The sequence below is a fragment of the Cebidichthys violaceus genome, unplaced genomic scaffold, assembly GCF_023349555.1.
Source record: "Cebidichthys violaceus isolate CVI_PGR_0920_01 unplaced genomic scaffold, fCebVio1.0.p SCAF_16, whole genome shotgun sequence".
Classification (NCBI taxonomy): domain Eukaryota; kingdom Metazoa; phylum Chordata; class Actinopteri; order Perciformes; family Stichaeidae; genus Cebidichthys; species Cebidichthys violaceus.
The window spans coordinates 5335161-5403248 of record NW_027176329.1 but is presented as its reverse complement, the minus strand read 5'-3'; the positions used below and the strand labels follow the sequence as shown (position 1 = coordinate 5403248).

The 68088-nt window shown below is 43.6% G+C and overlaps 1 protein-coding gene across 1 annotated transcript; it reads right to left on the bottom strand.

Moving 5' to 3' along the window:
• Positions 1-10909: 10909 nt before the first annotated feature.
• On the bottom strand, positions 10910-44297 carry erf (Ets2 repressor factor). Its single transcript, XM_068710854.1, has 5 exons — positions 43524-44297; positions 21482-21716; positions 15678-15790; positions 12210-13084; positions 10910-11999 (listed from the first exon to the last, which is right to left on the bottom strand). Exons 1-5 carry the CDS (start codon positions 43543-43545, stop codon positions 11313-11315), a joined length of 1932 nt encoding a protein of 643 aa, XP_068566955.1. The 5' UTR covers positions 43546-44297; the 3' UTR covers positions 10910-11312.
• Between the last annotated feature and the right edge of the window lie 23791 nt (positions 44298-68088).

Sequence of the window (68088 nt, the reverse complement as noted above, 5' to 3'; positions counted from 1 at the left end):
GCTTTCGGTAAAATGTAGGGCGAGCGTGGCGAGCACACAACTTTCAAGGGGTGGCTGCTTTCGCGAGGCGCATGCCGAGAGACATTAAAAGAGACCCGAGATCGAAGTCCTCGGGCGAGCTTTAGGGTGAGACGGGGACATGAAAGGGAGGGAGACTTTGGTGGTAAAAGGCAGACAAGAGACAGGCGGTGAGTAGAGATTTGAAAGACTGGTAGATGGAGAGAGAGACAGAAACAGAGAGAAATGGGCCAGAGAGGTAGACCGAGAGCTGCAGAAGTCAAGCAGTTTGTGAATGAGTGCCACAAATCCGGCTGGCATTAGCACCTCTGAGCACTTTCTAAGAATGAGGCGGAGAGCCGCGGCTAAGCCCCCCCTCAATCCCAGTCACTTTACACTCAATGCATTATGGCCACTTAACTGCTAAACAGCTCCAGGGACCCTGGCTCTGTACCTGACCCAGCACTCTTAACACTCTCTAATTCAAGAGTAGAGAAAAAGAACAAATGGAGAGTGAGAGATGGACCAGATGAGTCCCAGCTCTACTCGTCTCCACCCCGGCCAACATTTGGAGTTTGAGTGTATGTACTGTGGATTTAACAGCCTGCACCTGCGGCCAATAATGAAATCTGAGATGAGTGTGCAGTCACTCATAGCCAGTAATAAAAAAAAAAATGTTAATATCTTTGTGGTGTTAGATGAGTAGGTTGTATCCGTACCTCACATCCGTTACAGCAACAACAACCTTTTTTTCTGCTACGAAGTTGCATTGGGCCAAATGTGTATGGCACTATTGAATTGCCTATCAAAAAAAACAAAAACAAAAAACAAAGACCGCCTTGAAAACATCAAAAAAGGAATTACATGCTACCAGATTTCACCGAGGTACATATGTATGCCTGGCGTGCGCGAGAGGGTTCCGCACAGAACGCATAGGCAAACAGCCATAATGGTATAAATCAGGCACGAGTGGATCTTGAGGTGACACCTTCTGTTTCCATGGTCAACAATGAACTGCCGAGCTAAACATTTCAAAGTCAAAGTCCTGAAAGTGCTCACGAATCAGGGGAAGTCTGAACCTCTACACTTTTCATGGCAACGGAGCAAACACAATCCACTGATGAGGACAGAGTGATACGGTCCAGAGCCCCAGAACAATACGGCAGTGGTGGAAGACGCACTCAGATTTTGTACTCAAGTAAAAGTAGTAATAACGTCTATAAACAGATTCTGTATTCACATACATCTGTAGGCGACAGGACAAGATTTTGGCATTGAAAGCGTTCTGGATTCTGGTTTGTAGTCCGAGTAGTATCGTCTAAACACGTTGGAGCAGGCTTTGGTTGAATGCAGGTCAATAACAGTCAAAAGAGGAGGAACACATTGGCCGCAATGCAATCTGGGAACTCACCTGCTATCGTCTGCCGATGATTTCACTTTTTTATTGGTTTAAAATGAACTTGTTAACTGGCTATTACACGTCGTCTCTCAACTCCAACTCCAGTCTCGCTTCTCAAGTTGCTAATCGGACTGCTAACAATGAGCAGCGCACGGACAAGGAAGTCTTGGCCCGGATATCATCTGGCTACACCAGAACCCCAGAAACATAGCCCCTCACCTCTAAAGGCTGATCTGTAATCAGACCGATAGGCGATGGATTCCGAGATTGATGGATACCTCATCTGTCTGCGCCAGACATGGGTTGGTTCAACGTAAATGTGTTCCTCGCGCTCATTGGACCAAAGTTAGGATTTTCAAAAGTTCTGACTACAATGACCCCTATTTTGAGAAATGTCATCAAACACCTGCAAACCATGAGCATATGTTTCGTCAACGTGTTCTCCAACACGAGAGATGAGTGCGCCTGCAGTGCAGAACCTGTTTCGGCTCGTGGTTTGTTAAGTAAAAGAAGTGCTTTTGTTATGTAACGTATGCACGTGGCGTTAGTTAAGTGTGAAAGTTACCTGACAAAAGTAAAGTATTATAACCATAGACTGTATATAGGAAGTGGACGTAGTCATCGTGACATCACCCATTGGTTTGTGGACTGACGTTATGAAGCCTCGACTTCAACAATTTTGCTGTCGGCATCTGGGACTACGGCCGTCGCCATGTTGGTTTTTTTCGCAACCAATGACCGGAAGTTACAATATTTAGAATGCGGAGGAGTGACGTAGAGAAGCTGCATATGGCTCTGGTAGCGGCAGCGACCTGTCAATCACAGTAAGCCCGCCCTAAAGCATAACCTGCTTTATGGTCTATTTGACTCTAAATGGATCATGATTTGAAGAAGATTTTAAACTAGTGATTGAGACCATAAACTCATGTTTACAATGTTTACTGAGGTAATAAATCAAGAGAGAAGTAGAGACATTTTTCATAGACTTCTATACAATCAGTCTTATCTCTCTACTGACCTGCTGGTCAGAAGAGAGAATGCAAGGTTAAAGACACTTTCGGATCAGCTTCAGTCAGCAGAACTGGAGGTTGCCGCCTGAATATAAGTCACCTTATAAGGGACATGAACAGCGGCCTCCTGGGTAAAGTCCTGTGTTTACTTGACCCATCCATTCACCCTGACCTGCACAAAACTGAGACATCTTTATACTACCATACCTGACTTGCTAAGACACAGCCCTGCACGTCCTTGCTCACAATTACGTGGATTATATAAACCCTTTCACTGTTTGTAAACCATGATGATGTAAGTAAGCGTGCACGCGCAGAAGCATGGCAGACTGCACTAGCTTATCAAGCTGTGCAAGCATTAACCACCAAAGATCGCGGATGCAACCGAAAAAAATGTACTTTCCAGATCCGTGTGCTGTTAGTGAGTGGGTAGAATGCATTAGTGATATTTAGTGGCCAGATATATTTACATGTGTTTGGTGGAGAAACAGCGCAAAATCACTGGATGCCTCCAACTACGTTATCTGTGGTCATGTACAGAACGTCAAACACCATGACGTAGACTCAGGAGGTCCTGCTGGAATTCTGTAGAACTTGAGTCACAGTTGAAATGTCGAGTTTGACAACTGAGCATGCAACAACCAGACATTGATGCTGGTAGAAGTTTGAATCCAACGTTTAAAGCGGGTTGTCTGGATGGCTATGCAAAGGACACTACTGTTGCCAACAAGTGTGCAAATATTTTTAATGACGGCCATAAAAAGGGTCAATCTAAATTACAGTGCATGACTTTTCGTAGCCTGGTTTAGGTCGTGTACACCTCTGTGACCACTCGACTGCAATTTCCAACACTCTGAAGGTAACTAGGACCCTGATGCCATGACTTTACATTTGTCTCATTCCTCAGTTGTCTTTGCTTCTGGCCTCCAAGCAGATCTGATAGCTGATTATTGGCCAGTCTAATACTAATGAGATGGAAATCACCAACTCTCTCACTCTCTGTGGATAAAAGACACTTTCAATAATTAACAGCTTGAAAAAAATTAAATATAATAGTGTGCCTATCCAGAGAAACTTCCCAGCTAAGCCAGAATAAGGCCACTTTTTAAAAAAATCTTAGTTACTTATTTAATTAGTTTATGCTGACCTGAAGGGTGGGGTTATGTTAACTGTTTGTGTCGCGTTTTTCCTCGTAGCTGCTGTGTACTGTGTGTCACTCACAAGCACTTTGACATTACTGTAAATTTGCATGTGAAAAAACCCAATTAAAGTACATGAAAAAGAGTTGAAATAATGTACATTTTATTTTTGTACTTATGAAGTTGTGCATCATTGTTTATCAGTCAGTGTGTACTTTCCTAATAAAGTTTGATCGATTGTAATCCTAATCGCCATTGTCTCTAGTTCTCAGTATTGGTTATCAGAACTGAACCAAACTACTTCCACAATAAAGACGCCCGTACACAACAGTGCAGATGGATTAGTTACTCTGGTGGGATTTAAAACAATGTTTATTTTTAAAGAGTGCCACCAGGTCAGTGTGTAAAAACGGCTTGTTCCTCACTTTCAGTCATTCTACCACATCTGCAACAGCCTCCGTTGCTCAGTAGATGGTGCTGAATCCTCAAACTAAACTGCACTGACCTGTAGGCCGATACTCTTGAATGATCCTGATTTCTATTGGTTGTGTGACATTGACATCATGCTTATAGCCATTAGACATAGTTATATATTGATATATTGGACACATGCATATATCAGCTTCACATAAAAATAAGCTGGGAGTTCAGTTTTACATTTGCAGCCAATTTGCACCTCTTAAATAAATGGGAGGTAAGTTCAAGGAGGTTTTATGATGAAGATATATTTAATCACAAGAAGAGTATCTCTGTAATCCTTCAAATCATAGTGTGAATTCTATAACAGTGTGAGGTTTGTTTGTTGGCTAATAAGGACACAGGAGGCCGTTATGTTTTGGTTTTGAGATCGACTGTTGACCGTAACTTTTATTCCGGTGTTTAGATTGACACATATTTGATCTACTGTCAACTCGACACTAACTATGTCCTCACTGGGTTCATTATCATGCTTTAACAGCTGTGGGAGCTACACTGTGAAGTCTAATCAAGAAGGGAAAGCAACTCTGAGTACAACATAAAAATAAAAGGTTAGTTCTTAATAATACAATATAAAAATACAACAGGAAACAGAGAGGGGAGAGAGATATCCATTATTTAAAATATAATTTTTCCATATTTAAACGTGGACGATGACAGGAACCTAAATATTACATAAGAGGCAAACATTTGGCCAAAAGAAGTGCTACAGATGATTCTTTTTCGGACCAAATACTAATATATTGACTATAAGTTTATCAAAACAAAATGTATTCAGGAAGTTATATATTTTGTAATACCAGATTATGATAATAATTATTAGATTTAGAATTTTTTTAATCTGATGACATTTAAAAAAAAAAATCAGTTACTATGACTTCATAAGCTAAGTAGATGTTGACTAATCTATTGTTTACTTTGCCCCCCCACCACACTCACATAATATCGGGATATATAATAAGAAACGCTATACTGATCATGTGTCTCACCACGGTTTGAATGCTGGAGGTCCACAGTTCTCACCGTAACCTGCTGCTGAAAGTGAAGGCGGATTCCCAGCAGGAGCCCTGCAACAATGCATGATAATTAGCCTTCTGTTGTGACCTGGTTTCTGTCTTGGCCTCTCTGGACTGTGACCTCTGACCTCGCCCCACAGCCAGACAACAATCCCTCTCGGCTGGAGGCCAAACAGCCCGTCAATCAGCCTCCTATTAATACGGCCCATCCCCTGTAGAGATCAGCAGCCGGTGAATGCTTCAAATCAGATTGCAGGGGGTGAGACAGAGGGGTGAGGCAGAGGGGTGAGACAGAGGGGTGAGATAGAGGGCTGGTGGCTGGAGACATGAAACAAATACTGGAATGATTAACAGGACCTTGAAAACACAGTGAGACTGTGAAAGTAAAGAAAGTAAAGTAGAATGACCAGTGTAGGCACAGAGAGGGAGGGGATACTGCAGTCAGTCCATGAGTCTAAAAGCTGCTAACGAATACCATCCAGTGATGGAATGTAACTAAGTACCTTTACACAAGTACATCTAAGTTTGTAAAATAACTAGTAACGAATGTTGTCACATAAATGTAGCGGAGTAAAGAAATACAATACGTCCTTCTGAAATGTAGTGAAGTAGAAGTAGAAAGTGGCATGAGAAGAAATGACTAATATATTTACATATATACATAATATTGTTTGTAAAAACTAAAGTGCAAACAGTGGTAAGACACGACATATTTCCATCTCATTACCTTCCGTAACAGAGAGCTGTCACTCTGTACTGGACAGATCAGTCTAGACAGTAAATGTGTTTGAATTTTTATGTCAACAAACTGTAGATAAATACTCGGCAAACACTCAATTATCGAGCCATTATGCTTTCACGCGTTTCACACGCTACCCCCAAGATTCCCTCTCAAGTCTCGCGATAGTTTCTCAGAGGAGGCGGTAGAACGTTTCTAGTTTCTAGCAGTAGATGTGTCATGAACTACTAGAAAGTGACAGCAGGGGGAGCCAGAGCTTCAGCGAGACACCAGGAGAGAGAAATCAACTGGAGGCTTTTTGTCCAGCAGTCTGGTGATTATTATACATAAACATGAGATATTCTTCAGTTAGTCAAGGTCCAACATCTATCCATGTGACTGCAGAAGTATGAACGAGATTTGGGTTTAAAAAGGTCAGAAAAGTGGGGAACACGGTAAACTTAATACATAAATAGAGTAGATATATGTATATGCTATATAGAAATGTTTATTTTGGCTAGAACTGGCAGCTATTTTCACAATAGATTAATCTATATTTAAGCTACAATTCTCTGGCGACTGCCTGTCAATATGTGAAGAGCGGCTGGTTCATCCCTCTGAGTGTAAACTTAATGTCTTGAGGTTTTACTGTTTGGACAAAACAAGCTATTTTAAGACTTCTTCTGGGAATTTTTCACTTCAAAGCATTTTATAGACCAAATGATGTGTTGACTTTATCAATAATGAAAAGAAGCTTTTATTGCAACTGCTATAAAAAAAATTAAAGATACAAAATAATCAAATCACAGCTATTATCAGTACTTTTGGGAAGTAAAAAAGAAAAAAAGATCTAAATACCAGCCTTAAAAAACAAACACATTCTGACCTTATAATCAAACCAGGACCAACAAGCACCCAGAGAGGGGGCCGCGGGTCTGAGTCAAGCAGAAGATAAACGATTTGACAGTCGGGTTATCAAAACTCCCATTTCGGCTGAAGTGAAAGCACGAGGCGTCATCTGGGACACAATCCGCATCAGAAGAGTTCTCAGGGATTTTGTCGGGAGCAATGAAGACTAACAGACGATGTAAAAACAGACGCATTTCTATTCTGCTGCTGCGCTCAGGAACATCAGCTAAACAGTTCAAATCTGGTAGAAAACATGAAAGAATATCAATAAAAGTAAACAATTCTACATTTGAGCCGTTCACCGTGCTACTATGAAAAACAATAACGTTTCCCTCATCTACACACATTTACACTACAAAAAAATAAAATGAAAAATGTTCAACAAAAGAATCCCGAAAACTTTCCTGCGAGACAGACAGCGTGGCTCTTGAATCAGTCTCATTGTTTTGTTGCAGCTGTCTCCCAGACAGACGTTCATAATCATCTGTGTGATATAACTGGGATATAACTGGCTTAACTTATTATACTGTTTACAATTTGTGTGAATAATTGAAATCAAATACTTGTATCGGAGTAAAAAGTTTATATATAGTTTATAGTATTTGCCCCTGTATTTAAAAAAGGTGTACTCGAGTGCAGTACTTGCGTAAATAAACGAAGTAGAAGGTGAACAAATGAAAGAAAAGCAGACGCTGACACACTATTTTTTTTTAACCTTTTTTAATGAACCCTGATTATTGTTTAATTACAAATGAAGAGAAACTCTAGTACAGGTGGCTCCTCCATGATAAAAACAAAAAAGGTCTCCGTCTCTCCTCTGGAGTCACAGATCCCCATCGAGGTGGACACGAGAGGAGAGACGAGACCAGAGAGAGAGAGGGGATGGGGACACATTTCAAATAATACAACGGTTAAACAGTACAAAGCTTTTTTTTTTTTCTTACAGAATCCGCCAAAAGGGGAAGAAAAATATATATGTACAACATCAGAAAAAGTGTTTCTTTCCCCCTGCGTTATATCATGTGGGGATTATGTGACCCTCCTCTTGTCCATGGTAACGTGGTTATAAAATCAACATAAGTAAAAAATAAAAATAAAATAAAAAATAAAATGCACTGAAGCCAACTAGTTGAAGTTCATGGGAAAGAGTGCAAAACTGGAACAAAAGCTCACAGGAAACCAAGAAATTCATGGAGAAGAGAGACGGGGCAGGAGGGTTCAGAATAATCAAAAACAGTCATGTTAATAATAGAATTACAAGAGTAACAGTAATACGTCAGGAAAAAATACAAAAGAAAATGACAACGACAAATCGGGCGCAGTGGGGTGAAAATATCGACCCGGTGGGGAAACGGTTATTCTGCTGTTTTGTGTGTAAGGCAGCGCGGGTGCAACGGTTCAGGTACAGCTCGCTGTTTGTGTTCTTCTTCACCACACACTTTAAAACGGCTACATCGGTCCTCAAAAGTTCCCGAAGATTAGATTCATTTATTTTTTGCTGGCACTTTTTGTTAATGCTGAGAATGTAAAACAAGCCAATTAAAAACAATAGATGTAAGAGTTCTCATGTAAGATAACTTCAAAATAAGATACACACGAGTCTGGAGCCGGCTGGGCGAGAAAAGATGAACTTTATAACCTGGAGCCGAGATTTCAATTATGTTGAACAGCTGTGTGTGTGTGTGTGTGTGTGTGTGTGTGTGTCGGCATAACCATGGAAACCACACATACACAAGTGCACGCACACACACTGAGCACAATGAGCAAGTCAGGCTATGGGAAGTCCCTCTCTCTCCACTCCGCTCAGAGGTTTTATGATGCAATTTCCTCAGTGAGCGTGTGTGCTTGTGTGTGTGTGTGTGTGTGTGTGTGTGTGTGTGTGTGTGTGTGCGTGCGCAGTTTCTATGATTCACCGTCGACTCCATGTCTGATGTCACGTGATGTCATGCTTCCCTTTATTCTAGCCACAGTAAAGCCTCACTGTAACCAGGACAGGGGGTGTGTGTGTGTGCGTGTGTGTGCGTGCGTGTGTGTGTGTGTGTGTGTGTGTGTGTGTGTGTGTGTGTGTGTGTGTGTGTGTGTGTGTGTGTGTGGGCAGGGTTCAGACCAGCCCGTACACACACTGATCACACAAAGCCGTACGAGTCCAGAGTCCGCTCTTGAACCAAAGTCCGTTTGCGTCGGCAGCTAGCTTATGTGAGGCGACGCAGAGCAGGAAAGACCCGCTGTCGTCCAATCAGAATCGTCCCGTCCTCTCGGAACGCGCGGGTCCGCCGCCCGGCTCCCCGTTTCAGCAGATCGGGGGGGCCAACCGGTGGCGGCTAAATGCGTGAGGTGTTTCAGTCGCAGGAGGGCGGGGTTTACCACGCGGGGACAGGTGAGGGGGAGGCCCTGACGTGGTCAAACCCCGCCTACTCCTGGGAGGTTAAAACACGGCCACCGACGAGTGTGATTTGACCCCAAGAGACTCTGCTCACTCATTTCTCCTCTGTCCCCTGAATACACAATAACTGGTTTAAAAACAAAAATGAATTTGAACAATATAAATATAAAACTCTGAGGCCTTTGTCGCTGCAGCTCAACGGTCAAGAGAAGGCAAGGGTGAGAAGGCAAAGGCTGGATGACACTGGTAATAATATGCCCGTTAGAATATATACATATCTTTACCATTAAAAATAGTAGGATTTTCCTGATTTGTATCAAATGACCATATTGAAATATAATATTTGAATTCAATATATATTTGAATAAAATATATATATATATGTGTAGATTTACTTATTCTGTATCTCTCTTTTACAAAAAACAGAAGGCATGGTGGTACTGTGTGTGTGTGTGTGTGTGTGTGTGTGTGTGTTATACAACATGCTGGGGGTAATGTGATAAAACTCTTGTTGGCTTATAAAAAGGCACAATCTTATTTGGAATTGTTCGTTAAAATGGGCGCAGTGTTCTTTCCCCCCCTCTCTTTTTGAACTTTGAGTAAAACGCAATTAAAAATAAGTTGTTTCTCGATATCTCAGTGAACGTTTGCCTGAGTTTAACCTCGACGCTCCGCATTCATGACTACGCGCCCCCCCCCCCCCCCCCCCCCCCGAGATAAATCAGTTCGCTCTGAACGTCGGCTGTTATCTGCGACACACGAAAATTCCTCAGATCACTGCGAATGCCCTAAAATACTGTCCCGTGTCAGAGAGAGGCACACGCCTCCTTTGACAGAAAAAATGCAGTCTTTAAAAAAAGAAGAGCTGTTGATCCGTACGTTAGAGGGATTAAAAAAAAATACCTCAAAGATCCAAAACCCCTCAAAGAGTGTGTGAAGTCGGGCAGGACCAGCTGAAGACGCCCCCTGTATCCTGATAGGGGTTGTTTGTACACCAGCTTTGAGTCCACCAAGCACACGCATACAGAATTAAGTGTGTCTGTAATTACAGCCTTTCTAGTCGCTGCTTCCTCGACAAGCAAAGAGAAAAAGGAGAGAAAGATCCGGCTCTTTTCTGCAGAGACCTTTTGTCTGTACAGTGGGAGCCCACGTCCATCTGCTGGCTAACAAATGCTAATGCCTGGCGGGTCAGAGGTCAATCTTCCTCTGGGCGCAGCTCGACCGTCCTCAAGATGTGACACTCCACCCTCGTCTCGTGTCTCTATACACTGTAGTGAACGAGCTGAAGACGAAGAGGACGAAGAGGCCACTCGGCTTGATGCGGCCTCTTAGTGTCCGAGTTGTTTCCTGGAGACAAGGCGCTGATTGGAGAGCTCTTCCTAATCTCCCTCTTCAGTCGGAGAGATCCATCGGAGAGAGGTCACGGTTCTTTTTTTCCTTTTCTTTTCTCCCCCTCACTACGCCTTGGTGCTGGATGACAGGCGTGGACCGAGAGACACTTCTGTAATCTCCATCAGGGCTGTTAAAAGTTGTTTTTTTTTCCCGTAACATCAGGATCTGTCTGTCTGTTGTTGGGGAGCGGTGATGTGAGGAGGAGGGCACAGGTGTGATGCCAGGTGACCCCCCTGGATTTAACTGGCGCTCTGAGCTGTTCTCATGTTAGAAAACGGGGGAGTTTGATTATCTCTAAGAATACTGCTGTGTTGGTGTTTGATGGGGTGTAAAGGGTCTAGCCCTGCAGCACATCAGAGGCCACACAGGCACATCTGTGGTGTCGTGGTTTACCGCTGGCTGTGACGTCTCGCGGCAGCGTGTCGACAGAACTGACCACAGGAGTGCACGAAGGTGGGACAGAAGGGGGGGGGGGGGGGGGGGGGGGCGACGCTGCAACGATGACAGAACCGGAGCGGTGATAATGGTGTCATCTTGTTCTTCGCTACCTTGTGAACATTGTAACATGTGCGGGGAAATATTTGGTTTTGTGCGGAGTAATTTAAGGTCAGCAAAAAGTGCCCGGCTCTTTTAATCGTTGCACAGAAAACATTATTTCCTACACATGATACATGTTCAGACATTAGTGTGTTCACATCATCACCTGTCAGTTACTGTCTCCACTTTGCTCACGTTCACTAGTGCCATCAAGAAGCCAAAAGGCATTATGGTCAAAAACTATAACGTTTGTAGACAAGACTCAGAGAGGTGTGTGTGTGTGTTTATGTGTGTGTGTGTGTGTGTGTGTGTGTGTGTGCGCGCGCACATGATGCTCAGCAGCCAGTGTTTTCTAGAGACAGCTGTGCCGTGGCCCTCTGCAGCTCAGAGCTCGCTCTGCGCTGGGTGGGAGGCGGCGGCAGCATCAACCCCAAAATGACCCCTCCCGCACCCCCGGTCGCAACCTCCCCCGCCATTCTCCCGCCCGCCCCCTCTCTCCTCCCCTCCCGCTCCTCCTCTCCCTCGGCCTTTACTTTCTTGTCCTCCGCCTCGTCCCGCTCGCCATCTGCCTCCATCTTCTGGTCCTCGCTCCAGCGGCGTTTGAAGCGCAGCTTGAGCGGGATGCAGCGCGTGCCCCCGGGGCTGATGGGAGCCGCCTGACCCGGCTCGCTCTTCAGGGTGACCGGGTGGAGGACGGCCGGGCCGCTGCCGACGGGAGGGGTGGCGGGGGTCTTGAAGACCTCCTCGTCGTCGTCGGGGTCATCGTCGGGGATACCGTGCGGTTGGGCGGAGAGACCGCTCCCGCTGGCTCGGTGATGGTTGTTTAGCTGATGGTGATGGTTGTTGAGCTGATGGTTGCTTAGCTGATGGTGATGGTTGTTGAGCTGATGGTGATGGTGGCGAGCAGTCGGGGTGAAGATGTCGCCGTCGTCATCCCGGTCGTTCTGATTGAGCTCGTCTTCCTCACTGATGTCAGTCACCTCCACCTCTTCCTCTGACTCGATGTCGGATATGGGCTCCACCTGGAGAGAAAGAATATTTTACAGGATGACGTTTCATTTATGACTCCAGCCAGATGTTAGTCATGCTAGAAATGATTGAGAGGCATTTCCGAAACCCCTGAACCATCCCTAAGTAGAACCATCACATCCTGTGTGTGTGTGTGTGTGTGTGTGTGTGTGTGTGTGTGTGTGTGTGTGTGTGTGTGTGTGTGTTAGTGTTAGCAGTCTCACCTTGATCTTAGGAGGCCCTGCAGCCAAGGCAGAGTTGATTATCTGACTAGACCCTGTGAATGAGGAGGACTGGCTGGAGGAGGAGGAAGCAGAGGCCAATGAGCTCCCACAATCCCTCTGCTTGCGCCCGAGCGGCGGCGGCTGCAGCTTGAACTTGAACGGCGACGGGTGCTGCGGCCCATCCTCCCCGCCTCCTGGCAGGTGGCCGAGCGAATGAGAGAGCGGCAAGGGCGGGCCGTGGAGGTGATGGGTGGCCGGCTTCTCGAGGGTGGGGCGGTGGGGCTGAGGGATGATGATGTTGGGGTAGTGGAGGAAGGCCCGGGGGCTGAGGTGGTAGTTGTAGACGGACTGGGTGTGGGCCTGCAGGTAGTGCTTCATGTCCTCCGGGTTGAAGGAGAAGTGGGAACCCAACATGGGGGAGGACATGGAGGGAGAGGGGGTGTAGGGCAGGTGCGGGGTGGGAGTCATGGACAGGGCCGGGGACAGAAGACCCCCGGGGCCAGGCAGCGGGGAGACGGGGAATGGAGACAGAGAATCCGGGTGGACCCTGGGGCCATGTCTGGTCAGCCCGGGGTTCGGGTAGATCCTGAAGAGAGACTCGTGCGGCAGACGCGGAGGCAGCAGGCCCCTGTAGGCCCTGTCGGGCCCCACGCCTCGCTCGTCGGCCCCCACGGCCTCCTCCAGCTCCGAGTTGGTGGAGGTGCCGTCGCTGCAGTCGCTCACGGAGCCGCGGGCCATGCGGCGGGCCACGCTGCTGAACATGCCCGGGCTGCGCAGCTCCTCGCTGGAGGAGAGGACCTCCGACGGCGTGGAGGGGGGGAAACGGAAGTGGCTGCTGCCGGTCGGCACTGGGGGGGCACTCTGAGGGACACGACCTGTGAGGAGGAAAAGAGGGGAGGGGCGATTAGTTTCAAATCCACAATGTAATGTAAATGATCTAAAAACAAAAAGAAGAAAAAGGAGGATGGGAGGAGAAAGCAGGTCAAGTGGCCCTTTAAACTGAGGAGAAAAGGGAAAAGTAGCTAATGAGAGTGGGTCACATGTCTCCCATAACTCAAACTATTTTACCCAAAGGGTCACAGGCACACAGAAAGAAAACACTGGGTTACTCAAAGCCACAAGTTCCCTTCTCTTTCAACCCCTTCCCTCTCTCTCTCCTGCCAGAGAGACTGTGGCACGGCAATAAATTCTTGGCATCCGCGCACGTGCCAGAATTAAATATTGGAAAAGTCGCTCTTACTGCCATTACAAACATGGGTTGGGTTCCTCTGTTTTTTCCAGCACTGCTGAGTGTGTGTGTGTGTGTCTCACAGCCATGTGTGTCAGAGATGATGAGTTGAAGAAGTGTGTTTATCTGATGTGTATGTTTGTGAGCGTCTGCGCTCGCCCATCAATCCAGATTGACGTGGGCATGTGCGCGCGGGTGACCGTCGTACGAAACCATCATATCACAACATGTCATGTGTGTGGGCCACATCACACGGAGGCTATAATTAAAGTTTCGTGCCGCACTTATGTCACCCGGTATCCAACGCTCCCATATGGGCCTTGTTTACACTGGGTGGCCGGGACCAGAACGGGAGACGACTTCAGAGGAGGGAGGAGAGGAGAGGAGAGGAGAGGAGAGGAGAGGGATAATCTGGGACGTGGCACACTGACGTCTGAGAAGACAGGCAGATACATGCTCACACCACAAGAAGGGGTTGGTGTATAGGATTTGTACTTCAACTAGAATGGTATCTGAGGGTTAACATACTTGATATTAATAGAGATATAAAACCAGGAAATGATTTAAGCACTTTTGCCCTTCTGGTTCCCTCATCTTGAAGTCAATGGAAATTTTTGGTAAGATGTCTGAAGAAAAGGTCTGTGGTTAACACAAGCTAATGACATTTTACGTTTACACAGTTCGTTTATAGCCCAACGTTATAGCTTTTTACTTTTACCGATTTTGTTTACAGTTAAAAAAAATAATCATAAAAGTGGTGTTCATTCGTGAACAATATGTTGATGAACAGAACTTGTAAGTATCACACGCCGGTGTTTGCCAGAGAGCTTATTTTCTGCAGTAATCATAAATCCAATTGAAAACTTCCATTGGCTTTTTTGCCGAGGAAAGCAGTGTGATGCTAACCTCCTGGGTTGGCCTCCAAAAAGCTCTCGAATGATTGGGTTATATTAAATGCAGTGTGTAGATTGGGACCAGGGCTGACAACAAAGCTGCTCCAGCTCTGTACCTATAACCTATAACTGGTTGGTCCCCCGCTACACTAAATTTCACATACAACATTTGAATGTCTTGAAACAAAATCACAGCAAAATATCAGATCATGATTGGCTCTCTGTAATGCTAAGAAAAGTGTCGTAGCATCAAAAACTCTGTTCTTAGCTAACAAGTAGTGGAGCACTGTCGACCCGTGATCCGTTCGTAGTTTTACTGACAATCATTAGCCGACAATATTCAGTAAAATATGTGATCAGGACTTCATTTATCTCTGATAATGTTGCATTGTAAACAACCAATCCCTGTTTAAATTGATAGGAGAGCTAGTAACATTAGCAGCACCGCTAACGGCTAATGAACAAAGGTTTCGTTTGGTTACATTATGATGCGTTCAGGTTCTGTTCAGTGAAAATGAGTACTGGTGAAGGTAAATTACGTTATCATGATGTGTTCACATGTAATCTGTCAAATGTAGTGTTGCTGAGAAACTTGAATGAATCCAGATGTTTGAAGGAGATGTTTTCACAGCAACATAAATAGATATTAGAGATGAATTATGAGCTGTTTACACTAACTCTAAGCAGCTCATAATACATCATTAAAATGACAAGATTTGTTTTAATCAGTAAAAATCCAATCTTTTATTTCCTTTGAATTGTGTGTTTTTATGAAGATAAAACACTATAGAGGACTATAACAAAGTAAAAGGATAACATTTTGGATGGAGCCTTGAAAACCAGCTGCTATAATCAAACAACAAAGGGATCTGTATCTGCTAATGTGGATCATCAATGATCATCAATTAGTATCAGTGGCAAAAAAAACGTGATCAGGGATCTCTAAAAGCTAGATTTGCTCCTTGATCTGATTCGTGAGTTTTATGATCTGTTGCACCACTAAGTGTTCAGTGGTTATTTTAGCTCTTCAATCTCAAAGATAAGTTCAGCAACACAAACACAGGGACCTCAAATTCAAACACCTGAAGGCCAAAAACAATGCGTCTGCCCCGAGAGCTTACGCTCCTTGAACGGCTCCTTTCTGTCGAGTGTAATTTCATTCTTTTCATCAAAACTATAAATAACCGGGAATTTGAGTTCCCAAGGGACGTTATCAGGGCAGAAAAAGAAAGACACAGCACAGGTTAGACACAACACAAGGTAACGTCTCCACTGTGATGCTACACACCACCTTGAGCGGTGAGCTAAACTGGGATATCGGGTACAGAAATGTGAGAGTGTGCGTACTTGAGCCCATGTCGATGAAGGGGTAGTTGACCAGCACCAGTTTGTTGAAGTTGAACTTGTAGGTGAACCTCTTGCCTTTGGTCTTGTGGAGGATCCTCTTGTTGTAGTAGTATCTAAAGAGTGAAGGACAGACAAGAGAGTTATCTCCCAGAGAGTTACCAGTTGTAAATACGGTTCTCATCAGCATGGATGAGTCCACTTATCATGCATGTTTTCTCCAGCTGAGACTATGGACTGAAGTAACATTTGTCCTGCATGAAACAAAACAGCTCACAGTTCATCAATCAAAAAAAATAAATACGTATTAAACGCCTCTGTATGACCTACATGAGCAATCAAGACGTTTGGCTTTCTATACAGGATTCATTCTACACTTTTACTAATACATCTCCAAGATTTCCAGTGTATAAGAAATGTGAGTAAAAAAGGTTGGAGTCTGATGTTAACCCACACAGTGAAAAACTGATCTGCCCGAACATTAAAGTGTTTTTTAACCAGTCCATCCTAACTGACCCACATATGCTTTTTAGGTGTTTGTGAAGCTAATTTCCATGACTTCCCCCAAACTTTCTGGGGTGATTTATTTTTCCAAAACTTCTTTTAAATTCCATGACAAAACGATTTGCGGCCTGCAGACCAGATGGACCAATGTTTACATTTCCACATGATTTAATACGTTAGCCAGTTAAAAGGAAGCAGGTGGAGATTGTCCTTCTGAGATTTGACTTTTTACATTATATTTTGTGGTTATGGGTAATACTCATTGTACTATACTTCAATAATACTCATTGAAGTTAGCTCATGCATGAGATTTTGAAGGGCTTTAATTTTGAAATGCTACATCAGAATGTCTTGGTTCTCTCTGAGTGACACCTTGAGGTGGTCTATCAACCTGAGGTGAAATGATTTTGTAACTCTGCACCATTTCCTCTTAAGATGCACATTTTTGGAAAGTTTTCAGTTATGTACGCGAGATGATTCACGTGAGACGATTCCCACCTCTACTGAACTGAGATTTTTAAGATGAATGTTAATGAATTGGTGTTTGCTATTTGGCGACAGTATATTAAAAGATAAAAACACTGTAGTATTACAGAAACCAAATTGTTGCACTACCTGCATGCTAATCCAACATTACTCAGTGCACAAGCAACTTAACAAGCTGCTCATAATGTGAACACACGGTCGGATTCAAAATCTCACTGTGATCTGACAGATTTGCTCAAACCCAGGCGGCTCCATTAGTCATCGTCGATACACAGAGCGATGAAGAGGAGTGAATAGCGAGCCGCTGACAGCTCATCCCGAAGATAAAATGGCTCCGTGTGACTCACCGATGGCCCTCTGGGACCAAAACCGCATTCATATTTCTGAACATAAAGACTAATAAATCAGCGTCTCTCATTCAGCAGAGACTGGTCACTTCATTCTGGGAACCGTAATGCATTATGCATCATTTCCAGTCGGGCTCGAGGAGCTCAGTGGTTAAATTTGTCCATAAAAATATGGATTTGCTGGAGTTGTAAACATGTCTCTTGTTGTCAATTAGTTACAATAGAGCCGTTCTCCACGTTTCTGGATAAATCCATCCGCCTAATTTTGGCTACATATATATAACAGACACAATATAAAAATAAGATCCATCGTTACAAATATAAAACTATAGGAATAAAATATGATGGTAAATAGAGAATAGAATTACATATCTGTGAGGTGGATTAATGTTCATACAAACTCAATAATCCAAAACGTAAACCCGTTATGTTATTAAAGGGAATACTTTCAAAATGCTGTCTAAATCCTGTATTTGCCATTCCACAGAGCTACAAAAACCATGAATGACAAACCTCAAACTAAATTCTGTGCACCATTACCGCCCTAAAAAAAAGCCAAGATGTAAACAAGATAAGATTCTTACAGTACAGCAAATGATTAGTTTCCTACGATCAGTCACACACAGTGAAAAAAAACACAATAATAACGGACATAATATTTGTTACACTGATGAAGCCGTGCCCAGCTGAGTATTAGTCACTGGAGCTCGGTACAATGCACAACAACGTGAAGTGTGTGTTTGACGTCAACCAGGAGCTCATCCAGCTCCTCAATGACTCAATGAGTGAAGGGCCTCTTCTGATAGAGACGGCTACTACGCACACACACACACACACACACACACACACACACACACACACACACACACACACACACACACACACACACACACACGGTTATGCAGCAGGCACGAAAAAAACATATACAAGTAATGACAAAAACCTACCGAGCATACACAGAATGAATTTGAATTCTACTCTTCGAGTGGCTCTTAGTGAGATATGATGATAATTTATGTAATCCCAAGGGAAATGAAAATATTTATTTCCTCCTGAAATACAGTTGACGTGAAGAATGTAAGGTAAGTCTCACAAAAAGGACAAAAAAATGGAAGAAAAATGGCAAGCCCTTAAATGTGCGCTGGGGTTCAGTTCTTGCAGACTTTGTACAGGTCGAAATTAACACGTTCGCATACATGGAAAAACACAAAAAAGCCTGCCGGAAAAAATAATTCCAAACAATAGTGTACTACACACACGCTCTAGGAAGTTTGTGAGTGGGTGTTAATAAAATCGCGGCCTGTGTGTGTCGCAAAACAAGAGCTGGAAGGACATCATGTCCACAGACGTGTGGACGGATGGACGGCACTTTGAACGAGTCGGGGTGGAAGAGGCCAAGAACGTACATGTGAGTGCACACACACACACACACACACACACACACACACACACACACACACACACACACACACACACACACACACACACACACAGTGCTGAGTCAATATGGGACAGCCGGTCTCACATGCCGGGCCCAGGCCTCGCTGCAGGCCTCCTGCTCTTTGAAGACCATTTGAACTTCCTTAAAAGAAAAAGAAACTAGAAAGCACTTCTCACTGTATAGACTCGGCCTCTATGTGTTGTGTACGTGAGTAAATGTGTGCTTGAGATCCAAACTCAGAAGCGCATACATCTCTACACACGTGTAGTGTGTACGCATGAATGAAAACACACATGTGCACTACAAAGACGGAGAGAAGCATCAATCAAAGACTTCACATCTAACAGAGAGAACTTCAGAATTAATTAACAGCCCTCGGTTCACATTAAAAAGCTTCGCAAACCACAGAAACGACGTTCGCATCAAAGTTGCTCCTTGATGTAAAACACTCTACTGAGACCAAAAAGAAAATAGCTGCTCCTTTAATAAATGGACTGGGTATTTACTGTGAAAACTTTATGGGATTGATTCCCTCTTCAATGGAACAATTTGCCACCTTTTTATGTGGTGGTCCAATCAGCTTTGGTGGTAAATGTAGTTGATTGAAGCAATACATTCCTCAGCATGTGCGTTAGTATATAGCTATATAGCTATATCTGCTATATGGAAGCAGAAAGCGGATGATTAAAACTACAGCCTGCCATTTCAACTTGGATTTCTAGTCTCCGCCTCGCTCCATCTCTGCGCTCTGGATGACGCTCAAACGCACAACTTCCTTGTTCTCTTCGCTTGTAATGCAAACTGCAAAAATGGCATTTTTTTTGTAGGATATCATACGAACCGTTGTATTATATACACATTACACCTGTTGCATGGCTTCTCTCTGTGTTTATACGGAATGTCCCTTTTAAAAAGGAACTTAAACAAATAAACAACAGCAGCAAAGACAAAACAAGGTTTAAGCAACAAACAAGACACAGATGGGCTGGAGGAGGGCTGACATACAACAAGGTGTTAAGTGTATGTGTGTGTGAACGTGGGTGTGTGTGTGTGTGTGGTGATGAGGCAGTGTAACTAGTCATCACCATGGCAAACTATAACCCACACCAACCTACAAAACAGGAGGCGACATTGATGACTAGCAGTGTGTGTGTGAGTGTGTGTGAGAGAGAGAGAGAGAGAGAGAGAGAGAGAGAGAGAGAGAGAGAGAGAGAGAGAGAGAGAGAGAGAGAGAGAGAGAGAGAGAGAGAGAGAGAGAGAGAGAGAGAGAGAGAGAGAGAGAGAGAGAGAGAGAGAGAGAGAGAGAGTGTGTGTGTGTGTGTGTGTGTGTGTGTGTGTGTGTGTGTGTGTGTGTGTGTGTGTGTGTGTGTGTGTGTGTGTGTGAACAGACTGGCAGCTAAATAAAGCCCCGCAGCATCCCACATGTGCTCCACAGAGGGTGAAGGTGTGTGTTTCTAAATCTACCGTCAGCCTCAAGTTTCAGCACGAAGCGCAGGAGCTCATTCACGACTAAACAGCAAACCCTTTATAAACCCTACACATTTGACACTGTTGTACTTGAGGTCAAATGTATCAGAGAAATAAGAAATTTAAAAAAAGAAAAACAAGTTAAACGTCAAAGTCTCCTACATTACACAACAGGGCTAGACTTACAAAGCAGCCATGTTATACTTCATGCGTCTTCATTCCTCAAAATGAAGGTGATGACTTAAACTGACAACCATATTTTCAGTTTTGGCAACCAAAAGTTGATGCTTGGAAGATTAAGTGTGTGAAACCGTATTTAGGAAAAATATAAACAAAATGAATATGAAGCAAACCTTTGAAGAAGAAAGGTTTTGTTTCAGTTCTGATGTGTGTGTGTGTGTGTGTGTGTGTGTGTGTGTGTGTGTGTGTGTGTGTGTGTGTGTGTGTGTGTGAATGGACACACTAGTTATCCTTAACCGCCGCTGAACTGTTATCTTACACTAAAAAGAAAATAGATTTTTAAAGAAAAAAACATCCGTCTTGAATGGTTCACTGACCAGTTCATCTGAAGTGCAAAAGAACAGGATTCCAGCTCGTGTAACTTAAGACCGACCCGTCTGGGCTCTTTGCCATTATCGGACTCCTCTGGTATCAAAGACACACGACCTCAATATGAAGCTAAGTATTAGCATCAGTACAGACTAGCCTAACTAAGGATGGCTGATACCTTTCAGACTGAAGCAAGGACCCGAGAAAAGACCGTTTTTGTCATTGGTGTCAATATATCAACAAGTGTCAGCAGACCCGGCTCTGCAGCTCTGCAGCTCTGCAGCTCTGCAGCTCTGCAGCTCTGCAGCTCTGCAGCTCTGCAGCTCTGCAGCTCTGCTCCTGATGTGAGGTCAATCAGGTTTTAAAAGATTTAGTTTGAAGGTTGGTTTCTGTAGTAGCAGGGCTCGACATTAAAGCTTGCGCCCTTGCCTGGGACAAGTAAACTCTGTGATCGGTAGTTAAAAAAGAAATGTGATCGTTATTAGCAGCCGATATCCAGTGAAAATGTACGAGAAGGAGATCGGAATGAATGCTTCCTAGTGGCCGTTCCCTCGCAATGCTACACTGTGAACAACAAATCCGTTGAAATCGGCAAGAGGAGAGCTAACGCTAGCTGTTAGCAGCCGGTCAGTCTTGGACTGCTCTTCTGTCGACAGTTTCTCCCTAGCACAGTACTGCTAATGACGGAGCTAACGGCTAAATTACAGAGGTTCCATTCGGTTCCATTATGGTGCGTTCAAGCTCCAAACCGGCAAAAAAATAACTAATTTAGAACCGTTTCTGGTTTAGAACAGAGTTTCGGAGGCGTGGTGTGACAGTCTGGAGGGAAATGACAAGCTATGGCTGGACATGTTAGGTTTCCTGTGTTGTTTGTTGGCATGTAAAGCCCACATGGACTCTCACAGACATGGGTCGAATTGAACTAACTTGGACCCTTGTGGCCATGTGACTTTGAAAAACATCATTTGTGCTTAAGTGTGGAGACGCTGTCTTTTTATCCGCTTCAGTCTCACCTGAGAGCACGGCTGAGCTTGTCGTAGTTCATCTGCGGTTTACACTTCCTGGCCCCCCACAGGCGGGCCACCTCGTCTGGGTCCTTGATCACAAACTCTCCGTAGTCTCCCTGCCAGGCGATGACGTCGTGGTACTCCTCTTTCCTCAGCAGCTCCAGGATGAAGTGCCACAGCTGGATCTGTCTGGAGCCCGGGCTTGATTCGGGCTTGTAGGCCCAATCCGGAAAGGCAAACCCTGGGGGGGGGGGAAGAGAGGAGGGTGTCAGAACTGGATGATCATCAACAGAGGCGAAAGACAGGATGGACACAACAAGAGCAGGCTTATTCCAGCCCTTTAACACTGTCTAGTCTTCTCTTTGAGAGCGATCACATAAGCCATAAACACTCCATACCATAAGTTTCCTCGGCACTGTCTGAATCTGCAGTGGGAGGCTACAATAAAGTAGGAGGATAACATTTTGAATTTCTGATGGTTTCCACTGACTCCGGGTCAGTTGAAAGTTTTTTTTCCAGGACAAGCATCTTTACGATAGTCCTTTATCCTTCTAAAGTTGTTTGTTGTCTCTTTTAGGCACGATATGTCACAATTATCCTGGTCAAAATAATTGCGATTCACAATATTATCCCAAACAAAATATGCTTTAAACTCTTAAAAGTTGAATTGACTCTAGTGGAGTTAAACCTAACCTAGTTAACAGCTTATAGTCAGGGCTTTACTGTGTGTTTGGTATGAAAAGTCCTGGATCTGAAAGACAATGTTACACTTCAGTGATGTAATGGTAGGAGCACTTTGAGACAGGATGTGGACAAAAATAAATATTTCTCAAATCAATTTTTTTTTTTAAAGTGTATCTCTTAACCTGGTTAAACTACCTGCCCTCTTTCAACCAAAATAGTTTAAAATTGCTATTTGAAAACGTGTCGAGGAGAGCAGGGAGCACACAAATATGCAAATTGTAGTTTGGCTTGACTCCGCAGACACTTGAATCAGGTGTAAGAGAGATGGTGCATGCAGGAAAACACTGGCTGAGCATTTGTGAACATTTTGGGAATCACAGGTTCAAGGATGAAAAGCGAACGTTGTAATCCTCGTTACATTTCGTTGCAGAGAGGAACCAGTGCCTCCAGCAACGCTGGTCGTGAGCATTTCAACTCAATCTGTTCCCAGAGACCGCAGTCACATCAAAACTCCACCGCTATCGCCATCAAAGCTGCAAAATCAGCGCTGTTCAAACAGATTAACAGGCCTTGAGATATGTGCAGACAAAACACAAGCTATGGTTTTATAACTACTATCAGAGCGCACGCTCACACAAGCGCACACACTATTATCCAACAGTGAAAAGTATAGGCTTTGCGTTGTAAAGCAGTGGGTGGCAGTAAAAGACTCAACACCACTTCAACACAAGGTCGGGCTGAAAGGCTGCATAGCGAAGGCATAGAGACACACACACACACACACACACACACACACACACACACACACACACACACACACACACACACACACACACACACACACACACACACACACACACACACACACACACACACACACACACACACACACACACACCTCATTAGGACCAGATGTGTCTTGGCAATCAGGCTGAGAAAGCAAAGGGTGGGAAACATGTGGGCACAATATAACAATGCAGAATTCTGTGTGCGTGTGTTTGTGCAAGTGTAAAGAAACACAGTATCCTAAGTACCACGGTTACAATCAGTTTCCCACACTCGACAAAGTCGGCCATGGCCATAGAACAGTGACGGTGAACTTTTAACAATGACGAGGCCTTTCCACCCAAGTTGCAGTGACGGCACATGACACAATGTTTGCCGATACAAAGCGGAAGTTGTTGAATAATTCTGCATCCGGGTCCAAAAACACCATCTTATGTCGGGGTCCGCAACCTTTATGAATACGATATCATATTAAATGTTCTTTTTAATCCGTGTGCCATTTCAATATTAAGGTTGACATTATGTTTAATTATGACACCGCATCTAAATATAAATATCCAACGGGTCATTAATTTCATTCCATTCATATCAGCAACGTGCAAAGCAACATTTTTAACCCCCTGAACTCGAAAATCCCCCCCCTCAATAGTGGTAACACTTGTGACAACTTGGAAAAATGTTGTATATATAAAATCCATTGTTTGCTAATTTTTGTAAAATAAAGTATGAAAGAAATTCAGCTTTTTAAGTTATCTCTACTTTTCCCATCAAAAAACGTGACAGGATCATGACATTGTAACAACATATGAGATAATATACAAAGACGTTTCATTATGGAAACATCCGAGTTAAAATCATGAACCCCAACTTCCGCCAATCTTGTTCATCAATAAACAAATTCTGAGAAAGAGGCAACGAGTACCAGCGACTCAAGGCGGCATAAAACGGGAGAATAAGAGTTGGAAAAAAAAGACAGCTGCCAACTAACTCCCAGAGTACAGTGAACGGCATCTGAATATGTTGCCCAGATGGTAATTAAATCAATTAGGACTTTTCCATTTACAAAATATTTGCTCTCAACGTCTGTACTGCATGCTTTGATAGAAATATGTTGGGAAATAGTAAAATAAATGAAACAAAACTGTTAGGTGTGATGTTGACTTTTCAACGAGAGTCTTTTTATAGTTTTCTCTGCTACAGTGTTTGTAGCTGCTTTGAATGCTTCCCTCACAGCGGATCAGTTAAAGACAACTGGTGGTAACGATCAGTCTTTCTGTGAAGCTGACGCGACAAAACTCCAGAGTGAGTCACGACATTCCTACCGACATGGGTGGTGCTTTCTTGAGAGAAAAAAAAAGAAAGAAAATTGAGTAACGCCGTCTGAATTCTGGTGAACTGCATTTAGGAATGGCCGGCTCTGCCGATGTTCAGATCGTGACCACAGTGGTCGTGCACGTCCAGCGGGCCTTTACACACGTTCTTCCTTATCCAGATACAGATGACATTTTAATAGCAGGTGTAAATGGAGCGAGTCATGGAAAAACGAACCAGGACGGACGCGGGGAAACCGAAGTCCACTATCAGGTGTGCAAAGTTCAGCTGCCTCTTAGCAAATGTCATTAATCCTTAGTAGTAGTAGTAGTACTAGAGGAAGTACGGGCAGAAGTAGCAGTAGTTATTGTAGTAGTAATACAGCGTCTAAAAGTGAGAACAATACTCAGAGAGAGGAAGCCACAAAGACACACTTCCAAATGTAATACCATGTGTCTACAATACAATACAATACAGTACACACACACACACACACACACACACACACACACACACACACACACACACACACACACACACACACACACACACACACACACACACACACACACACCAGATTTTTGAAGTTTTTAGTGCATGAAAAACTGTCCATATTGTCAGGGGAGTTTAAACTTAGCAAGCAACCTCACTCCAATTATTGCGTGAGTGACACTGCATGGAGGTCACCATCTGGCTAAATAACGGAGACACACGCACACAAGTTGGGTAACTACAATCTGTTTCCCCCTTAGGATAGATTTAAGAGATTCCAGCTGTGACGTTTTAGCGTCCAGACACCAAAAACAGCCTGACAATACTAACACTTTGTTTAAGGGGACTGTCAAAACTACAGGCTGTTTATAAGAAGTGGACGTAATCGTCATGACGTCACCCATTGCTTTGTGGAATGCCGTTTTGAAGCCTCGAATTCCGCATTTTGGCCGTCGCCATCGTGGCCTTTTGCACCTAGTGAACGGAAGTGACCATATTTGGACTGCGGGGGAGTGACGTAGAGACGCTGTATACGTCTCTAGTAACGACCTGTCAATCACTGTGTAGCCCCGCCCTAAAGCATACTCTGCTTTCTATTTGACTCTAAATGGACCATGATTTACTAAATGAACATCACGCTGTATTGAAGAAGACTTGAAACTAGAGATTGAGACCATAAACTCATGTTTACAATGTTTACTGAGGGAATAAATCAAGAGAGAAGTAGAGACATTTTCTCATAGACTTCTATACAACCAGAGGAGTCGCCCCCTGATGGACACTAGAGAGAATGCAGCTTCCAGACACTTCAGCATCGGCTTTATTTTTTAGAACCGGTGGCTGCCGCCTGGTCAAAACCAACACGAAAAAGAAAGTTGCTGATAGCAACTTTAAGGAGGAGACAATCGCATCCTGAAAACGGTCTAATAAACCACATGCTGCTATCTGATCTCCTGTGGTGCTCGGAGAGTGAGCCAAAAGACGGACAAGCTGGCTGTGACAGTTGATAATAGCCATTTGAAGGCAGATTACTGAAGGGGTACGAGCATATGACTCATGAAGCACACAATGAGGCTGTTGTCGGTGGGGACGGGTTTAGGCGGCGTGACACAGACGCAACACGCTGCTGTACAGCGGGGTGCTCACTGGTGATTGTCGGAAAAAAACACACACTTCCATATATGCGCACACAGGCTGACGCATCACAACAGCAGGAGTGGATTAAATCTAAGTGGGCGAGCTAATATCTCCCTCACACACACACACACACACACACACACACACACATAGTACAGGTTAGTGTGGAGAGGTAAGTGGGTTCATGCGTGGGTGCACAGAGCACACAGACAAAGAACGCCGGAATAGCAACCATGCCCACCGCATGCATGCGCGCGTGTGTGTGTGTGTGTGTGTGTGTGTGTGTGTGTGTGTGTGTGTGTGTGTGTGTGTGTGTGTGTGTGTGTGTGTGTGTGTGTGTGTGTGTGTGTGTGTGTGTGTGTGTGTGTGTGTGTGTGCGCGTTTTGCAGATGTCCCTGCTGACTCATCGCTTTGTACGTTCGCCGTTCAGCTTTCACAGATTCCGCCTTTCTCCCCCTCAACACCACTGCCACCTCTTTCTTTTCTCTCCTCTTTCATTCCGTTCCTCCCTCCCTCGCTCAGCCTCTCCTAAGACACGCCGTCTCCTAGCAACAAAAGCTTTCAGCTCTAAAAATAAATGGCCGAGTCACGACGGACAAGGCAAAATATGATTCAATTACAGGAGCTTGCCAAAAGAGTTTAGGGTTCGGGCGGCGGTCCAGAGCGCCGCAGTGTGAGGGTGTGTGATCCGTCTGAGGCGGCCTGACCAGCGCTGTCACACTGTGTTTACAACATAAAACAGGAACACACCCCCCCCGTCCTGTAAGCACCGGTGGAGCATGTTTCCTCAACCATCCAGATCTATTTGAGCCTAAAATGGCTGTGCATTAATAACGTTTTGCGTCTGGAGTCCATTCATTCTCCTGAAGTCGTTCAGAGGCGGGGGACAGATACACAAAATCAGACGGCACAACCGATGGTGTGACAGATGCGCAGCTGAGGTGCATCTGCTGCAGCTGGCGGTTAATGGCTGGTAGAATGTGAGATTTTAACAAATAAGGAGGAGTGTGAGACAGAAGGCAATGAGCGAGTGGGAGAGGGACGAGGACAGAAACCAGAGCAGTAAGACTGAAATAAATGTTGTGTACAAACTATCAAAAAGAAGAAACCGACAGTGTCATTTCATTCATTTCTTATTTTGCACAAAACGGACACAAGTCATTTGCTTTCAGGCAGAAATCCTCCGGTCATGAAATCTCTGGGCATCTGCAGCTACTAGCTTCTATACATTAGCCTCCCTTACGGATGATTCTCTGCTAACTTAAAACAAGGGAGGTGAAGCTTGCATAAGATTTGACGTCGTGAGACCGAAGGCCGCACAAAAAAGGGTCGGAACAATTTTCAACCGTTTCTACAAACGCGGTGAAGCTCCTGTGTCAAATCTGCAGCTTCAAAAGGAAATCTGAGATTAGGATAATCTATATATCCAACACTTTTCCAAGTGCCCACAAGTGTTACAAATGTTGAAAAAAATATAGCCTATGCTATAACCTGCTATGTATATTGAACAAATTCCCTTTTTTACAACCTCTCCTCTCCTCTGTGTTCAGCAGCCTGCAGTTCAGTCCAGGTTTCACAGAATTTGTCACATGACTGTCTGTCTCGGACGAATCAATCATGGCTTCTCAATTGCGTTGAGGAGCTCAGAATTTATTGTTTTTTAAAGAATCTGGCTAAAACAAACGGTTTATTCAGGGCGAAATTAAAAATAAGACATATAGAATTAAATGTTTTTGATGAAATATCACAATTTTAAGCTGTTCAAGGACTGTCGGAAAGAGGAAAATCTGATGGTAATGATGTTTTTACAGCTTCAGGCTATGATAAACTGTGTAGTTCTGTAGTTTTTAATCCCACCGGTGAGTTTTGGGGCTCAGAGGGTTAAAGAAAAAAGGATTTGGGGTCCTTTTCAAACATAGTGCCAACCTGTAAAACTGGCAGCGCTTTGACACACTTGAGTGCAAATGACTTGGTCCTTATCAGCAGCCAGTAAAGCATTAGTGCTGATCAATGCTCGTTTCGCTGCTAATTATAATCACTGGTCGACAGCACAGGAGATCTGGATGCAGTGCTACAAGTCAGGGAAAACTGAAGTAGACAAACAAACCCAAAGCCCTTTGTACTATCTGGCGAGCTCTGCTCCAGACAGGAAGAATTTCTGATTGTCAGGCGGAGGCGAAACACACCATTTCAGGCCTCATTGGAGTCTATATATAGCCAAGAGCAGGGTAGGAAAACTCATTTACTATTAGTCTGCAGTCCCAAGCCACCTGCGTTCTCCTTTCCAAGAGAAACACAGGATCTGTGCGACCACAGGTCTGCTTTTCTTCGGGCCGCTGACGTCACCACAGTTGTAACAGCGCTCCTAATAACCCGATAGCCATCATCGGGGTATTGTCCACAAGACTGAACATAAACGGGCTGCTACTCTACGTGCTCTCCCCTGACAACTTTCTTTAACATGCTGTTCCATTTAACACCCCCCCCTTTATTTTTTACCTCCCTTCCTCCTATTCTTCGGTGGGTCTATATTTAGCCGCTGCAAAAGGTCGATGCGTGTCTTTCTGCGTGGTTATGATTCGGGGGCAATAGGCTAAATGGCCGGGGGCTGTCTGCCTACTGAAGTGGGGTTTATCAGGGATGGGATCGGGATATCACAGAAAGGCAGGAAATAAATGGGTAGAGAGCAGGAAAAAGGGGAATCTCCACTGGGCGTGTGCAGAGAGTCAAAAACACAAATACAAAAACAAATGGAAAAAATGATGGGGAAAGTTTCCAACACGAATCCAACTCAGTGAAGTGGGTGTTGGGAGGGGATGTGTGTGTGTGTGGGGGGGGACCAACGTTTGGATTTGAACCATTGAATTGACCTCTGATAGCAACTATGTACTGGCTCTGTGGCACTCTGAGATTCCATGGATGAAAAGTGTGTTACAAATAAAATGCATTATTATTATTATTATTAACTCTTGTGATGAAACTTGATGTAATTCACTGTAGCAAAAGGATGCACCTCTTAAATATTATATATAACATAGCAGCAAAAAAAGCAATAACAATAAGACGGCTTAAAAATAATCCACACACAAATGCTGACCAAGTATTTACACTGTGGGAAAAAATGAATTATAAGCTTATATATATATATATATATATATATATATATATATATATATATATATATATATATATATATATATATATATACACACACACATACATACACACACACACACACATTTTTTTAAAGGGTAACTTCAAAGTGACAGTAAGTGAGTTTATTCACAGTGTTGTCGATATTATTTCAATTTGTTTTGTTTATTTATTTTTTATATACATTCATGCTGAATCAATACATCAGACCTTATAAGTGTCGTCATCCCTTGCAAAGAAAATTGTTCACCTAGATCAAAATACATTTTGGTGTAAAAGGGTGATAGAACATTTTAAAAAATAGCTTCAACCTCACTTGACTGTTTACATTCAAAAGTTGGTGAAGAATTCCACATTAAATCATTAATTCCTGCCGACATCCTGAACTTTACACAATCTGTATATAATGGAAGGTCAATTTCAAGTTTGAGATGATGAACTATTGATCGTGCCTGTCTGGGTTTCCATTTCCAGTCTCGCCGTGCCGCTTGGAAAAAAAAAACTGTCTGCAACAGACAATCATACACGGCTTCAATGAGGAGTCCTGAGCCTCAAACTACTGTTTAAAAAAGCCTCTGCTCCTCATTGAGCTGATCTCATAATTACACTCAAAAGGATGGAGTTCAGATTGGAGGAGCCAGTGGCTTAAAGCCAGGGAGGAGCCGGAGGAACAGACGGGACGAGGAGGAAGTCGGGTGGAAAGGTGGAAGGGAAGAAGGAGAAAAAAAGAATTCCAGCAGTGATCAAAGGCAGAGGAGGACGGCTGGCCGCAGGTGCACAGCGTGAACCCCGACCTCGGTACTCACATGACGACCCCCCCCCCCCCCCCCCATTACATAAGGCTCACACAGAGAGAGAGAGACACACACAGACAGCGTGAGAGATGAAGACACAAATACAGGCAGAAATAAGCTTCTTGCTAAGAAAAGATCCTTATGCTAGAGGTGTGAGGCTGGAATGTGTGTTTGCATTGGACAGAGCACTACGAGGCCAAAGAAATAAAGAGAAAGCTTCACAGAGAGGCGAACAGAAAGGTCCGTGTGAGGAACTGAGAAGTGTGTGAGGAGAGAGACAGGAAGAAAGGCTGCCCAAATACCAACAGCTCAAGCATAAATATGATCATTTTAACAGCGGTCGAATACATAACTTTGCTCTAGTGGAGTGTGTTAAGTTTTAATGGCTGTAGCCTACGTGCTCCACTTTCCTATGAGCCGAGCTGCCAAGAGACGATTTGTTATTAATGCCTTAAATTTGTGCCGATGAGTAAGGTTTGGTTTGCTGGCAGACTTGGTTAACGCCGTCAACGCGGCGGCACTGTGCGGCCTCAAATCAGGCGGCTGGTTCTCGTCGGGGACGACGCGTTTGCTTTCCGTCTCGGTGATCCATCTTCCAAATAGCTCGCACTGGGAACGGCGCTTCCCGCGGACTGCGAGCGATCCAAACTAAACACTGCCTCGCCATTCGGGATGAGCGGTTTTACGGAGCGTGGGCAGCTGCACCGCTGCAGACAAAGTATACCAATTAGTAGTAATCAAGATGTATATTTGCTGTAAAAATGACAATCTTTGGGACAAAATTAACAAACTAACACAGAACTTAAGACTTACATTTGTTTAATCAAATGCTGCAAAAGAGATTTTTTTGCTGCACTATTCTTTAGTGCATCCAAGTATTTAATTCACACTATAGTATACAAAATCCATGTGGTTATTTTATGAAGACTACATATTGAATAAGTAGAGAACACGCTGTATTGTCGTGCTTTAGTCGTGAATCCGAATGATGCTGGACACTTGTCTGGTTTATCAGTGGAATGTGTGAACTACACTGCAGGCTGGGTTCTCCACTAAACAGTGAGTGGAAGCGTCGTTGCTGACTCATATGAGACGTTTTATCGGAATTCCCATGGAAATAGAGATTCGACAATCGTAATGATTAACGATCGTGGTTGATAATTGGTTGATCTCTAGCAGAAATTACGGAGTTTGACCGTTCACCCTAGCGGTAAATTGAATGTGTGCAGGATCATCGCTGTGGCAAGAGAGAAACTAAAGAAACAATCAGTGACGATCTTAGAGCTGGAACTTCCATCTCCTCATCTGCAGCACCCGAGCCCAGGTTGGAGGCCTATATTCCCAGAGGAAGGAGCACACATACGTGCACGCACACGTGCTCTGAAACTTGTCCGAGCATGTTTCCTTTTCAGAAAATAACAATCCCGTAAAACATTCAGCTGTAATGAGCTCCTGGCTACCCGACAGCCTCGCTGGAGATTTCTTTCTTCCTGTAGTCAGGGCAGAATTTGGCTGGAAGACACTAGTGTGTGTGTGTGTGTGTGTGTGTGTGTGTGTGTGTGTGTGTGTGTGTGTGTGTGTGTGTGTGTGTGTGTACACAAACGTCTGACTGACAGAAATAAAGACAGGAAAGAGAGTGAGACACGACTCTACTGTCTCCGTGCAGAGGTGCACTTGGGCAGCGCTGATTCGGTTTATCTGTCGCGCATGTGCACAGACACAGTCGCACCTAACCTGTACATGTTTGTGAAACATTGTCTGTCTGCAGGAAATAAGGTGTGTTGACACCCTGCAGAGCAAAGTCAAGCAATGATAAGCTCAACAAACCAGCCAGGGTCTAGAGGATACCTCACCCCCAAAAAGTGAACTTTCAGACAGTAAAGGAGCTTTCGGAGCGGGGTTGGCAGGGATGACCGTCACTCGCTCGCTCGCTCGCTCGCACACACACACACACACACACACACACACACACACACACACACACACACACACACACAGACACACACACACACACACACACACACACACACACACACACACACACACACACACACACCGTACAGCTTCCTTGTAAAACAAGGAAGCACTCAAGTGTCGATTTTGGACCATTTTAGGTCAGTCTCCACTGTGGAAACGCAGACAACAACAACGGGGTGAAGGAGTCTTTTAGTTTTTGCTTCTAGGAGTCCCTGGACTACAATTACAGGGAACTTCTTGGTGGAAACAGCTCTTGTTTCGGGAGAAAGGGAAAAACCAGTATATCTGGGAAGAGGAACTATGACCCAAAGTGAAACTCTTTCCCTCAGAGAAATAGATTAAACCAGTAGTATTTACATGAAGACTAAACCACATAATCGGAGGTGTCCTGAGAAAAGAACATTTAGACAAACCCTGAATTCAGCAAACCATAGACAAACTCTATTCTGACTAGAAGTTGTCAGAAAGTGATGGAGGCCATGATGAAACGTATGGTGTTGTAGAGAGACTTCAGAGCAGAGAGAGAAGATAAATATCTGCCTGTAAATCTGGCTTCTGTGTTGTGGTTCGGTTGCCAGACGACTTTCATTTTCCTTCATCGTGGTAGCGTGGCGACCACTGACGAGAATTTGGTGACTTCAGCTGCTGGGTTGAGCCATGTGAGCGCCGGTTTGCTCGCCGTATGCGGACACGACCACAATCAAACACACGGACGTCACCGCAGCCCGGAATAGGCCCATCGCTCCAAATCCAGGGAGCTGGGTGAGTGACTCATTCTCGTGCTCCCTGCCAATCAAATTTCATCTCCCTCCCCCCTCCTCTCCCAAGAATGCTGCTTTCCCTTTCAGCATCTTTCCACGCAGACAAAGAGGCTCCACTGTTGATTGCAACTCGTTGGGACAACCGGCATGACAATGCTAACGTTCCGGGATGTGACAAAACAGGGAAGGAAAAAAAGAATCAAATCCTTTTCTTCTTTTTTTCTTGCATTAACATTTAAAATAAACTGGATCTAAATTCTCCTGAAGTTAAGAAAACTTCAGTCACAGCCAGCGGAGTCAGCCGAGTATGTCAAGAGCAAATATCAGACAGGAATGCGCATATTTGTGCACTGATAAACATTTTTATTCATACTGTGGATCTGTACAACATTTGACCCGACACAGAATTAGCTGTGGCTCAGCTACAAAACGGAGAAACAGAATGACACGAGGAATATAAAGGACAGACTCCATTTAAAACTGTAACTCACTGCGTGGAAGTCATAGGTATAACTTAATGTAAGGTAACGGTGGGTCAGGGATAGCTGTGCTAACATAAACTGAGCAAACAGCCTGCTTTGACCGCATGAATGCATCTAATATTAAGAGTAGATCGATGCTCCAGAAGCAATTTTTTTGGTGCATTGGTGAGTTGTGGGCACTTCATTCGTAAAGACAATAGTCATTTAGTGATACCTTTCAAAACGTGTCAGATTAACCTTTTCCTCTTTGCTGGGAATGGTTTTTGATTAGACGGACACTCAAACTGGAAGTAGCCCAAAACCGTTTTACCTCAAACTGCTGCTGAACATCTGCTATCACTGAATAGAAGCACCTTCTCTTCATCTCCTTCTGAAATCAAACATGAATATGTGTCATTTCTGCCAGAACACTGTGGTTCTGAGCTACCGCTGCTCATAATGTCGTTGACGTTAGTACAATCACAGCGACAGCATTGCGCTCTGGACCACTGTGTCAAATGTAAACCAGCCTGCGAGAGGCTGTCTACATGTGTGATGTCTGGGCGCGTTAGTCAGAGTCTTAATTCCTCCGTCTATTGCATTAAAGCTGGATGGTTCAGCCTCCAGACTGAGCGGCTCGCTCCCCGCGTTAAAACATTAAAGGCGGAGGCACGGCGGCGTCACCGCAGGGAGATGGCAGCCCCGAAATGAACGAAGCCACGCTCGCTAGCGGCAGTGAGGAAAATTAAAAGAGTGTGTCTACGGGTGCGCGTTAATGCGAGACAGACGTCGCCCCTTTTTCTCGTGGCATGTGGGGGGTCCGCGGGGCCCCCCTAATAAAAAGTGGGCGAGTGGGCGAGATGAGTGAGTGAGTGTCTGAAGGGACTAACTGACTTTCACGTTTCAATAAAAACAGAGACCCGGCTCGTTCCTCACTGCCACTGGGTTTTTAAACCACCGACGGGGACAGCAGACGGGTCACAGATCTACTTCTCATGGGGTTAACTAACGAGCCGGAGCTTTAAACTTAATAAAGTCAACATGTGAAGTGATCCTCCTGTTCAATGGTTAACCATTAAGCATTCTCTCTCTCATTTGATTCAATTAGTTAACTCGTCATATCACTCACGCATACGGACAGCATTTAGATTCCAAAGCTTTTTAAAGAATTCAGCTTTAAGTTGATGTTATAGTGAAGAACTCCAGCAGAGCCTTTTGGCCTGTGAGTGATAAAAGAAAAGCACAGATGAGGAGAAACGGAAACTTCATGGCCGACCGGTGGTACTGATCAAATGGTGCCGTTTCTTATCACTCGTGTAATTTATGGCCCACCTTTGAAGCGGCTACAAGAACAAGCCCAACCCCTGCTCTCCCTCTAAAGGTTTGGGCAGCTGTTGGAGCTTATTCTCAACGACGGAAGTGTGAATCGACTTTAACAGAGAGCCCCAAAGCTACATCATCAGCACCCCATTCGGTTTCCCCGCTTGTCTGCATGTTGATGGACATGTGACTGGGAATAAATAAAATGTAACTTGGCACGTTTGGACTGGCAAAATGAAAAGACTTTGATCACTGCAGTTGGTCCAGGTTCACACAAAGCCAACAATGTTATGTGACCGATGACCGGCCGTTATGTTATCATACTGCAGCCTGAAACAACTAATGTACATTTGTTATGGGCAGAAAAGTGTTCACCAAACTTGTTGTGCTCGTCTGAACATAGGTGTGTGAGAAGAGGAAAGCAAAAGTGAGAAAAGCAGAGGATGCGAGTGTGTATGCTGCCCGTGTGCACTTGTGTGGTTTGGAGTGTGAAAAAAAGGTTTCGGGGCAATTTAGCCTTGAGCTAACTTCATGTAGTTTTAGGTGTGAAACGCTCTGAAGCGTGGAGTCACTTCAAATATAAAAACACACAGCGCAGCAGATAACCACAGAGTCCCAGGACAAGTTGTGACAGCCATAAAAGACCCCAGGGTTCCCAAAAAGACCAGTGACAGACAGACACACACACAGACACAGACACACACAGACACACACACACACACACACACACACACACACACACACACACACACACGAGCCATCTCTTTCTCCCCGTTTTCCCTCCACACACACACCGACAGATTCTCTCCACTCTGAAGGTCCCAGACAAGGAAAATTCCTTCTTCAGCTCGTTTTGACTCATTCTAGTCAAAACAACACATTATTCGTCTTTATATTGTTTTCATTTGAGGCATTTAAACTGTAAAAACAACAACATGAAATGAAAGCATGCAGATCGACACTGCATGGATTGGATCAAGCTTGTAACAGGCTGCTACAAGACGGTGTCTTTTATCCACAGAAGGGCTTCGGGCAAGTAGCTGACATGTTTTACTTGCTTGACAGCCAAACTGTGTGAAATAAAATCAAGAGGGATTTTGACAATTATTGTAATTTGTTAACATACAAAACACACAATTAATATGATCTCCTCAAAGCCACCACAAGACTCAGTGGAATCCCCTGCTGTGGTAGCTTTCTACAGAAGCTTGGCATTAGTAGTTGTAACGATGTAATATTAGCCGATTAGAGCTCGTCTTCCACAGTTAAACAGGTCATAATGCCCCCTCTGTAAAAGGTTATAAATTACCTTCGCCCGAGGCAAGACTTAGTTGCCCATCGGATGCTAGCAGCTAACGTTAACTAGCATATCTGGTATCTGCGGCTAGAAAGCACCGACGCTAATCTCCTTATTGCATGTTGGCCGATTAATCAGGGCTTGCTTGATAAAGATCACATCTATTTTTTCACTTCCGCTTGACCGAACAAGCGTTACTGTCGAGCCCTGCACAGGCCACCATGCTGCTTTAACAGTGTCACACTCGACTTATGTCACCACAGAAGGGGAAGAAACATTTTGGATTACATAATGCCGGTTGAGTAATGTGGAAAATGACTAAACAGCTCACAAAATACCTCTGAATATATTAATTTGTGGTGAGTGAGTGTATAAATCTGCCGTTAATGTACTCATTTTAAAAGCATGAATGAGCTCTGGGGCACCTTTCTATAAATCCAATAATAATTTAAACCCCAGAGGAGGAATTAATGCCAACAGTTATTTCTTTATATCACCAACACGTGGGATGAAAAGGCATCACATGCCAGAACAATTTACAGGCAACAGGCAGCTGCCTCTTGTCACGGGCACAAAGTGTGATTCAGGGTAAGTCCTGGTGCTGCCAAGTTCAGCTGGAGGAAAGTGTCTGCTTCATGTGGAAGAACTATGCCTCGAGCCCACCCAGATGTGTCTTGGTGTCTCAGCTTTTGGGTTTAATTTGGAATACAAGGGCACTTTAACAAGTAATGATCTTGCCTCACAGCCTGCAGACTGCTGCCACATTGACACTTCATGTCTTTGTCGTCGTGCATTCTTGTGAAACTCCTTTAAGCGCGTCCATGTCCAGCAAAGCGCCACACAGGACAGAGAATGTGAAACACTTGATAATGAATGTCTGGTGAGCTTTAAATGCTGGTCTCACCGATGCTCTAAGCTCGGCTTACCCCCGTCTGTTCGGGAAGGGTTGAGTGGCAACAGTTCCAATGGAGTGTCCTTTGTAGAAAATACTATTTAGAGGAGCACCGACATTCATATTTAGGAGAATATGAATGAAAAATGGTATTTCTGAAAGCTGGACAGCTCATGTTTTCAATCGAGCAGTGTGGGCTTAAAAATGCAGGTGCAACGCCAACAAGTGTACTGGGCAGGAACAGTCTGGGTTGGATCAACTCCGTCCAAACAACCACAAAACACCCAAACTGTTTTCCTGCCTGCAACCTGTTGGCAGCGTTTCTCTCCCCTCAGCAGCTCTTGAGGTGGTCCCTTTTCAGAGAAAACACATACAATTTATTTTACATCGTTTTACAACTGGTTTCTAAATCAACAGGTTTGTTTCTGACTGAAGACTTTCCACTGGTGTCTCAATGAATGCCGACGATAGCCGCAGTTGGATTTTAGAGCGCGTTTCATTTTAAAAACACATTACAACCTAGATGTTGCCACCTACTGGAGCTCTCTCTGACATAACCTGGCAGACTACATCTCAGCGCTCTCCTCAGAGCTAAAACAGACTCCCTAAAAAGCTGGCAGTGACCGGAGTAATGTGGGCGGTATTATGCAGAGTCATACAGGACCACACCTAGTCTGCCCCCTTATCCTTTCTGCAGCGCGTCGACGGCAGACTCAGGTTTGTGGAGACCCACCTCAAACCTTACGGCCGCAAAACGACGCCGCGCCGACCCACTCGTTCTTCACGAGCCACGGGTGACAGCCATAACACACAGAGCCCCTCTTTGGGTCCGGATGACTCCAGTCACAACAGCCACAGACAAAGCACAGCCCTACCTCCACACCGTCGGTCTGTCTCAACCTTGGTTTGATTTAAAAACCTTCACAAAGAGCTCAGAGGGCACAAAAAGTCTGTCTGCATTTTTTTTTAACACTGGCTTTACAAGCTTTACAAGTCTTTCACGAGAAAATGGATATCTGGCTTTTTTTTTTTAGTCTCTAGCTGTAAATATCAATGAAACGGCAGATTAAAGCAGACACGTTTACTGAGAAGGGGTTTTTAAGTTACTGAAAGTGGACGACACAGTATCCTGTCAGGTGTTTCAGTGATATCCGTCCCGCTGCAGAAGCCGTCCTTATCTGCTCGCTGGAGCGAGTCGTCGGTTCCACTTGACCTGCTCTGTCCTTTTCATAGACCCTGCTACACGGATCCACTCAATAGTAAATGCCTACAGATACCAAAGCGAGCGGGACGGTCATTTAAGACAACGAGGACATTCTTTGGTCTTAAAGAGTGCCGCTGCGTGGACTTGTGACAGTGTTGAGATGAATAAAAAGCACTTTCTTTAAGTCGTGCCGGTATTTGGGCTTTTTGAGAGCGTCATAACTGAATTACACAGCAAAAATTGCACATAAAGATTCTATCAAGAGGACAAAGTTAGCGATAATTGGTTGTGTGTGTCCCTCCTCGATTATTCAGACTAAGAATTGACAGTCCAATCTGATTGCTAGTGTCTTTCCTACGGTCAACTGATCATGTTTGTGTGTTTTCCTCACTATCTGTTTAAGCTTTAAATAAATAAATAGGAAAAACAACAAAACGATTGGCTGAGATACGTGTGACTGACAGTTGTCTCAGAATAATGGGGCCGTTTCTATGAGCCGCAAACGGCAGCTTTAAGAGAATCGTTCAGAAATTGTAAATATATTTAGCGCTCCGATAGCGCTACGTTGTTATGCGAGTGCTCTGATGAATAAATGGATTCTTTGATTTAGAAACTGTGGCCCGTGTTGTCGTTTTTGTGATGGTGCCGCAAATCACAGCGGAGAATGATTATAAGCCCACGTTTTATAGTTAACAGTATTGTTAACCTGATATTTAAACAAAGAGAGGCTATAGAACATGATTTATTGGGAGAAACCAAGCAAGTCCATGTCAAATCTGACACTCTGTCCCCCAACATAGCCAGAATAGAATGAGCCTTCGCTGTGACAATCCAACTGTGGTGTCGAACCGTCAAATAGTCTACTATTCTGGGTCACCGCTAACAATTGTATCATTCCTGATAATAACCGGCCAAACGTAGATAATGTGGCCACACAATAAAGTAGGATTCAGCTGACTAAAGTATCAACAACATAAATGTCAGGTTTTGGCGTCAGCCTCTCAAATCAAAGAGCAAGAGCTTCTCCTCTAACCTCGACCCCTTTAGAGAGATGTTGAACAACCCGTGCAGAGAAACTCATCACAGGAGAGAAGGATTTCTTCGAACAGTAGACTCAATGCAGAACAGCCCAGAGATGTACAGATCTACTGCAATTAGAGGAACAAATCGTTTGTTTCTTTTCTTATTGCTTTTCCATCTGCTTACAGCCCCGCAGCTGAACTGTACAAGTTCAAGCAGTCTATGCGTTTTGTTAAAAGTCATCCTGGCAACATGTAGATGCACAGCACAACTATGCGTTTATTAAACAGGGACCAAAGGACGGTCATTGACTGTCCCAGAGTTAGCTACAGTGTAGCAATATTTCATCAGCAGTCCCTCCAGCAGAGACACAGATGTAAAGTGTGTACAAAAAAAAAAGAAAATGACCACTTTAACAGTGCAACATTGCAAATTGACAGATTAATAGTTTCAAACTGCAAGATGGATTATGCTTTTAATATCCGAGCTGCTACACAACCACCACCGTAGCGCCCTTAGGCAAGGCACTTTAAATCTTGTCCTCCAAGAGTGCCTGCTGGAACATGCGTTAAAAGAAAGCCTCATGTTTGATGACAACAAACACTGAACAGGTTGCTTGGATATACAGCAAGCATGAATTTCATGTCAAAATAATATGGTGCAAAATGTATCCACCAAATAGAGAATCTTGGAAAAACAATAAAGCCCGAAAAATGTAGCATCTTTGAGACATTATCATTGTATTGCTAAATAAAAACACCTCACATTTTCTCTAATGTTTTATACATGTTCATGTCAGTGAGACCCACAACACACAAACTGATGAACAGCACAAACACAAATTCACATATAAATTACACCACTTCTGTCTCTGAATGATAATATGTAACTGCAGGCGTGGATGACTATCACCGCTCACCGCCCAGGCCGACTACCAGGCCTTCCTGTGCTGAGGCCCTGGTGTTTGTTTGGCCAGCATGTCCCAGCTCGTGTGAGCTGTTGTCTATTCTCCCAGCTTCGTATGGGTCACTGAAGCCATCTCTCACACACACACACACACACACACACACACACACACACACACACACACACTCACACTCACACTCACACTCACTCACTTCCAGGAAAGGAGGCCCGTGGCGTCGAGAGGTGACCGTCAGCAACGCTGACCTGGGCCGCCGCTTGACAACACACCGGAGAAATGCTGCCGTCACTCTGCGGCCAAACTTTTTCCAGGGTCTGCTTGCCCCGGGGCTCGACTCAGTAGTAATTTAGGAATGCGAGTCAACCTTTTGCTTTGACCTGATCACTGACAGTAACCACATAATGGGAGGAAAGCCAGGGAAAAGGGTACATCCTGTGAGGAACAATGGTATTTCGGGGCTTTTTTAGGCTGTGGAGACCTGAAACCTGGTCCGTACCATCATATTAAGGGCCTGACTGGACTGGGGCTGCAAACAACAAGTGAGACCCAAGATCTGGTTTTAGTTATTTCCATTTAAAATATACATTTTTATTTTAATGGATTATGATTGTGACATTCAGTAAACGCTGCACAAATGTCAGCCGACTTGCAGCACACGACACTACAGCGTCTAACTTACATGTGAGGAGTCTCTGTCCGTCCGTCCTTCACACATCTCAAAACCACTCATCCGATCTACTTCACACTTGGCGTGCGTATTGTCCGGGTTTATGTCAGGTAAACGAAGTAGTACAGTGTTTCCCACTGAAGTAGAAGTACATAGTAAGTAGTATAAAGTTGAGTTACATATTTTCAAGTGCTTTCCAGGCTTTTTGCAAGTTATTTCGGGTGTGCAATGAGTTAGAATAGTAACAAATCAGTATTTTTTTGTATCTAAACATATTTAATCTATGGCTCTTTGGGGCCCTTTCAGTTGGGGCCCACCTTGCCTAACGGTAAAGTCTGTCCCTGGTGTTTTTCACCGGTGTTTCTGATTGTTGCTCGAGAAAACTGCAAGCGGCAACGCCACAGGCCGAGCATTCTGCTCGTTTTCTACAGGCTCTGCACTCGTCACTGAATCACGGAGGAGACAGGGTGTCCTGAAACACAGAGACGGCACAACCACATCACTGAACACTTAAGCACGTCTTCTCAAACTTTCCCCCCCGAGACAAACGTCTTGGCCTCGACTTGTAGCGCAATTGTGCCGTCTCTGCTGCTGGTGCCGACGGCATAATTCGGTTTAATGGTGAGACAGTAACACAACAGAGTTCTTCCCAAAGGAAACTAACAGCGTCAGTCTTTTAACTAAACGCGCCTGTGGTTCATTAGCTTTTGGTCTAACCGGTGTTATTAGAGCTATTTGAATCTGCATAAAAAAGACGTCTCGTTGTTCTTCCTGTAATTACAATGGGCTGACTCAACTTGCCCACAACCAAATGGTCTTCCTCAAAGGGCAATTTGGTCTCGCTGGTAAAAGTCAAACACCCGCTTTGTTGGGACCACATCAATGTCAGGTAGAGCCGCACATTGACAAGACATATGGGGCGTGCGCACACACACTTACACTCACAAACACATAAATACACTCAGTCATAAACAGCAGCCTAGCCCATACCAGACTTAACACCAGCTAATTGCTCATGTATGGCTCCTTTCACCACACACACACACACACACACACACACACACACACACACACACACACACACACACACACACACACACACACACACACACACACACACACACACGTAAAGTAACACAAACACAAAGTAACAAAGCTTGCTGGCCGTCTACAGCTGTGACGTCGAACATGTGGCGCTGTGTTGATATAAGGAGTAACACAAGTGGAAAATTGGTGCTGGTGGGGCCAGACTGCTGACTTCCTGATAGGAAGAGTGGAGTGGAGGGTTGACCCATATATACATAAAATAGTCAACAGGCTGCTACACCAAGGGAAATACAGACAAAGGCTCTGTGTAGCTCCAAGCATAATGTAATGTGGTTGATCACAGTTACCCAATGGGATCCTTTAGTATTATATTATATTGATAACATGGGCCGTCAAAAAAAGTCAAAGTAAAATGACACACACCACAGTGATGTCACTTCAAATGTTACACAGATGCTTTTCAGTCCCCAGAAATTAAAGGAAGTTGGTATGAATCACAAAACAACTAAAATGAGAACTATGAAAAAAAAAAAAAAAAAAAAAAAAATCACAAGCAGTGCTGGCTTTCATTTAACAGACACAACCAACAACAATTTGAACTCTGTTTTTTTTTAGCTTAACCAAACCAGAAAAGCGTTTATAAATAGCAAACGGGAGCTATACTCTGCTAGATGGCACATGGGCTCTGACTGCTCACCACTAAAACAAAGCTTTCTACTTTTAAACCTAAGTGGAAGTGCAGCATAATGTTGCTGTTCTGATCCTCGAGATAATGGGAGTCATTAAGAGGGAATACAATGACCAGACGATAGAAATGTTTAGGACACACAAAATGTCTTTTGTCTAGTATTGGGTGCAAGTTTTCTGCATGGTGAGCTCTATGGGTCAAGAATATAAAAAGTAGTTCCATGGGTCATGATGATCAGTTCTACTCTCAACTTTTGGGGAATTTGGCACCCAAAACAATACACCATCAAACAGCTGACTTTGGCCATTTGAACTTATTTCACCACTTTACGAAATCTGTTAAAACTACTGAAACCATCCACCTGGACACAATTCTTGCATCTATCAAGGCAGGGTCAACAGGGATTACTTGCAGAGTGCCTCACAAAGCAAAGAAAACACAGGGATGCAATAAGTTTCCTGATTGAATTTCAGAATCTCACCCCGAGGATGCGGGCAGCGTGTTATCCATCTCAGATAACCTCTGAGTCAACCTCAGCTTATCAGCGGCCATCCAATCAAATCAATCAAACTTTCTATTGTGGGCTGTGATGTACTGAGACATGGAAGTCTGGTTTCCAGCTTGTAATAATGAAAATGCAAAAAAGTAAATTAAAAAACGCCACGGTGAACACCAATCATGAAGAGTGTGTTAATTCCTTAAAATGAATATCTGACAATTACCTTAACCAACACAGTTCATACACAGAAAAGTAATATCTCTCTTCTCAAAGCAACCATCAACTCTATCACTTGGATATTTCTATTTTTCTGCAATATACATTAAAATAAAAATCCGTTATAGTTATCTCTCTTTTAATCCATTTCTTTCCATTTCTCCTGTAGATTTAAAAAAATAAATATTGTGTGTGCACTATCAACTTTCAGTCACTCACTGGTTGTTCCATGTGCTGTTGGTTAAAAGCTAAACTAAAGCTGAATTTGAGTCGTCTGAACTGGGACATGACTGTCGCAGTCAGGGTCAGTGCACTGTGGCCCCGGCTCTGACTGCTCACCACTGCTCCGGAACATCATGCTAACTCTCTCATGTCCTCACTGTAAGTAGCTCAGCATAGTAGCTTCAACTTAAATATCGTGCAAATAAGTTTTGAAAATTGCATTTACGGTTGCATCGATCCGCGTTATCTGAAAATAAACTTGGCCGTGAGCTGGGCTCTATTTTTATTTATTTTTTTACTTTAGCTGAAACAATAACATGAGGCTCGGATGGATCCACCCTAGCGCCATAATTTTGTCACACTTTCCCCTGGAGCGGAGAGTTTGGTTGGCGTGCTAACCAGCTAGCCGCTGAAGCTAGCCGCTGTTGTTTTCACTTGAAGAACAACGGCGGCGTCTGAAAAGTTGAAGCAAAGAAGCGTGAACCGTCAACTCACCGGGGTCTGCCGGGGTCTTCATCTTCGCTGTCGTCTTCGGCGCGTTGCTTCGGTCACTTTGCCCGTCGACTCGTAACTTTAGCTCGCGTTTAGCCAAGTGAGCTAGCCGAGTTAGCAGTGACACCCCACTCCTTCCTCCGGTGTTGTTCTCACGAGTGGCTCGTTAGAAAAGAACCTGCCCCGACAATGTGCTCGTTTTCAAGTGGAAAAACAAACCAGCTAACTTCACATACGCGTCTGCGTTTTATCTCGACACATCAGCGTTTGTTGAAAAAGTTTTGTGTCGGAATATTTGCACGCAACGTCTGATGCCAAAAAGTTGCCCCGAGCCTCTGAGGGGGGGGGGATCCAGTCGCCCGGGTCTGAATGGCGCAGGTCGAAGTTTGGAGGAGTCGTGCTGCCGTCGGTCGTACTGGAGCAGCGGAATGCGACGAGTCTAAATGTTCATCCCGTCTGTTGAAACGATGTCGCATGGTTGATTCCTCCTCCACATCATCATCCTCACCGACAGTCACAACGGCGGCGCTTCTGAAAGGAACCAATAAAAAACCCAAAGCCAACTCCGCTCTTTCTCTGCCCCTCTCTTTCTCCGGCAGACTTTTTCTTTTTCCACTGCACTCACTTCGTGTTCTCTCAACCCCCCCTTCTTCTGTCGGGTGTCGTGTTTCGCTCTCCTCCTGCCACACGGGGCCGCCCACGCTGACCCACGGAGGGAGGGAAAGGGTGAGGAACTGAACGCCCACTTGTTGCCAAAGATCGTTTATGGTGTGTGAATGTTCATGGTGGATTCAGTTCTGACTTAGTTTAAGTCGGGTAGTCAACGACACCTGTGGACTACACGTTTCAGGGAGCCTATCATGGTCGTGAACAAGTGGCAAACATTGATGCTGCCAATAACGACCCAATCAGTTCAATTCATAAAGAGCTAATTCAATGCATTATATAAATAACATGAGTAAAACACACTGTGTATGTGAAGACACAAACACATTTGTTTATGTTTGAGTGTTAAATAAATAAAATCAGTTTACTTTTTTATATTTTATTCAAAGTAACTCATCTTCTCGATAAACGATCTTCGATGAGGACCAGTCGCTGCTCTGCTGCCCGGAGTTACCGCCACCGCTGCCTCCAGTTTATCGCCCCGCTCGCTCCCGGTTGGCGCGTCATGGCGTTGCTGTGGATACCCGCTGCAGCCGCGAGGCGCCGTGTTTACCTGTGAATTGCGACGGAGAGGATGCCAGGGAGAAGGAAGGAAAGGAAAGGAAAGGAAAGGAAAGGGCCAATCAACAGGTGTTCTTTATCCCACAGGAACGGACGGTGGCCGTATGCATAGACTGTAATTATGAGAGGACATCGCCTGGAGCCCATCAGGCGCTTATTAGCATTATGGGCTCATCACACACACACACACACACACACACACACACACACACACACACACACACACACACACACACACACACACACTTACACACACAGCTCTTTTCTTCCACACTCCTTTCTCCCTCTCTAATGAAGGGCCCTTCAGCACTTGCATCAGCTCTGAGGAGGCAACAGATAAAGAGAGAGAGAGAGAGAGAGAGAGAGAGAGAGAGAGAGAGAGAGAGAGAGAGAGAGAGAGAGAGAGAGCGAGACAGACAGACAGACAGAGAGACAGAGAGGAGGAGTTGAAAGAAAGTAGCGGTAATTACTCAAGAGCGTAAAGTGGAGAGCGAGGAGCGGGCTGAGCCGAAGTGCGCATGGGAAGGAAGTGAAGTGGAGAAGAATAAGTGTGGTTTGTCGGTAGCTCCTTTTTTCCCCTTTCTCTTTCTTTCTTACCCAATCAGTCGTCACACTTTTTTTCTGTCTCTCGTCCATCCCTCCCTCCTCTGCTCTGCTCATTTACTTTGAGTGGCAGTGTGTGGGAGGTGAAGGCCAGCCGGTGGGTGAAGTATTTCATGCGATTGTCACATTGTCACACACACACACACACACACATGGAGAATGCAATAACAATACAAGAGAAAAAAAACCCATCTCCTCTTTCTGCTGTCACTCCTTTGCCTCCTCCACTTCCTCTCCTCCTTGCCCCTGTACATCACACTCCTACTAATCTCTCACTCCTCTGCTCTGTGTGGATCCTTCATCCTCCTCAGTTTTGTAACTATCACCTCCTACTTCATTTTGGCCTACGCCTCTCATCTTCTCCTCCTCTGCACCTCACTTCCTCCTCTCCTCAGCAGTTCTCCTCCTGCGTGCCCCTTATGATGCTTTGTTAACACCTTCACCACAAAACCTCTGACAAGAAATGTACAGGTGTGTGTGTGTGTGTGTGTGTGTGTGTGTGTTATGTTTATGATTGATTCACTTGTTGATTATAGATTAAAAAAATAGTTTTGAAATTGTTTGCTCCTTTTTAGCTAGATGAGAAGATTGATGCCCCTCGGCCTGTTTGTCTCCTCAATTTAAGGCGACAGCTGCTGCGTCTGTTTAGCTTAGCTTAGCTTAGCACAAAGACTGGAAGCAGAGGGAAACAGCTAGCCTGGCTCTGTCCACGGGTAATAAAATACTCCTACCAGCTCACTAATTTAACAAGTTATTTGTCATTTCCTAATATGTTGTTGTTTTCCCCCCATTTCCAGTCTTTGTGCTAAGCTAAGCTAAAGCTGAGCTAACTTCCCTTTTAAACGTTTAAAGAAGAACTTGCATCTTAAAAATGTTTGTTTTTTTTGTCGGACAAACAGTTTAAAACCCAAAGATTTTCAGTTCACCATCAGACTACAAGCAAATATTCACACCTGAGAAGTGGAATTTTACCTTTTGAAAATGAAAATCAACTCAAAAATGAATCGCAGAAGACACATTGACATATCACAGTATGAACAGTACATGTAAATAACACATTAATAATGGCTGCATTCCATTTAGCTGCTTCAGCTTCAGGGTATTGTGCATAATGGGACACTTGAATAGAACAGAGCTATTGTAACTGTTACTTGTAACTCGTGTTATTTCCGACATTACAACATTCAAAATGTCTGCTGTGAAAAGGAACTAATTCATTCAGCTCCACATTTGTGAGGTTGTCACTTTTCTCCTCTCTCTGCTCTGCTGCTGACCTTTTGCTCCACCTGAGGACACGTCGGGACAAACACCTCGAGGAAGTGACGTGTGAACGATCCCGTCGTGTCCGGTCTGCCGCTCAGCATGACGACATCCGTTTGTTTCAACTCCACCAAGAAACTTGCATCCACCAGGCTTTAGGAAACCTTTTCTATGTCCAACGAACCCGAAGAGGAGCAAGGACTCACTAAGATATTTGTACCCGTCTGCTCTGCAACTGAAAGACTAGCAAAAGTGCAAATGTCTCGTTTCGTTCTGCAGCCACAGATACGTGCAGCTGTGTAGGTGGGGAGATGCCACTGTGAGGCGAGAATTATATATAAGCCAAAATACATCTTCCCACCAAACCTGCATTCAAAAAACAGTAGTTTATAAGAAAATAAAGTGTTGATTCTTTAATGTTCATTGCTTTATGTCTAAAGACTCTTTAGTCTGATTCGGTATAAAGTGGCTGGTTAAACGCTTTTTCTTTAGCATGACGTTCCAGACTGGTTTAAAATGATTGGACTTGAAAGAGTAATTAACATCAACATTCACTAATATAGGCTCTCTGGATGATAATGATAAAGCTATGTAGTCACCCTTTATAGCAAACGGGGGGAAATGTGTCTGCCTACTGGAACAATATCTTGCTTTGTGTATTTTGCACTTTTGGATTTGTCTCATGTATAATATATGAGCCGCTGTCAAATATCTAAAAAAAGAAATAAAAAAAAAATGTTGCAGAAAGTATTCCTGGAAGACGAATCAGCTCCAAAAACAACAAAACACAGATTTGGAGAAAGACAAAGTCATCCTTAGTGTGATGATGGTGGGAATATTGTGCTAAATAACTTCCGTTCAAGTCCCTATTTTTTGAGGCCAATTCCTTCACTCACAACACGACAACTTGAAGTCGAGCTGTGTCCTCGCTGGCCGCTTGAAAAGTGGAAATAATATCTTGTTGATGCAACAGGAGGGTCGGCGAGCAGACTGTGATGCAGACACCCGGCCGCATGCGAAAGCAACGGCAACAAAAGCTCAGCGGGAGACCTGAAGGCCACATACGTGTGAATTGGTGGGCTGATTGGGACTAACAAATCACCATCGGTTCATTACTAAGGTGGTAATGCCCCTCATCAGCAAACAGGACTTATGAATGAGGATGTTCTTAATTAAAAACGTGTGACCGGTGGGGTTTTGGTGATTAACCATTATTTTGGTTTGAGTGCTGTTGTTCATTAAACGGATCATTAACTTAACCCAATATCAATGGGCTGCTTTGACACAGTTTCACTATTCTTTTTATGTCATTGATGGGTTATTTACCCAAACTAAGTTTACGTTTTTTTTGTTTTTTTTTTACAAAAGTACGTGTAAATGCCATTTTAAATGGAGGTTGAGTGGATTATAGCATTTCACAACCATACCTTATTTTAGTAACAGTAACATAAAAACATAACCCCAACTACAACCCATTGTTGTGAGTGTTTTTCTACCATGGGTACGTCATGGTAAAGTAAAGCCTTATTACGTTGACCCAAATTCTGTTGATTTTGACCCTGTGCTTTTTATGTGTTTGGGGAAAAAAACACTGAAATGTACCTTTACTTTGTTTGTTTTTTGGGGTTCAGTCCCATTAACAAGGTCCCAAATAGAGCTACGGTCACGTCTTTGTGTTTTCTTCTTCTATAGGTTAAGTGTTTTCTATTCGAGGAAATCTGCCGTGTTTTTAAAATGGTAAAATAGGCCCGAGGGGGCAAATGGTGCAAACCGAGCCACACCTCAGAGCGAGCGGCGCTCGGTCTCGACAACAAAACTGTAATGGGAGAGGCCTTTTCACACCGGCCCATCTGTATGCATAAGAAAACACTCTCTCTCTCACACACACACACACACACACACACACAGCAGTTGAGTCAAAACGAGGTCGCTCGTGTGTTCGTGACAGCAGAACACGCTCGAGTGGCCGGAGGGGAAAGTTTCTGCCTGTTTCAGAGTGATGAAGACATTTTCCATGTTGTGTTCCTCTGCTCTGCACCATGAGCTTATGTTTGTGGAATAAGGAGGCCCTTGTGTGTGTGTTTCTGTCTGTCTGTCTGTCTGTCTGCCCACTGGCTGGTCAGGTGATGTCTGTCTGTCTGTCTGTCTGTCTGTCTGTCTGTCTCGCTGCTGCTCTTGTCTGACACACAAAGCAGCGGGACACGTACAGAGAAGATAGAAAAACGGTGGGAAGAGACACGTGGAGAGTTTTTTTAAAAGAAGGGAAAGACAGAGGTCAGGAGAGGAGAGCTGAGGAGAATCTACCGGGGATCAGTAGAGGGGGAGGGGGAGAGAAAGAAAGAAAGAGAGTGAGTGAGAGAGAGAGAGAGAGAGAGAGAGAGAGAGAGAGAGAGTGAATGGGCCCTTTGTGATCAAAAGGCTTGTTTATTTTCTTGGCGCTTGAACTCCTCAGGAGCCACATTGGGCCTGTCTGCCCTGTCTAGCTCCCGTCCTCGTCACCCTCCCCGACATCCCAGCGACGGGCCCTGAATCACGAAGAGGAGCCGGGTCACTTCAGAACCAACACAAGCAGCTTTAAAACATGGGACGTGGAATTTGAAGCGGTTTGAAACTGGAAGACGGCTTCCTGGGCGCTTGAACAGAGTCACAATAAGATAAATTGAGTGCTTTTTACGTGTGACTCTGACTCATACTATTGTATTTGACCTTTTTCCGGAGGCAGTAAGTATTGTAATACAGTTTAAGGGTATTTGCGGTATTTCCATTTTATACCGTTCAATACTTCCACACAATTTTAGCAAAATTCTGCTGAATGCGTCAATAACAATAAATCAAAAATTTAAAAAATGTCAGTGGGCAGGATCCCTGCAGATACAGACACTGTTTTATGATATTTTATTATCTAAACATTGTTTTTTAGGAATGTCCAACTCATTGTGCCTTTGAGCAAAAGCAACAATATCTCACAGCAAAAGTCCTGCATTCAAAAAGTATAAAAATATAAACAAAAAGCACTTGAACTGAACAGAAGTAATAGTACTTAGAATGGCGCCTCTTATTGTAATGCTACCCCATTATATACTGTGATGGGATTATTATTATAATGACGTTACTATTATCGTTGTAGATGATTAAGGTGGAGATAATTTGAACTGCACACTATTTGGTAGTTCAAACCTTAAAGGAGCAGTGCGTGGTGAATAGCCCTCCTCCCGCCCCTCCCTTCACAAGTGCGTGTTTGGAGAACTACGGTGGCCTTCAGGTAATGTGAAAGGCTCTCTCCGGAGCCAGTGTTGGGTTTGTCCGTTCTGGGTTACCGTAGAAACATGGCGGTGCAAAATGTCGGGACTCCGTGAAGATGACTTGCTCCCTATATAGATATGAAGAACTCATTCTAAGCTAACATAAACACAATGATTCTTAGTTTCAGGTGATTATTCATGAATGAAAACAGTTATGACTATTATATTCCATCTCTGCAAATAAATCCCACTAAATACTACACACTGCTCCTTTAACAATAGATACATTTTAGTCACTCTTATAAGCTTTTCTGTGTTTCAGTCTGAAACGTAACTAAAGCTGTCAAGTAAATGCAGCAGAGTAAAACGTATGAAGTAGTTTAAAGTGGAAATACTTAAGCAAAGCACAGTACTTAAGTAAATGTACTTAGCTACATTCCACCACTTCAGACACTTAAATGCTTGATAATAATAATAAGTAAGGAAAAAATAAATAGGATTTAAGTTGTCCTCTGGTCTCCTCTAGAGCTCAAAAGTGAAAAACTCCCACATCACACTTCATCATAATGCATTACATTATATTACCGTCACATGCAGTAGGGGATTTTGCATCAACCAGACGCAGTTGCAGAGTATGCAGTCAGTCCTACTCGGACACAAACACTCTCTGTTCCCTTCTCCCCCTCTGCCCCCCCCCCCCCCCCCCCCCCCCTCTCCTTCTCTCTCTCCTGCTCTCCTCCAGCTGGTATTCACACACGTGTAATGGGATTAACACGCTCCTGCGCCGGGGAGGAGAGAGAAACGGGAGGAAAGAGGGGAGGATGAGGCCATGGAAGAAATGGGGGAGGAGGGGGAGAGGGGCAAGTAGGGGAAGGTTGAGGGGGGAGGAAAGAGCGGGGTTCCTGAAAAGGAAAACAAATGTGTAGAGGAAAGAAAGAGGGGCGGCAGAGCTCTTTCCATTAGCTTGTTATTAGGCTCTGGGAGGTCACGGGGGACATTCTGGGCTCATTTGAATGTCGGGGAGGAGGACAGCCCCGAGCAGCTCCATCTGCATACAGTCAGACCAAGAAGAGTCTGAATAACGGCCTGCAGCTATCTATAAATAGCCACCTCAAAAGCTGTCAATGGTCCTGTGTTGATCACTATCAGTTTATTAGAGTAAAACTTGAGCAAGCAGAAGACCAATCAGTGAGGATCAATGTGTAAATTAGAATGTGAGAATGCAAGAGGAAGATTTGTAAGAAAGCACCCGATGAGAGGATGTACGTACAGAGTGGTGTTATGAATATTATGAATACAAACGTTATTATAGTTGACTGAGGAGCAGACATCGACTTTCAACGCTTACTTGGTTAAGTTTAGACAACAGAACTACTTAGGTTTAGATCGTCGTTTGGGTTAAAATAACGAAGTGCCGTTACTCAACAAATAAGTCAACGTGGATTTGTCGTATCACACGCAGCAACAGCGCTCTCCTGGTTAAATAAAACCACATTTTGTTTGTCTTTTTTAGTTTTATTTATTGTATTTTTATTTTAGTTATTGTCCTTTTCTGCTTTGGGCTTCATGGCTCTGCTATGACTTGCTGACATTCCTATATTTTGTCAGTCTGTATATATTATTTTGATGTGTGTGTTTTTGTTTGAGCTACTTTGATCCTGTCTCATATCTCTCTACTCACCATCAAGTTCAAATGAGCAGATCACAAAACCTGGGCAAGTAAAACCAAAACTACCTGCATGGCCAGACGCCAATGACTTCTTTGTAATATGGGTGACTTAAAGCAAATTATTGACCCTCTGTCTGCACTGAGCTGGTGTTTTTGATACCTGAAAATGGCCGACCGGAATGGATTCTTCTGCAAAGCCTGCTGTTTTTGTGTGGACGAGGAAAACAGAGCTTTTGGAAAATGACTGTGTAAGTCAGAGATCACTCATCATAGTCGATAATGTTGTCGTTAAGCCGTATTAATGATCCCAGAGAGCAGGAGGGGACAGAACGATGTCCCTCTCCTGAACACATGTTGGACAGAAAAAGGACAAAGAGATTTGTCCATTTTCCTAGTGTGTGACAGTGTGGTGGGAGATCTTTACCAAAACGGTTTCAAAAGGCTTCAGAATCTGTCCTACTCGCTCAGAATGATTACCACTTGAATATGTCTTTTGCTCCTTGATCCGCAGATCATCGCTCTGCATAAGGAGCCGCGTGAAAACAACTCTCGCCACATGGCCAAGCGGTGGGAACGTGGAACAAAAGCGAGCATTTGATTAGTCAGCTCTTCTGCAGAGAGACGACAGCGTCCCATTAAATAGAGGTTTAATGTGGAGAGAGATAGAGTTGAGTCCCTGGAGAGGAAGACAGACTGCAGGGAGGATTGTGAGGGTTATATTTGACCTCTATTTGCAGCCAAGTCTGTACTGGAGAGAAGAAGAAGAAGAAGAAGAAACAGAAGAGGCAGAAGTAGAAGAGGAAGAACATGAGCAAGGGAGCCCAGAGAGGCCGAGAACACAACCGAGAGGAATCGGTGAGTGAAACAGAGAAGTGTGAGTTGGCAAGAAAGGGGAGAGGAGAAGGGGAGGTGTGAGGGAGTGGGGGGAAATTACAGAATGGAGCAGCCAGCACAGTCAGTCAGTCAGACTGGAGGTATGTGTGGAACGGTGTCAGTCTATATAGAGCTCGGTGTGTATGTGTTAACAGCCTCCTCCGTCTATCTCTGGAGGAACTCCCTCTTCCTATTCCTATTGGCACCATGCAGCCGCTTCCTCCCATAATACACTCCCCCGAATACCCAGACCGCTCCGTCAACTCAGTCAACATAGCAACACAGCGCCTGTGGCCTGTATGTCGGAGGACATCATCAGTCGCGGTTCCTCCAGCCTAACGTTATGAGGGCCCGATCGCACCGAGACGCGGCCGCTGCAGGCGGGCGAGCTTCAAAAAACGCCGCGGTGAAGCACATCGGGCAAAAACGGCGAAATGGAAAAATGTGCTCGCTCACTGTAGCCTACATGAAACTATCACAACATCAGAAATGAATTCCCTCTGACAGCCCAACAGCTAGCTAGCTAGCTGAGAGTATTTACTGTTTTGTGGGGTGACCGTGGCTAAGTGGAGAGCAGGGCCACCTTTCAATCAGAGAGTCGGAGGTTCGATACCCGGCTCCTGCTCCGCTAGTCCGTTCTGGGCTTCTGTAGAAACATGACGGTGCAACATGGTGGACTCCCTATGTAGATATGAAGGACTCATTCTAAGCTAATGAAAAACTTGAAGACATAATTATGAATATTATTGTCCATTTCTGCTAATAGGTTCCCCTAAATGCTACACACTGGCCCTTTAAATGATCTCCTACATTTCCCAGGGTTACTTACAAGCGGGTTATGTGGCGAATGAATACTGTTTAAATAAAGCTGGTTAGATTGTTAACGCTATGCTTATTTAAAGCTGCAGCGTTCTATTTTTGGCCACTAGGAGTCAGAAAAAGTCCCTCTTAAACATTCCGCCGACATGTAGCTGTGTTGGTACCTCATGTTTTTGTTTCCTCCTGATGAATGTAATTCCAACACTCACCGGCCTCTTAGCTCACTGACGTCTAGGTTCTGGGTCCACATCGACCTTTATTCAACTGCACTACTGGTCCAGCATTAAACTGCTGACAGAATTAGCGACTAACTGGTGAACAAAGTTTTATATATTTACTAGTTTTGTGTATTCTGCTTTTGTTTTGTCTGTTATCACTTTAATGTTGTTGCTTTGATAGTTTGTATCAAGTGTAGGACCCCCCCCCCCCCCCCCCCCCCCCCCTTTTTAGTAAGATCTCTGTGATGTTGGTCTTCAGCTGCTGACCAACTGTGTTTGTTGTTCTGTGCTGGACAGGGAGCCTATGTGGGTTTATCAGATTTGTTTCTTTCAAAAACGAATTAGATTAATTCCTTCAGAGCAGAATATTTGACTTTCAACCCTATTTTCCCATGTTTTTGTGTCTAAGTGACTAATGGAGACAACACTTTGTGAAACTGTTCCAGCATTGAAGGAGATGCTGCAGCCGGCAGACGATAAACAGGCTCCTGTGTAACACTGACAGGCTCAGACTGTTATTAGAAGTGTCTGACAACATCACGGAGAGAAGCAGAGACAAATGGGTCTTATTCTGAATTCTCACATTGCGTCCATATTGTGGAAATCAGCTAAACATTCTCCATTGGTCACTTAGACACAAAAAAAACATGGGAAAATAGGGTTAAAAAAAAAATACCAAAGCTTCCCTTTAAATTCATCAGATTAACAAAAGTATCTCCTCAACAAAGACAATTGTCAGATCAAAAGTTTCTGCACCTCTCCCATCAGATATAGATATTCTATGTTCATACCAGCATTCAAATAGTTTTCCTTACAATTCCTTTTTTTTATAAAGTCAACTTTTTTATCTGCTACAAATCCCCCAAATACTACCGTGTTACTGATTATATAAAGTGCTTTACAGGTGGCTGACAAACTAATAAGACTAACAGTAGAAATAAGCACACAGTGAGTAACCAATGCACATACAAAATGGAGACGTAGGATTGAACTGATAATAAAACCAAGAGACAAGTGTTATGAGTATAAACAGTGTAGAAATAAGAATATGCCACAGAGTAACATACATCTCTGGTAAATGCTTCCTCTTCAGGATGCTTAGTCTACGTTCATACTGACTGTAAATCACTCCCAGCAAACTGAATTAGAGGCCAAATTGGACTGAGTAGTGATAGTGATGCTAACAGGCCAGTCGCCTCCCACAATCTCACAGTGCCTCATTCATACGTTTTTTACAGTCTGTTGACGGCAGAGACAGAAAAGTATGTCAAAGTCGGCAGCAGCCGGCTCAGAGATGGGCCAATGAAAATACTAACGAGGTGCTCAGGTTTTGGTTCACTGCTGCTGTGAAAGTCTGCGGCTTGGATGCAAAGCCTCCTACTTTTTTACCATCTCCTTCATTTATCTCCTCGCTTCCTTTTCCCGCATCATCCTCTCCTTTTCTCCCTCTTGGTTCTGTTCTTCGTCACACCGTCCTCTTCTCCGGTTCTGTTTTCTATTAGACACGACTCGCTGAGAAGAAAACTGATCGGAGATTGAGCAGCCTTCTTCCTCCTCATCCTCCCTGTTTTTATTGTTTGAATATAATGTATATATTGGGACTGACATGTATAGTCTACCGTCTTGTCTTCAGGCATGCGAGGCCCCTGTGGTACGTCGACACCTGCGTGCCTCAGAGACGACTTATCGTCGCTGTACTGGTGGATTAAGGTGACTCTGACTGCTTTTTCTTTTAGCTTTTCTAAGTGTTTAGTTGGCCGGTTCCACAGCCAGGACATTTCTGTCCCACTGAACCTGAAGTAAAAACTTAAAAAACTGCCTCACATAGAAGGTTTTTGGCTGCTTAGCTTTCCCTTCTGCTCAAAGATGGAAAAAAAAACCTATCCTTTCCTAGTTATTTGAATTATTGTCTTTTACGCTTGGATATATTTGTGATTCATGGTTTTGGCTCTTTGCTGTCCACAGTTTCTAACGCTGAGTGGTTTGTGGTTTAGACTCCTGCTTAAAGACTTTGACTGACAGACAAGTCAGCTGTCGATGTGACCAAGTGTTTGACCTTTTTAGATACGAGACGCCACCCTCTACCCACGGGGGCGATCCTGCCGCCTACAATTATGATGATTTCTTCCACTGTTTTGCATTTCTGTCGGGGAGAGTGTTGGCTAAACGATGTCTCCAGTATTAAATATCAAATGCTGGGTTGGGGCCGGGTGGAGCGCGGTGGGCTTGGCTGCACACAGTTAACGCTCGGATGGTTTTGGATTGAGCCGGAGTGTGTCTGAGTCGGGTTGAGATTGGCTGGCACTGTGTTTGTGCAGGTCTGGTCGGCCTGTAGGCCCAGAAATACGCAGAGAGTCCCGCTTCTCTTGGCTGCAGTCGAGAGCGCGATGGCAACAGACATCACACCAGGGCTGCGGTGATTAGCCAGCAAGACAACCCGCCATCCAGCCAGCCGGCCGCAAGCAGCCGGGCCACCTACCACACGCCACAGCTTTTGTTTCTATAGCTACAGAGGGACTGCCTGCATCACCGCGGTTACTGGGGGGGGGGGGGGGGGGGGGGGCGTTGTGTCTGGATAGGGGGAGACAGTCGAACGTCAGAGGCAGTTGTGGTGTTGCGTTGGCAAGCGTGTTCACATTTTAGGCGTGTAGCCGTGCGCTCTCATGCAGAGACATGTCGGCCGGTTCTCACCGAATCCTTCCATCCTGACAGTCAGGAGGGGAAACCCCGATCACACAGATAGTCTGGAGAGACGGTTTACCGGGTTTCCACATACATAGAGAACTTCTGACACGTTGAAAGGGCCAGTGTGTAGCATTTATGGGGAATCTAATAGCAGAAATGTTATATAATATTCATAACTATGTTTTTATTAGTGTAAAATCACCTGAAACTAAGAATCATTGTGTTTTCGTTAGCTTAGAATGAGCCCTTCACGTCTACATAGGGAGCGGGTCCTCTTCCACGGAGTCCACCATGTTGCACTGCCGTGTTTCTACAGAAGCCCAGAACAGACAAACTAAACACTGGCTCCAGACGTAGTGTTTCTACGTTACCTGGAGGCCACCGCAGTTCTACGACGACTTGTGAAACCGTGTTTCCGCCGGCCGCTGTCTGACCTCCGTTGCTCTTAAAGTAGTCATATTATGGTTTGGAAGGCCTCTGAGGAGGTGAACGCCGTTACACTGTTACACTCTGCGCTTCACATGCCGGAGTCATGAAAAGGAGGAGTGAGACGACTTTCAGTTGGTTGCAATCTGCAACAACGCCGCTAGATATCACTATATTCCACACACTGTCCCTTTAGCAAAACCAGATTGAAGTAACTAAATACATTTACTTAAGCACTGTACTTGTACAATTTGTTACCATTTACACCTCTACATGTCAGAGCAATATATGACATGTTTTACTGCACTACATTCATTTGAATCTGAAGTTGCATTTGAAATTAAGATTTTACATAAAAAAACATATGATAAGATTAAAACAAAATGACCTGCTGAAGATTAAATCAGTCAAACGATCTATTTTTGGGCTCCTTGTCACATTTCAGATGTCTATGAGTTTTAAGCAGTTCCACCAAAGACACATTTTACCTCTAAACTTCTGTGACAATTTGTTTTACAAAATGGTTAGAGAAAAGTCTAAATAATGAAAGCTTTGTGTGTCATCTCTCATTAAACATCTCACGACCCCTCAGATTCATCTGGTGACTCCTTGGAGGGGCCCGACCCCTCGTTTGGAAACCACTGGACTAAAAGTTCTAGTAAAAAAGAACCAGCTCCGCCTCGAGCAACTTCATCCATCATACCAATAATTAATAATGTCATATATGATTGGTCACGGGGTCATTTGTTCTACAGAAACCAGTACTTTTACTATTGATGCTAATATTGATATCTACATTTACTTAAACAGGATTTTGAATGCAGGGACTTACTTTTACTTGTAAGTCTTTATTGGTACATGTCCTGTACAGTAACAGATAGTTTAAGAGTATCCTTAAATACATATGAACTAAACAACTCATTAAGAGTGAGCTGTTTGCCCAGCAATTTCAATATGTACAGTATTCATAATGACTCAAACCAGTGAGACATGTTTGTCAACACAGCTTAACTGTTGAGACAGAATTTACATGTGAAATGCATCAAAACACGCCAACTGACTCTCCCATTTAGGAGCAGCTCATTTCCATTCATCATAACAGAGCCGCAGAGCAGATGGAATGACAAGTGTGTGTCTTTACCGACGGACCGCCTTCAGCTTATGAACACGTGCGTTTTTTTGTATTTCCTCATCTTTCGGATGAAGATGGAGCGTGATTTTGTCATTTCTGACTGAAACTAAATGAGAAGATGTGAAAACATCTACAGTTTTTAAATCCTGACATCAGAAAGCCTGTTTGTCTAAACCTCAGCATCGTCATGTAGTTCTGAAGTATGAAGTATTTTTTTATGTACATCAGAATTTTTACTCCAAGTCTTAAATGAGACAGTAAAGAGAAACGCGTCCCTTCACTCATAACGCAGATACTACGTACTCACATTGACAGGCAATGGAAAGGTTTGGAGAAGAGTTCATATAAATTATTATAAATTAAAACCACATTAAATGATATATTCACAGAGACAAAATAAATATGATCAGTGCTTCATTTCTAGATGATCTCCAGTCTGAAAGGACAAAGTGAGCTGTTCTCACTCTTCTGTCTACGTGATCCTTTTACAGTGAACAGGCGCCATCTAGTGGTCACAACTGCAACTCAGCAATGTTAATGTCTTTAAAAAAACAAAAACATGACAACCACTCTAGTGTAAAGCAGAGGCCATTAGTTATGTTTCTCTCCTATATTGTAGGACAATACTTTTTAAAAGAGGGTTAAATATTAAATAAAAATATTAAGTATAAGTATTTTGTCTATTGTTGGAAAGATAATCCACTTCTGTATGAATGTGGTTTATTGAATTGTACCATATATAAAATACATTTAATTTAAAAAAAATATGTAATATTAGAAAAACACAAATTGTAATATAGTACTATTTCTGGCATCATTTTTTTTTTTAAATGTTGTTGCTTCTTTTCAAATAGTGTGTTTACTGCTGCTGAAACAGATATCCTGTGAAACTTGGTATATACATCTTTTAAATGTTTTTTTAAGATCAAACACATGGCAGCTAAAGAGTTTTTTTGGCTCTTTTTCAAAATAAATCCCTGAGATCACAAAGCAGAGTAAGCAATTACAAAACTTTTGCTTTTTTCTTGCTGCTCTGTCATCTCCACACTGCTGTGTGTTACTACTGATTTCACGGCTGCCTCACACCTGGTATTTACATTTTTTTTCGGTTCCCAAAACATTTGGCTCGATCACATCTGGCACGCAGAGCGTGCAAAGGTGCAAACAGAGAGGACTGGTTCACGGAGACGGAGTCCGGGCTGCAGTGTGAGACGGAGTTTGTCTCCTTGCAGCGGGAGAAGTTACTCCTGAGGGACCTGTGGGTTACAACATGTTAGTTCCCAGAAGAGAGACTGGGACTGACTGGAAACACACACACACACACACACACACACACACACACACACACACACACACACACACACACACACACACACACACACACGGGGCCACCCAGATCTGAACCACCCAGCACCACTAGCAGCATCATTACTTCATGGGATCAGTTCATGGATGTCAGAACTACACATCATCAGTTTCACACAGAAGCCTCGTATCTGACTTTTATTTCACCACAGCTGGCAGAAGCAGCTGCCAGAACATATTTCACACGACTGGTGAAACATCTGAGGTTTAACGTGTTTGAGAAGAAAATACAGTGATATTAAAAACTCAAATGACAGCGTGGAGCCTTGATTTGAGGCCTCAGATGAAAGCGTGTGTGTTTTTCCAGGTTACCGGGTTACTGGTGAGAACCGGTGCCCGGTGGACCGATCCAGTGGGTTTGACTCGACGTGTCAGCGCCCAGTAATTTGTTGGACAGGGAACTGAGGGAGCTAATTTGCACCCTGCGGCTCTCGCTGTGTGTTAGTGTGTGGAGTTGGATGCACTCGGTGTGATTTACTGGAGATGGGAGGAGCCGCGGGGGGATTTTTGGGTTTGGCAGATGTGTGACTTCACAAAGCATGCAAACCACCCTGGATCCAATCTCATGAAAAAAAGAGCAAGGAGAAGAGGGAGCCGAGGGAGAGGAGGAAGCATATCGAAGGTGAGAAGAGGTTGTTTTTTGGGGGTTTAGGTTTCTCTCCCTGAACAACGCGGCGTGGAGGACCAGCGCTGCCAGGCAGAAAGAACTTGTGAATGTGTGCAGGGGCGCCGCTAGAAATCTTGGAGTTGAACAACACATTAAATATATAATCCCCGTCCCGCTCCAGGGCCGCCTGAATCATTCAGGGGGTTCCCTCCCAGAAGGGCCCCCCGAACGTGCGCAACTGCCAGAATGTAGAGCTAAGTGTGTTAAAACTCCTCCCGCCATGTCAGCAACTCTCGACAAACCCGAACTGTGAGAAACAGTGCAGGAAAAGGAAGGATGGGAGAGTCACTTCAAACTTCTACTACACTACACTTCAGACTGCATTCATCTATTCCTCTAAGTTACTTTGCAGATTCAGATTAATAAAACAAAATAGAAGCAAAAAACTAATTATGATGTATTGCTATAAATAAGAACGCTTCATTGATCCTCATAAGCTACCCAGCAGCTAGTAGCTGCAACAGTAAAGTGATGAACACATTAATCATTGTTCGTTCCCCGTGTGAAACAAGAAGTCAACGTTGGTTCATTTGTCACATAACGTACGTGCTTCAGTAAAGTACTTCACAATCTTTTTCTAAACATAACTAAGTGGTTTTGTTTCCTGTATAGGAAGTCTATTTTGAAAGCGTATGCTTGTAACAAGCAGGAATTGACACTTGTTGCTGGACTTTAGTGGGAAAACAAACTAAAAATGAGAAGTGACTTTTCATAAGATATCACACGAAATGTTGTACGAGGATACGCTGCATTAATGCAACAATAATTGTAATCCAGTTATATATTATATACACTTCTGAAATGGTTCATTCTGGATAATCTTGGATCTTGGAACTTAAAGTGTATTTTGAAGCTAATACTTTTGTACTTGAGCTTATAGCTTTTGAATGCAGGAGTTTTACTTGTAACAGAGTATTTAAGATGAAATAAGATAATCCTTATTAGTCCTGCAGTGGGGACATTTACAGGATTACAGCAGCATAGTGCAAACAAGAGACATAGTAAAAAATAATGTATCAAAAAGTATCATAAATAAGTAATAAGCAGTAAAGGATATTAACAAAGAAAATAAAAAATCCATAATAACTAAAATATAACTAACTAAAATCTAAAAATATGATATATACAGACAGAATAATTAGATGTACCGATTTTTGGTGTTGTGTCTACTGGGAGCACAGCTGGTTGTGCAGCCTGACTGCAGCAGGAAGGAAGGACCTGCGGTACCTCTCCTTCACACACCGGGGGGACACCCCAGCACACTGCTGGCCTTCTGGATGAGTTTGTTGGGTCTGTTCCTGTCAGCCGTTGAGATGCTGCCGTCCCAGCAGACCAGTCCATAGAAGATGGCTGATGCCACCACAGAGTCGAAGAAGGTCCTCAGGAGGGCTCCCTGCACTCCAAAAGACCTGAGTCTCCTCAGCAGATAGAGTCTGCTCTAACTCTTTTTGTAGAGTGCTTGTTTGTGATCAGTCCAGTCCAGTTTATTGTTCAAGTGAACACCCAGGTACTTATAAGATCTCACGATCTCAATGTCCATTCCCTGGATGTTCACTGGTACCGGAGGAGCGCGCTTACCCCGGCGGAAGTCCACCACCAGCTCCTTGGTTTTACCAGAGTTGATCTGGAGGCGGTTCTGCTGGCACCATCCTATGAAGTCCTGGTTCAGTTCCCTGTATTCCCTGTCATCATTGGCGGAAATGAGGCCGACTATTGCAGAGTCATCAGAGAACTTTTGCAGGTGGCAGTTTGCAGAGTCGTATTTGAAGTCCGAGGTGTAGATGGTGAAGAGGAATGGAGCTAGAACGGTTCCTTGTGGAGCCCCCGTGCTGCAGGACACCAGGTCGGACTCACACTCCCGTATCCGCACATACTGTGGACGGTTGGTGAGGTAGTCCGAGATCCATGCTGTGAGGTGGTGGTCCACCCCGGTCTGCTCCAGCTTGTCCCTCAGAAGCAAAGGCTGGATGGTGTTGAAGGCAGTGGAGGAATTTAAAAACATGACTCTCATCAACATGAGAGTTTCCAGCCTTTTCCAGGTGAGAAAGGCATCTGTGTAGCAGGTAGATGACAGCGTTATCCACCCCGATGCCAGGTTGGTAAGCAAACTGTAGTGGGTGCAAGAACCAGCCTCTCTAGCGTCTTCAACACTGATCGAATCTGTTAAAAAAACACTGTGGTGTTGCTACTTTTACTGAATCAAACTCTAACCCTGGAGCATGGTTTCAGAATGACATGGCCTGTTAAGTGTACTCTGAAATGAGAAAATGATGAAACTAGCATAAGTGATAGGTGAGACAGGAAAGCACCAAAACTCAGTTTGGTCTAGAATTGAACAACTGGGGATTTGAAATATAAAAGTACTTACACAGACCGGTTTCCACCTCACAGCGTCTCCATAAGGGTCAAAGGCTTCTGTCGGCGCTCCGTCGAGTGTCTGAAGAATGTTTCTTTTTTGTGGCTATTTCTTTTCATTGTGAAGAGCAGCTCAACATTCCTATTTATTGACTGCATGTGAAACAGTTTGAGTACTTGGCCTCTGAATTCTTTTTGTGTTTTGAGGACACAATATTTGATTATTCTGCTTTGATTATATTGAGTTAGACACATTTCATGCCAAAATCCAAGAAAAAATATTCACTCTTTCTGTGAGAATGTTATTGACTAGAGACATAATTTAAAGCAGCATTAAAAGGTTTTTTTTGGCTTGTGGGCAGCGGAAACACAAAACATCCTTTATCGTTTTTACCCCAAACCACAATGTGTGTTTATTAAAACTTCGAAGTTTCTAACTTTCTGTTCCTTATTGTGTTTTTACAGCAGCCTATATTCACTCTCGTTTTGTCTCTATTTTTGGTCTACAACTTATGAGAAAATGATCGTCTCTTTAGCTGCTGAATGCTCTATGTTCGGTTCAGTTCAATTCAATTGTGGAAGAAGTACTCAAATATTTTACTCAAAAGGAGCTATAACTGGAATTCAGAGTAAATGTATCGAGGGATGGCCTCCACATGGCTCTCAACATGGCGACGGCATAGCCGGTGGCTCACAGCTAACGTTGCTAACAGTGCTGAAAGAGTTAACAGTGTTACCTGAGTGGGGACCGGAGGGATGGTGCTCAGTTTGTGACGACGCCGTCGGTCGGGGCCATGGTCTGTTGAAACCTTGAGTTCGGAGTTTTGGCCGTCTCCATCTTGGATTTTTTTTGCCGTCTCCATCTTGGATTTTTTTTGCCCTCACCATCTTGGTTTTTTGCCAAGATGGCACTTAGTGAACGGAAGTGCCCATATTTGGACTGTGGAGGAGTGACGTAGAGACGTCGTATATGTCTCTGTAACGACCTGTCAATCACAAGGTAGCCCCGCCCTGAAGTATACCCTGCTTTATGGTCTATGTTACTCTAAATGGATCATAATTTACTAAATGAACATCATGCTGTATTGAAGAAGACTTGAAACTAGAGATTGAGACCATAAACTCATGTTTACAATGTTTACTGAGGGAATAAATCAAGAGAGAAGTAGAGTCATTTTAGACTAGACTTCTATACAACCAGAGGAGTCGCCCCCTGATGGACACTAGAGAGAATGCAGCTTTAAGACACTTCTGCATCGGCTTCACTATTCAGAATTGGATGTTGCCTCCTGGATGGAATGGTTTTATACAGAGTCAGCTGATAATTCTCTGTTGGTTTATCATAACGAATAACCCCTTTCACATTATGTAGTTATTTGTCATATAAACATATTGATTAATGCAGGTTTATTATAGATATCACTAGCAAATAACAGAAATACTAAATAGTACACATATATTTGTACCTTTTTGAAAAGGTCTGAGTTTATTTATTTTTTCAACTATGTAAAGCAACTACCTGCAAAACTTTATTCAAAACTCTGTGCACCCTTATATATTCATGCACTAGACATGTTGCATCATTTTTTTAGTTTATTCCGGGAGTCGTATTCTGCTTGCTGTTTGTTTTCTATCATATCACATCAAGACAACAAAGAAACAGGAGATGACTTTGGTCTAAATTCGCACTTTATTCCTAACACTTACAGGTTTGTTTTGTCCCCGTTTCCCTGGCCCCCAAAACAACAGGCACACAGATAGCGATGAGTTCAGGGACAGTAGGGAACAGATTCAAACTCAAACGTTTCCAACAGAATCAGGTTATAGAATCAACTCAGACAGAGAGAGCCTCCAGGTCAAAAAACAGCATATCGTAAGCATACTTCAAAACAGAAAAAAACTGACCCGAAAAACAGATACTAAAGCTTACAGAGCAGTGTTTGTTTCATCTTTTCTGTTCATCGCCACCATCATCATCACCATCATCATCATTAGGCTATATTAAAGAATACTTTTGGAGTTTACAGCCATCAGAAAAAAACATGGGAGTCGTACAATGCGGAGAAAAGAAGAAGAAAATCAAGGTGAGAAGATACAGTGGAGCTCTTTGGTTTTCACTATTGAGGTTTTTTCTTTAGCAGTAAAATCTATCTTTGCTGTCCTCTTAACCTTTGGATTTAAGCTGCATTGTAGAAAAAATAGAAAGGAAAACATTTCTTTTTATTCTTTTTCCTAAATAAATGAACGACAAAACGGGGCAAACAATATCGACTGAAGTTATTCTCTCTTTTTTTTCTTTTTTTTTTAACGTCATTTTACATTTTACATTTTATGTTCTCAAGGCCAAAGAAAGAAAAAAAAAGGTCTTTAATGAGTCACGGTGACTTGGAAAGTTGAACAGAGTAGTAAAATTAACATTCACAGCCACAGAAGAACTACAGTAGAAAACTGTCAAGGCCTGAAGTGCTCTTATTATCTGACAGTGTTTTTATATCAACGACAGGCGCTCGGATGCCTTTTATTTTAGCAGATACAGTCCCTAACAAGAATCCTGGATGTGTATTTACACGTGGAATGACAGTGAGTGTGTGTGTTGTTGTGTTTGTAGTGTAGCGTCTCACTGTGGTAGTTTTAACTTTGGTATCATTCTCTGTCCACCACAGTCGAGCCGGACTACACAGGCACACAGAGAGCTGCACTGCTGTCGGGGACAGGAAAAAAACAAAAAAACACAAATCGTAAAAATATAAATTTGTATTTTTTTTTTAGGTTTACTTTGACATCTGCGCAGTTTTTAAGCTCTGCAGTGGATTTTTATTTTTTTAACAGCCCATGGGTAAATTAGTGTTTTAAGTAAAAACATGGGAGTTCAAATGTTTTCCTCCGACAGCAGTGATGAATACACACACACACCTTCCTCTCTACAAAACACAGCCACCAGGACGTGGTGGTGTATTCTGTGGGTTAAAGCCATAAGAACTGAAAATCTTTGTTTCTCCATAGTCAAGCCCACTGGGGCCAGTTTCACATCCCTCGCTCCTGAGTTCAGACAGGTCACGTCTCTTTTTTTCATTTTTTTCATTTTTTTATGTCATTAAAGCTTGAATGTCTATTTGGTTTTTTTTTCATCAGAGTATCAGAGGTATGAGTTAAAAACCCCTTCGTCCCTGACGAAGGGACGAAGGGGAATCAGAAAGCTTTTTAGAGAGCAGAGGAGGAGACGTGAACGGAGGAAATTCACTCAACGGGACAGATTTTGAACCAAAGCAAGGGGCGAACATTGAGAGAAGCTGCTAGTATTCTAACGTCAGTTTAGTTTACTTCCTAACGACTGACAGGACACCAGGCTCGCTATGTGAAATGTCCTGAAGCAGCAGGACCGGGTTGCACGAGCTGTTCGTAAAATCCACCCCAAAAGTGTGTTTAAGTTCTTACAAACTAATCTCTAAGTTTTAGACATGTGATGAATAAATCAGGTTGCACCACAAAAATGATAAATGTCTTAGTGATGAAGACTTTAGGAATGAAGACTTTGTTCGTGAGGAAACATTTGTAGCGCCATCTCATCGTGCAACTGTTAGCATCACAAGCTGTCTTATCTACTTGTTGTGATTTTGTGTTATTGCATAAGCAAAGACATTTTTTGTAGTATTTATACTCAATCATGCTAACCAATGCTATAGAGCTAGCCATTCAGTCTGACATAGCGTTTTGTAACAAGATGTAGCTCTATTGTTTTCTTTGTGAAATGTGATTTAAAATCTTCCAGTTTACATTCTCTAAGTGTGAGGTCTTTTGCTCTTTTACTTGTCTATACAGGTTAGCAAGCTAACGTTAGCTTTGTCAGTTAGTTTTGTTAGCTATGTTAACAGCTACCCCTGGAAGCTACTAGGTGTAGATATTCATGACGAGTTTCATTTAAGCTGTGCGAGTTCCCAGTCGAAAGATTTTAACTGCAAAGTTGGATTTCCGACTTGGAAAATTGGAAAAACATCCTGACCACAAAATCCAAGATGGCAGCTCAACATAAGTGGAAGCTGTAGTAACATGCTGTTTGTTAGCAATCCGGTGTCTCACTAAATCAGTAGTAAACGCAGTAGTGCCAACTTCTACCTGTGGACATGTTGCTACAGTGTTTGCGTGTGCAACATACTGTGTAATGCGATATTGGTATTGCTAGCAATGGCTAACCTGGCTACAATGGGGATCTTGATTTTCCGACTACGGAAATCAGGTGTGATGTCATTCCCAGCTCAGCTGTCAGAGGTAAATGGAACGCAGCACTAGAACCAACTAATCTAACAACTAGTTTGTATGGTGCAGACAATTTGAATTTGTAAATCTCCACTTAATAAACACTAACAAGGCTACGGTTGAATTAACGAAGAGCTGGTGCAACGGTAACATATAAGTCTGATCTAAAAAGTTCCTTTAAAAGAAAATCTGTGTTATATGTCAGTAAACATCGCTGACTGAATATTAAAAAACAGTAACACACACCCCAAGTTCTGTGCGAGCTAATTTAAAAACAGCATTTTCCTCCGTCAGTTTCCCTGCTACTTTCTCTCTCCGTCTCAGGTTACAACAGTCTTTGTGTTTGGTTTTGCTTTGAAACATTCGTTTGGCATCTTCTCTTCTCGTCTCGATCTCAAGAACACCCCCCCCCCCCCCCCCCCCCCCCCCCCGATACAAGCCTCACAACAACCCCTGAAAATACTAGTACAAAGATCCAGAAAGACATAAATAGAATCCAATAAATACATAAATAAAGAGTCAATAAATAAAGGTGAGAGACAGAGAAGTTAATAAAATACAAACGGACCATCTTCCCCATCCCCGAAAAAAGCACATACCTCCGTCATACAATAAATACAAATATTATTTTTTTCCAACAAAGAGCCCATGAGAGATAAGAGTTTTAAAGCTTTTGGTTCTTAAATCCGTCGTCGGTCGTCATCATCAAGAGATAATAGTCTCAGTCTTTTTATACATCAGCAACTAGTAAGAGCAGTTGAACATAGACTATTTCCCTACAAAAAACCTAGAAGAGCTAATGGATACATTCCCTCTAACAGTGGACGTTTTTAGCCTTTAAAACGTCCCCCCCCCCCCCCCCCCCCCCCCCCCCCCCATCCTCATGTCATCTTATCAATGGTTGCCTTCAGTACCTGTGTGTGTGTGTGTGTGTGTTACATGAAAACATGAAACTCTGTTTTCAACTGGGCCTTGAGAGTTTTTCCTCCTATCAGAGTGATAATCGCCTACTGCTTCACTGTTGGAGGCATTCAAAGCCGATTAACTGAATAAAACACATTTTATAAGTCGTCGTTTATCAAAGTGTACCTCTGGTTTTAAATACCTGACCGCTGGTTTGCACCGTTCCTTTTAAAAACTCTTCCTTGGTGATGCATTTAAGGAAAATCACCATATGTACCACATGTGTATTCGCTTGTTTTTTACTTGGTTGCAGTTCGACTTAGGTTCGTTTCCAGGTCACGTAATTTGTGATATGTCGTCCCTGCTCTCAACTGCATTACAATAGTAGAACGCTGAAGTTATCTGATTACGAATACACTAAAAACTCAATTTGTGCATCGTTTTTGGTAACAAATTGGGTTTTAAAAGACACGCTTCGTCTTTTGAAATAGAAATTGTCTGCGCTCCAAGCAGCAGGAGAGACGAGTTGGAGGACGATGAGTTTGATGGGAAAGTGGGTCCAGGTGAAATGACCAGAGTTTAGCTGTTAGCTGTCTAAAATAAGCATTAAGCGATGTTATTTTAGTCCAACATGTTAATGTGACAGAGATTTTTTTTTTAACGTGTTGCGTGTTTTAAGGTTTGGTTTGTATGCAAGAGAATTTATACCGACACACACACACACACACACACACACACACACACACACACACACACCGCTGAGCCACTTGTACAACTTGTGCATTGGTTTGGTTGTTCTATTTGGTATGGTTGTATGTCTTAAAAAATTTGCTTTTGGTTGTTTTAGTTTTGGCTTTTTCGCAACATTTT

Excerpts from the sequence above, each read along its gene's own strand:
- erf (XM_068710854.1), bottom strand. The coding sequence starts at position 43,545 with ATGAAGACCCCGGCAGACCCCG. Across the intron at positions 21,717-43,523 it reads GAAGACCCCGGCAGACCCCG|GGTTTGCCTTTCCGGATTGG; the intron begins GTGAGTTGACGG and ends CCCCCCCCCCAG. Across the intron at positions 13,085-15,677 it reads CTTCATCGACATGGGCTCAA|GTCGTGTCCCTCAGAGTGCC; the intron begins GTACGCACACTC and ends TCCTCCTCACAG.